We start from the raw sequence: 72,089 nt of genomic DNA, 5'->3' as shown, positions 1-72,089 counted from the left end.
GCCACAATATCCGTGTCTTGGAGCAGAAAAATCCTAAGGCAACCCGTGTGAAAAATATGTGCGCTCGTATTGTTCACTACCATTTCACTGCTCCTTGTCTACTACCTAGCACGCTCGGTAGACGAAATTATCGTGTCTGTGTCCGTGAAGTACTATGGTAAATAGCGGAGAATGTCCCACTAGCAGTCAAGCAATGATTATGGTTCTATCATTAAGGGGCTCTCTACACTTTGCCGTTGACGTCACAGAACATGATAATGTGCTCCCCAGTTGTTGGACTGGGAGGGGTGGGCTGGTAGGGAGGTCATCACGCTTTCCTGACCTCAGACCTATGCATTTCTTTTTATGGGGGAAGATGGAACGTTTGATGTTCCAGATACCTACAGACACTCCAGAAGAGCTGGTTGCCCGTTTGGCTGAAGCGGCACCCATTACTCGTGAAACACCTGGTTCTTTTGAAGATTTGACACAATCATTAGCACGCACATGCCACTTGCCCATTAACGTAAGCGGACGATATTTCTAAAATAACTTCATCACGCCGCAGTCTGAACACCGCCTCACAATATTAATGACTGAAAACCTATTGGAACCCCAGCAGAGAAAAGGCGCAGATGTGACATTTTTGTCACATAAAAAATATTTCTTTTTTGTATCCTCCAAACAATCTAAAACTCTTTTATTTAATCGTAATTCCTAACTCTACCCAGGATTACACCTCAAAAATTTCATACATAACTTTTTCTGTACACTAAATCAGTCACGATTTCTTTGATGTTCAAAAATGGCTCAAATGGCTCTGAGCACTATGGGACTCAACTGCTGTGGTCATAAGTCCCCTAGAACTTAGAACTACTTAAACCTAACTAACCTAAGGACAGAACACAACACCCAGCCATCACGAGGTAGAGAAAATCCCTGACCCCGCCGGGAATCGAACCCGGGAACCCGGGCGTGGGAAGCGAGAACGCTACCGCACGACCACGAGATGCGGGCTTCTTTGATGTGTTTCCACCTTTTGGTATTCACTGTTTAACTTGTTATTGTGTTTCTGGCCTGCAGCTGTTCGTCTGCTGCTAACAAACGTCGCAGAACGCCACTAAAATTGCAGTTAAACAAGTCTAAGCACTCTTGAGCAACGTGCGGTGGAATATGGTTGTGGTCGGTGATCAGTATATAGTGCAGCAACTTAATCATCAGCTGAGGGGTGTGTGAGTAAGGTCTTTCGACTTGCTTGCAATTCAGAACGAGCTGGCGTAGCTTTAGTCGATGAGTATTGAATAAATAATTGTATATTTATACCACAACAATGTAGGTCGTACAGTTTTTAGACGTATTGATCTCTCATCATCTTCAACGGCACTCGAACACGTTTAAACTAAGCAGGTCACGTCCTAACCATCACAAAGGAAATTTAACGTTGACTATAATTTGTTGTTTGCAAAAGGAGGTAAATCTTCGGGAAACTAAGTGGTTTATCACACTCGCAATTCAGCTGCGTTAATTTTTACATTTCCTCGTTATGTGCTGATGCTATTCTCGCTGATAAGTAAAATTTGAGTAGTCTTTTCTCCTAATTGTATAAGGATCAAATGAAAACGAGACAGGTGGAAAAAAGTAAGTGAACTTTCCATTGTTTCAAAAGTAATAGTTGTAACTGTTAATACATTTGCCCCACTGTGAGACAAGATAGTTAAAGCCTTCATGGAAAAATATTTGCGACTGCCTGCGGAACTATGATTGTACCAAGACGTGCACCTCTTCGTCCGAAGAAAATCGATGGCCACCAGTGTCATTCTTCAGGGCACCAGAAATATCAAAACCGTACTGGAAAGGCAGGGACTGTAAGGAGGTTGTATAAGGGCTCCCCAGCAAAACTTCTGCTGCGTAGTCGAAACAAACTTGGCAGCAGGTGGGGATGCATTATCTTGCAACAGAATGATGGCGCCTGTCAACTTTCCTGGGCGTCTGAAATTGATGGCGCGATTCAGTTTTTGTGAAGCGCGCCGTGCGTTGGTTGTAGCACCGTGTTCCAGCAAGTCAGTGAGCAGCTGGCGGTCCTTGCAGTCAAAGAAAAACGTCATCAGACTTTCCAGGAGCTGGTGAGCCTATTGTTTCGACGACGCTGTATAAGTATCGCTGGAAGGCCTTACACATCCTCCACACACACACTGCCTACTCCCATGCAAATTCCATATTTCTGGAGCCCTGAACATTCGTGGCCGTCGATTTGTTTCAGGCGAAGAGGTGCACGTCCGTATACAATCGTGGTTCCATAGGAAACCGTAAACTTCTCTCCATGAAGGTCTTGACCATCTTGACTCAAAGTGAGATAAATACATTAACAGTTATGGCGATTACTTCAAAACACGCAAAAACGAGATTTTTCCGGGGCTCATACTTCTGGTTCTATTGGAGACAGAAAAGTAGGGGCAAGTATTTCGGACAGCCCTTAGGCTAGGGACAATTTGTATATCCAGGAGAAGGATCATATTACTGTAACTATCCTACAGTACAGGTTAAAATCCGGGGATAACACGTTTTCTCCAGCTTAGGCAAATGAAGCAAATCGGTTAGTTCTTTTTGCATTAGATCTGGTCTACGGTGCGCCTTAAGGAGCTTATGCTAGCGCCATTTAGTTCATGGGTCGCTACTGAGAAAACCATAAAAAACATGTTTTTTGGGTACCAAAACCGAGTCGCGGATTCCAAGACGGTTGTGCACAGTGAATGACTCAAATCACTACGAGACATTCCTAGGATCCTATTCTATAACAACCTTGAAAATTTTCTTGATATCTTTATATGTTTCCGAGGTACAGAGGCTCAGATTTGTCCTCCTTGTACACATAAAATATGCACTAAAATCCGGTGTGAGGTGAAACTTAGCTTATAAAGTGGCGTAGCACGCAGAAATACGGTGTACAATGTTTCCGTTATCACCAAGGGTTCTGGAAACCCAATGATGGTGTAGTACTGAAGCAGATGCAAAATTTTTCTGCACACATTATATAGTTTTGTTTTAATTCAATTTCACAAAAGTAAACCGTCAAAAATTTACTGACGCATAAAGTCCTTTCTGTATGAGTGACATGTTCAGGTGTAATAGGCGAAAAAGGCAACCAGTGGAAAAATGCTCCTATGGAGCACAAAAAAGGTGAATATGCTCCTTTTTATTAAAAGAAAGACTGAAATACTGCGTACCAGGTGCCTCATTCTACCTTTCGCAGCACCTTTAAAAGTCTTTCCAAACGTTTTGGCTTGCGAACATTTCCACGTCTTTTTTTTCATGCTGAGAGGGAAGGAGGCAGTAGCAAATTGAAAGAAATGGAAAAGAAATAAGTCTGGAAAATACTTAGTAGACAGTGGTTGTAGCAAAGGGTGAGCGAAGGAGACAATGGCAGTGTGAGAGGAAGAGAGGGTCGCAGTGGGAGTGGAACATAGTTGACAGTGACACAACAGTGACAGGAAAAAAGAGTGAAGAAGACGGAGCAGTGGGAGAGGAATAACGAGAAGGAGAAAATGGAAGAGCGTGAAAGACACTGATAATTAGAGACGAACAGGAACAGAGAAGGGCCAGCAGCAGTGGCAAAGATTGAATGAGATAGTACCACTAAGAGAGAGCAGGAAGGGGACAATGAGAGTGAGAGAACGCATTAATAGTAGGACAGTACGAAGGCACCAACCTGTGGCTGTGAGACAGGAGACAGTGACAGTTATAGAGACATAAAGAGATAATGAAGATGAGTTGGGGTGAATGAGTGAGTGAGGGAGGGCAAGTTGGCGTTGGTGGGTTTGAGCGACTGACAGCGATGGGCCAATGGGCGTGAACGACTTACATTTAGGGTAGTTTGTGAGAGTGGGAGGTGAGTTGCATGTTAAAAATCTGCGACCATGATCGCGCGTCAAAATTTTTGGAAAATTTTTAAAGGTTCTGAGGGAGGCAAAATGAGACAACTGGTACCCCTCTTGTTCAGTCAGAATCTTGTAAAAACAGAAGCGTATTCGGCTTTTTTGTTCTTCGATAGGAGATTTTTCCGCTCGTAAACTGTTTACTTATTTTTTCCGTCTCGCTTTCATTTAGCTACTCCTTATAGTTCGAAAAACTAATACTACTGTAATCTGTCTGCAGTCCCGACTCAGAGACTTCTCATTTCCGTTATTCTAGTGCTAGCATTCTTATTTTCTTATGGGGAGGCTTGAACGTAGGCACCGCACAGTTACTCATACCCATAGTCCGCTTGTCTGGTAGCGCAGTCTCGACTGCATGCAGATTCCGAGTGCACTGGCTTGACGTCTGGCAGATTGTAAGTCGATTAATGGGGCGGAATTGAATTGCCTCGCATGATGGAAGAGTGGCTAGCTCCGGCTGCCCTCCTCGAGAGACTTGGTCGCTAATTGCCTGTCAGTGTGAGTGCACCATCTATTGCGCGTCGGCCGGGCTCGATTGTGTGCCATATTTAGCGAGCCTCTCCCTGCTGTAGCGGTGGCCATTGGTCCCACACTAAAGCTGTTCAATATAAAAATAGCCTGCAGTGGACAGTCTTATGCTGAAGCCCTTTGTCCAGAATCCAACTAGAAGTGGATAACAAACACAGCATGCATACAAGTAAATCAAAGTGCAGAGCTCTGCTTTGTGAAACTGGGAGGTGAGACACTTAAAATTTAAACTCACATATTATACACTGATAAACCAAAACATTATGACCACCTGATTAATAGCTTGTCTGTCGATCTATGGAACGAAATAAATCCATGGTTCTGCGTATCAGGGATCCGGCTGTTTGTTAGTAATTTTGTGGAGGTATGTGGCATTACATGTCTACGCACAGGTCATGTAATTTGGTTGCCGTGGCATCATCGTGAGTTCACTATAAAGCCCCTCAAATCACTGCACCACGGTTCTGGCTTCGAGACACAGAAAATTATGCTGTTGAAAGATAACATCAGGTTTGAAGAGATGCAGTTGGTTGGCAGGTGTCAGCGTGTCCATAACTACCACAGTCAAGCAAGAGAATGTCTCCAATAGCATAATACTGCTCCCGTCAACCTGCGTCCGTGGCACGCTGCACGTTTCGAGCCGCCGTTCACTTCGGTGACGGTGTTAGTGGAGACGACCAGCAAAAATATTATTCACCCGAAGAGCCGGCATGTTTCCATTGATAGAATCCCTATGGTCCCGTGCCCACTGATATCTACATTGACGATGTCGTTGGGTCAACATGTGAATACGTAGGGGAGGTCTGCTGCGGATCTCCATGTTCAACGGTGTACGATGAATGGCGTCTCCGAAACACTTGTGCACCAGCATTGTGCTCTTTCGGCAGAGATGCCACAGATCATCATATATCCTACTTTACACAGCAGACCAGCCTCCGAACATCACGTTCTGTGAAGAGTCGTGGACTCCAACTATTTAGCGCCCAGTGGTAGTTTCGTTGTTCTTCTACCTCATTCCGTGGATGCTCACGACAGTAGCACGTGAAAATTCGACCAGCTTCGCCGTTTTCGGGATACTCGTTCACTCGTTCACAGGCTCTGCCCATCTTAAACTGCCCTTTGTCAAAGTCGCTTATCCCATTAGATCTCCGTATTTGCAGGCCATATCTTCGCTAGGGTAATCCGCCGTCCGTGTCTGCTTCCTTAAACAGTTTGTTATGGTGTCACATTCCCCTAACGCCACCAGGCGTTCAAATGGCTCTGAGCACTATGGGACTTAACTGCTGTGGTCATCAGTCCCCTTGAACTTAGAAATACTTAAACCTAACTAACCTAAGGACATCACACACATCCATGCCCGAGGCAGGATTCGAACCTGCGACCGTAGCGGTCGCGCGGTTCCAGACTGTAGCGCCTAGAACCGCTCGGCCACTCCGGCCGGCCCACCAGGCAGCATTCAACGTCTGTGTGGGTAGTGGTCTTAATGTTCTTGCTCAACCGTGTAGATATTGTCCAACGACTTAGGGCAGCGACCGACTTCCTACGTACAGCGGCTGATCTTGTTATGAAAAATTAGGTTACTTTGCATAATTACATCCACTGATGTGACAAGGAATGATGTTCTGCAGTAATTCCACACACTGAGACAAAATATTCTTTGCACGGAAACGTGCTGTAAAAATTGCCCATCTCAGAACTTTGTGCTGATAACTATTTAAAAATTCAAGTGTACTAACAACATTTACTCTTTTATGTCCTTGTGCTACGAGTAATAAGGCGCCATTTAAATATAATAGCAGCACTCATATAATACTGGGAACAAAAAATTGCATCCATTGTCCACAATTTGTACGGGAAAGAACAAAGCATGCAACGTAAAAATATTTGACTATCTCCCTTGTGATTTGTGGGTGCTGGCAGATAATGAAAGCTATAGAAACAAAGTGTAATTATTTCTGCCTGACAAGTCCTTCTACTTCAAAGATGAATTTCTGAATAGACTATGCGTGTGGCTGGGTTACATTTATCAAATTTTGTTGTAGATTAATACTTCAAAAATCTGCTTAGGTAAGTGGTCCAGCATACAGCTATATTTTCGCAGAGGAAATTTATCTGATTTATAAATCTGTTGACGCATTCTACACCACAGACAGTTGTCGCCTATATGGTTCATCGAACATACAAAAAACTAAACTGAACTAACCAAATACGTATACAATTTGCACGCCGGACTAGCGACTGTTATTCTGGTACCATAACCAGCTTAAGTTAGATTTCCCAGTAGCTTTACGCACTTATCTAGGCTTCTCATCACGCCTTCAAACCACAGTGCTCACATGACCGAAATACGAATATGTGCAGAGAAAGATGCATACGATTCATAGATGCTCGGTAAGTAAACCAAACTTCATGATATTAGGGATTATAAATAAAAAAGTATTTAATCTCGAAATTGTAGCCGGCCAGGGTGGTCGAGCGGTTCTAGGCACTACAGTCTGTAACCGCGCGACTGCTACGGTCGCAGGTTCAAATCCTGCCTCGGGTATGGATGCATGTGATGTCCTTAGGTTAGTTAGGTTTAAGTAGTTCTAAGTTGTAAGGGACTGATGACCTCAGAAGTTAAGTCCCATAGTGCTCAGCGCCATTTGAACCATTTTTCGAAATTGTATGCTTTACATGCGAGAGACCAATACATTGCTCAATTAATCCATGATAAAGAACACTTAAGAAATGAAAAACTGGTACAGTTATGAAATGCAGCAAACAAAGTGATCATACTACCTAATTTCAGCATAACGTTGCAACATACCTAATTCTATGACATTTATACTTTACTTCGTTGTAATGCGCTTAATTACTTGATAATTGTCTTTAGCATTGTTAAAGTTCACTTAACGCACTTTTTATTTATTTTCAGCATCGGTGTCACAGTCACCAACATTTGCACAAACATCGCACATAAATACTCCAGCATCAGGAGAATCGATGGACTGACAACGTTTGCAAAAACATCGCTTACAAAATCAACACCGAATTCAAGCACTATTAATCTTCCCACGGCTGTACCAGTGGCACAGATGTCATTTCTTTTATTCTTTGACTTTTGTTTTATCTTAGACACAGATTTTATAATGCTACAATGATTAGTGGATTGTTTGGTTAACTTCCAGGCTGAACCATATTTCGTGCATTTGTATTATGAAATTAACAAACTTCCGGGACCCTCGTAAGGCAAAACGGTCTTCTCAAATGGTTCTGAGCACTATGGGACTTATCATCTATGGTCATCAGTCCCCCTAAAACTTAGAAGTACTTAAACCTAACTAACCTGAGGACAGCACACAACACCCAGTCATCACGAGGCAGAGAAAATCCCTGACCCCGCCGGGAATCGAACCCGGGAACCCGGGTGCGGGAAGCGAGAGCGCTACCGCACCTTCTCATCTTGTCAGTGGTCACATTGTCTTTGGCACCACCACTGCTGTCTACATAGTCTTTTAAAGTACTGCATGGAATGGTGAAATTTTAGCAGCTACGTATATCGACCATTTCTCTTCCAGAACCTTCTGAAGTGCTCCACGACACTCGTCGGTTGAATAGAATTACCTTCATCACATTGGCTTAGAGATGGAGCCACTGTTTCTAAAATGAATACAGAACTTAAGACTATAATTATGTTCCACTGGTAATAAAAACCACATACAAGTGTCTAATTACCTGAATAACTTACCTTAATTAACTTGTATTAAAGAATCAAGGCAGCAAACGACGTGTTCCACTCCACACAACAACCAATAAACTACCTGTTCCACACAAATCGTTCATTTCTGCCCAGAATGTCTTTCCCGTGTGAAGACAATTTGCCATTTGTAGTGGACGTTGGGATTGTGTGTAGAAATCCTGTCGTACTTATGGACAAAACGTGTCCGATATCACGAAAAGAGTTATGTCATGGACGTAGGTAGGTTTATAATATAGCGAGCATGATATTCTACCCACATGTCAGTGGAAATGGTGTCCGGCTGCTAGATTAAGAATTAGTATTGAATCGAGGAAGTGGTTGCAATTCATTAGAGGAACAAGATGGCACAAAAGTTGAAAGAAAAAGAAGGTTAAGAAATTGGGTAGCGCACCGAGATCATTATAGACAATTCAGTTAGTTTATGGAAGATGTCCATTGCTTTGTACCTCATAGTATGCAGAAAATCACATTCGTAAAAGCCGTTTTTCAGATACCAGAATTATCAAATCCAATGAGCAGGGCAGGTGGAGGGTGTATCCATGCCAGCTGAGGACCATGGACCTGACACATGTTAACTTTACAAGCAGAAGGCGTTAAGCATGATATGTGACTTATATAGGGTGTAGAAATGCTTAGTACAGCAGCCCTAATTCGCAGTTCTAGTGTTTCCACTCTCCGGTAAGCACAAGTTCCACTTTCTTCTGCTGGATCAAACAGCGGTAGTAATTTGGCGTGATTTTCACAATCATTAACAGTATGTACCTCGCATTTACCTTAATAAAAACCAAGACAGTTTCGCAGAAGATACTTACATACTTCTGGAATTATTTGGGGAACAGATGCTGTTGATGTACGAAATAGATATTTAAGGCTAGTGTAACTGTAGCCTGTTGCTAAGAATAACAACTTAGTGCTAGTCTCCCTCCTGCTGAAATGGCACGTCGACAGTATTTGGGGAACTGATGCTGTTGATGTACGAAATAGATAAAATGGAAATGCCGTGTAGCTAGGGCCCCCGGCGGGTAGACCGTTCACCTTGTACAAGTCCTTCGAGTTGACGCCACTTTGGCGACTTGCGTGTCGATGGGGATGAAATGAAATTGATATTTAAGGCTGTAACTGTCGCCTGTTGGTATGAATCACAACTTAGTGCTAGTCACCCTGCTGCTGAAATGGCACGTCGCAATTTGTGTTTTGTGCGAAATCTTCGGTTGAGCTGCAGCTAGAAGAACGCGAATATAGTCCATCGACTGTTTCATCACTAATATTACTTAATTATCGGTTGGGTGTTCATTAGGCACCATGGATTCAGATATTACTGTTCGTTTATCACGAGTGGGAACTGGAAATGGACAACTGAAATGCCAGAATGAAACCCTTTTTCCCAGAAGGTTCGCAGGAGAGCTTCTGTGAAGTTTTTAAAGTAGGAGGCGAAGTACTGGCGGAAGTAAAGCTGTGAGGACGGGGTGTAAGTCGTGCTTGGGTGGCTCAGATGGTAGAGCACTTGCTCGCGACAGGAAAGCGTCCCGAGTTCGGGTCTCGCTCAGCCACGCAGTTTTAATCTGCCAGGTAGTTTCGGACACCTAAAATGCTTGAATTCTCTTCTTGAGGCTGTTGGCCTAAATGTCTTTTAATGCACGAGGAGGCGACAATAATTAATGCAACACATTCTTTCTGTTGCAAAATTGCGGAATTTGTTGCGGCACATGATGGAGTAACCTCGCTTCAGCCTCTATGGTTTCATAAAGCTCCAGTAGCTGCCGGCGCTATACGTAGCTCTTAAAATGGCGTCTTCAACAGAGGTGCGTTCCAGAAAGTTATTGAACTGTCATTGAGTGTCTTTTGGCGGAAAACCAGAGTATCGCATATAGTCGTAGGCACTGAGAATGTCTACGGAGACCTACCAGTGAAGAAAAGCTCGGTACGTCTTCGGGCGAGCGTCTGTCACCACAGCAACGAGGTCGCTCAAACCTGTCCGATCTCCTGCTTGTGGGCGGCCGCACACAGCTATGAGTCTTGCAATGTTGGAACGTGCGGACACTCTCATTCGAGATGACCGTCGGGTCACGATCAAACATCTGTCTGGTCAACTGGACATCTCTGTTGGTAGTGCTGACACGCTTGTCCACTAGTTGGTGTACTCAAGGTGTGTGCCCGATGGGTTCTTCGACACCTAACAGAAGACCAGAAAGAGGAGTAAAGTACCATCTGGGAGGAATTACCTGCTCGTTACGATGCTGATCGTAACAGGTTTTTGTCGAACATCGTCACAGGTGATGAAACATGTTTTCATCACTTCGAACCGGCAACAAAATGACAGTCCATGGATTGCCGCCACACCGACTCTTCCCGAGCGAAGAAAAAGTTCAAACCGCACCGTCCGCCAGTAAAGCCACGGCGACAATATTCTGGGACTCCGGTGGTTATTCTGTTTCATGTCATCCTTCAGGAAATTGAAGAAACGACTTTAGCGCGTTCGTCGCCACAAACATGCAAGCGAACTTGTTCTTCTCCAACACAGCGCAAGGCCTCACACATGTCTGTGCACCAGAGAGAAACTCACAAAACTTCATTGGACTGTTTTCCTCGTAAGCCCTACAGCCTGCATCTCGCACCTTCCTACTTCCATCTGTTTGGCTCAGTGAATGATGCACTCGGTGGGAGGTGGTACGTGAATGACAAGTAGGTTATTGATTTATCAAGACGTTGGTTCAGACGTCGACAAGTAGAGTGGTACCATGAGTCATACAGTCCCTCCCAGTAAGGTGGTGTAAGCCCGTCGCATTGAACAGAGATTATATCGGAAAATTATTTTTTGTAGCCAGAAGATAAGCAAATAATATGGTGTATTGAAATCCTGAATAACAGAAAAAAATGTCACATCAATTATTGAACACCCCTGGTATACCTTTTGTCGAATGGTATTGTTGAGTCAAAGTTATAAAATCATGTCATAAAATCCGAATAAAACTTCAACTTTCTTGAATGCTTCAATCTTGGACGACATTCCGTACGTGTGAATTACTATTCAGTGTTCCTCCGACATGCGACCGTAAGCTTCAGTACACTACTTGGTTTTCTGCGACAGCGAGTTCGCGACGGACCATACCTGAAGACTCCTCATCAATGACTGCCACGCTCAGGCGCACTCGAAAATAAAGCAGCCGATGGATGCTTAACCGCGTGTAGTCGCGCCTCCCAGGGGCCGTGTTTGCTCTCGTATCGATCGAAATGCAGCAACAGTGATCTCGCTACAGACACGCGAATTGTGAACGGAAACGGTACGACAACCCATCGACAAGAGAGTCACTAAGATACACAGAAAAATAGATGACTTCAACGGCGACATCAATACGATAGGTAGAACAGAACAACAACATTGACACCGGTTCCGTACTGCAAGGTAACTGCAGCGTGGGGTAGCCGTGCGGTCTAGGGGACCTTGCCACGGTTCGCACAGCTCACCCCCGTCGAAGCTTCGAGTCCTCCTTCAGGCATGGGTGTGTGTGTTGTCCTTAGCGTAAGTTAGTTAAAGGTAAATTCAGTAGTGTGCAAGCCTAGGGAGCGACGACCTCAGCAGTTTGGTCCCATAAGAACTTACCACAAATTTCCAATTTTTTTACAAGGTAACTAGTATTACGAAATTAGACACGCGTAGAGAACAAATTAGAAGGTAACGCAAGGAACCGTCTAGGACCGTCACAAGCCAACCTTCGAATTCTGAAGAAACAAAGAGATCTCAGGTGCTCTGGATCGCCGTAAGCGAAGGTGCTTCAGAAACATCGCGAAAAGGAGACAAATAAGAAATGAGAAAGGGAAGAGGCTAAGTGAAAGTAAACACCACTACACGGTCACGAGAGACGACAGCTGGAACGTGGGTAGGGAGAGGGGGGAGGTGAGCCCGGGCTGGCGGCCTGCGCCTCCTACAAGGCGTGCGTGGGCGTGAGTGCGAGTGCGTGCGACCCGGCGGCCGGGCTGTTCCGGACGTGCGAACACGGCGCAGACGCAGCACGACTCGGTGCTCCGACATCCCACGCACCGCGCGGCCGCGCCGCTCGTTTCGCTTCCCATGCGATCGAACGCGCTCGCCAGTTGTGCGGTCAAACGGCGCTCTCGATTCCTTCTCTGCACAGCTGTTTGCATTGGCTCCAGCAATTCGTCATTTCTCGGCTTAACACTTTCTCAGTCACAAAGTAAAAACACACCATGGTCGAAACCATTGGGGCACGATTAATAGCACGTATATGACGGCGGTAGTATAGCATACACAAGATATAAAAGGGCAGTGCATTGGCCGAGATGTCATTTACACTCAGGTGCATCGTGTGAAAACACTTCCGACTGATTATGGCCGCACGACGGGAATTAATACACTTTGAACGAGGAATTGTAGTTGGAGCTAGATGTATCGTACCTTTCATTTTGGAAATCTTGAGGGAATTAAATTTTCCGAGTTACACGGTTTCAAGAGTGTGCCGAGAATACGACATTCCAGGCATTGTCTCTCAGCACGGACAACATATTGGCCGATGGCCTTCGCTTGTTGTTGTTGTGGTCTTCAGTCCTGAGACTGGTTTGATGCAGCTCTCCATGCTACTCTATCCTGTGCAATCTTCTTCATCTCCCAGTACCTACTGCAGCCTACATCCTTCTGAATCTGTTTATTGTCCTCATCCCTTGGTCTCCCTCTACGATTTTTAGCCTCCACGCTGCCCTCCAATACTAAATTGGTGATCCCTCGATGTCTCAGAACATGTACTACCAACCGATGCCTTCTTCTAGTCAAGTTGTGCCACAAGCTCCTCTTCTCCCCAATTCTATTCCATACATCCTCATTAGTTGTGTGATCTACCCATCTAATCTTCAGCATTCTTCTGTAGCACCACATTTCGAAAGCTTATATTCTCTTCTTGTCTAAACTATTTATCGTCCATGTTTCACTTCCATACATGGCTACACTCCATACAAATACTTTCAGAAACGACTTCCTGACATTTAAATCTATACTCGATGTTAACAAATTTTTCTTCTTCAGAAACGCTTTCCTTGCCATTGCCAGTCTACATTTTATATCCTCTATACTTCGACCATCGTCAGTTATTTTGCTCCCCAAATAGCAAAACTCCTTTACTACTTGAAGTGTCTCATTTCCCAATCTAATTCCCTCAGCATCACCCGACTTAATTCGACTACATTCCATTATCCTCGTTTTACTTTTGTTGAAGGTCATCTTATTACTCTCCTTTCTAGACACTGTCCATTTCGTTCAACTGCTCTTCCAAGTCCTTAGCTGTCTCTGACAGAATTACAATGTCATCGGCGAACCTCAAAGTTTTTATTTCTTCTCCTTAACGATCATGAACACCTACGTCTGCGTAGAGTTATCAGTGTCAACAGACAAGCAACACTGCGTGAAATGACCGCGCAAGTCAATGTGTGGGATGTACGGCGAACTTTTCCGTTAGGACGGAGATGCGAAATGTGGCGTTAATGGGCTGTGGCAGCAGTGGACCTTAGTTAACCGAAGGACATGGCCTGCAGCGCCTCTCCTGCGCTCGTAACTAAATTGGTTGGACCCTAAACGACTGGAAAACCGTGGCCTGGTCCAATGAGTCCAGATTTCAGTTGAGGTAAGAGCAGATGGTAGGGTTCGAGTGTGACCCCATGAAGCCCTGGACTCAATTTGTCAACAAGGCATTGTTCAGTGTGGTGGTGGACCCATAATGGTGTGGGCTGCATGTGCATCCAATGGACCGGATCCTCTGGTACAAGTGGACTGGAAATTAGTACGTTTGGCTGTTTGGGCATTTGCATCCAGTCATGTATCTGATATGCCCAAACAACGATGAAATTTTTATGGATGACAATGCGCCGTGTCACCAGGCCATAATTGTTCGCGATTGATTTGATGAACATTCTGTATATGATTTGGCCACCCATCGAACATTTGTGGGACATAATAGAGAGGTCAGCAACACTTTCGCAATTATGGTCAGCTATGGAGGCAGCATGGCTCAATATTTCTGCACCCCTACAGACGACCTGTTGAGTTCATGCCAAGCTGAGTTGCTGTACTACACTGGGCAAAAGGATATTAGAAGGTATCCCATGGCTTTTGTGACCTCAGTGTATGTATCATGTAACGCTACTGTAACATCTGAGTTGGCGACAAACAAGTGTTAAAAAAAGTGTTCACTATTTTCAGAGGTGCCAAAAAGAAAAAAAAAAAAGAAAATAGTGTCCAGTAATCAGGGTCTCTAAAATTTATACCTTGAGAGCTATGAGCGCTTATTCTTCTTTGCTACTGTGAAACATCCCACTGCAAGCTCTCTGTTGTTACGAACGAGTTACAGAATGCAGTAAACAAATAATAACACATTCATCTGTTATTATCCAGAGACACACCATGCAGTAAACATCTGTTATGGAGCCAGTTTCTGTTCTGATAAGTTTGTGAATTGCTTTTCCACTGCAGTTTTATCTTTGTTCTAACCATCATAAGGGAAGCCTATTATTCTCCGCCGCAAATGGAAGACATGATTTTCTGTTATGTTCCGACAAATGCAAGCAATCGTTGAGCTCGTGCCCTCTGTGTTGAAAAATACCCAGAACTTAGTGTACCATTTGCAAAGTTAACGCACCCGACTTTCCTAGCGAATAGCGGACCCAAACTCCGTAACTCCAACAACTGTGGATCGTTTCAGTGTTCGTACTCCTGTTGTTCTGGAGCGAATATCGCAACGACTGGAAGAAGTTCCTGAAACTAATGTGCGTAGAGTTTCGGCAACCATCGGGGTTGTTCATCGTCTAATCGAGGCTATCCTGCATGGACAATTGCTGTACTCATATTATGTACTGCGTATCCAAACCCTTTGGCCACAAGATCAGCCTGCCTATTGGCAGTTCTGCCAATGGCTGTTACGATGATACGGTGAAAATCCTATTTTCACAACAAAAACTCTGTTCACAGACAAGGCTGGTTTCCCACCGAGTCAGAACTGAAAATTTTCACAACGAACATGTGTGGGCTGATGCAAATTCGCACACAGTTGAAGAAACAACGCATTACCGCTGATATCTTCAGTTCCTACCAAACGACTTAACTGTCCTGTTAGAGGAGGCACCACCCCAACAACGGTCGCAGATATTTTTCATGCATGGTGGAGCATCAGCTCATTTTCTCGGAAGTATTCGAGAACGTCTGACACAGACACTTAACAGGCAATGGACTGGTCGAGCGGGTCGGTTACGTTGGCCAGTTCGTCCCCGTAATCTTAGCCCCTTAAATTTTTGATCGTGGTGGCACCTGAACTCTTGGGTGTACGGAAGCCCCACAATATACGAAAGCGCCATCAGTGCCTGCAAGCACACCCGTGATCAACCTGAAATTTTTCAGACAGCGCTTGATTCCCTAAGATGTCGGACGGAAGCACGCCTTACTGTGAGTGGACACCATACTGAACACCTCATTGAGCGACGACTCACAAAAGTAGGTCGTATGCAATGCCAAGCACATTACATTAGAAGCTGTGCTGTTTCACAGTAACAGAATAAAGCGTTCTCATTTGTTTAGTGCAGCCTTTAAGCCGTTCATAACAGCCAAGAGCTTGCAACAGAAGTAATGGGTTTCATAGCAGCGAAGATGAACAAGTTCTCATAGCTCTTACTAGCTGGATTGTAGAGCCTACGTTTACTGAACTTTTTCCTTGTTTTGGCCCATACTACTACATTTCAAAATACGGAATATTTCTTATAACACAAAGCAGATTTCAACGACAAAGAACGGCCGCTGCCTACGTAAATTTCCGTCCAACTTTTAGTGAGTATTAATCCTATTGTTGTAGTCATTAAGCAGAAGACTGGTTTTTTGTTGCTCTCCACGCTTTTATCAGAAGACTGAGTCGTTAGATAGCTGAATATTATTGGTCTAGAGCTGGTTGTAACGATAGTGTGTATGGAGTGTCGACATTTGTAAATGGGAATAATGAAGTTCGGTATCGACACAAAGGGACTCCTGAAAGTAAGTCGTACGCTAGAGACCACTGCGCAACAATAGTGGTCCAGTCTCAGATGAGAGCATACGTTCTAGGTTTTCTGGAGAGAAAGTTCTGCCGCGGTTCGGATAAAAGGTACACCACAGTGTGGCAACAGTAAACGCACTTCTAAATTGGAGTACGCGGGAGAGTACGATTATTGTAGGCAAAGCGTCTAAATTGCACACAGAGTCGCCGTGTAATTTAGGCTGGCCTCGGACCAAATACAATGTCGCGTACAGCCGTAGTAAAATGGTGCCAACAATATGACCGAGGCCGCTCGCAGTATTTGAAAGATAGATCTTGGTTATGCCGATCGGGAAGGGAAGCTATCGACATCGACCACAGGGCACAGTGTCCAGGAAATTGGTGAAGAACATCTGGGGAGAAAGAGATTTTCTAACAATGAGGACGTTCACACAGCGTTCTCGAACGGCCTCGTGACCAAGGAGTGGATGTCTGTCGTCGAGTAACTGAACCACTGGTAGAACATTCCGACCGTTCTTTACGGAGACCTGATAACAATGTCGAAAAAGTGTCTTGCATCTGTATCAGCTTCATTGTAATGCAGCATTCCGTAATAGTCACACAACAATGTGTACTTACATTTTGAAGTCCCTTCCTATTTAAATGACATACGTTGTCAGAATGTGGTATTGTATTGTTACATTTCAGCTGCCAACTACATGACGATGAAAAATTTGTTTTTACGTGTGAGACCAAACCAGCAGTCGCAAAAGACCGTTTGGAGAGTGACGGTAAAGTGAGTCTTTCGATTTCGTTCAAGGGAACTAGTGTGACATTCGCTTTCGTAAACATTCTTGAGTTGTGTGGGCGCATATGGAGACCGAGGAAAGCGACTCCATTAATGGGTCGTGTTTGAGTGTTCTTGAACTCTGACATGTCGTTATTGGTTTGATTAGGCACAAAGCAGCATAATTCAAAAACTAACTGTACGAAAAATGGATACCAACGAGAAAGTAACCAACAGAAATGTAATAACACATTTGTTAGAAACCGAGATGATGGAGACGGTGTGATGTGATGCTGCCATTCAGTACAAAGGGCCCATTTGCTAGCTAGAGATCTGAGACTGAACAAGGTGGCTGACTGGGCTCATATTCAGTAGGATGGCGATCCACACCCCAGTCCGACCATCGAGCTTAACGTTTTCTGTGGTTTCTCTATAACACTTAAGACGAATGCCGAGATAATTCCCCTGAAAGAGCTCTGGCGATTTATTTCTGCAACCCGAGCTCGTGGTCCGTCTCTAACGACATAGTCGTCCATAAACATCATTCTATTTCTTTTTAAATCTGCGTTTAGCTGGTATAGAAAACTTTACGTACCTTGTCACACAATTTAGCATCCATAACCACTTAAACAACAGAAAAAACAATGTCTTACTAAAGCGTCCAGAACATACTCCAACGTCAAATAGATAATGATAGCGCACACGCTCTTTAAAAAAAAAACCAAACGCAAGGCTTATAATGCAGAAATAGTTCCAGTGGTGTTACATGGAAGAGAGGCCGTGAGTACATCAGTAGATCTTGAGGAACACGCAGTATTTGAAAGATAGATCTTGGGTATGCTCGCTAGCCCATTGTGAGCCCAACGAGGAAAATGGAGGAACTAATGTGTCCATCACACACTTTTCAGAAAATAAAGGCAAGAAGGCAAGGTATGCAGGATATGTGTTTCGCATGCTTGAAATCCGTAGAGTTAACTCATCACTTGTAGCAAAATCCGTAGGAACACGGCCTCTAGGGAGACCTAAAAGCGATATACTGACGAACACACGGATAAATCAGTATTTCAACCTCTACATTACATCTGTTTACGTTGACGGTCAACTTCCAAACTTAGCACCAAGCCTCGATCCTTTGCAGGTCTTCCTGCACTTCCCTGCAATGTTCCAACGTTATGACTTCCCCATATACATATTTTTAACGGTAATGCTGCTCTAGTACTGTCTGCCCCAAGCTTATTTTACTTCTGAAGACTTCTCTATGTTAAGAATGACACACTGTCTTCGATTCACTGGGAACTATTAAGTGGTAAAACTGCTATAGCTAGTTGCATGCAAACACCTCTATAGTAGCCTCCTAGAGCAGATATTGAGATCGGCACATGATGTCCAATATCGTTAATCTCCCGTTAAGCAAGTAAGTATAAGGTACTGTTAGCCGTAACCTCTGTGATCTCGTTTAGGAGTCATTCCAAAAATGGATAGATTCATCTCCATGCCACCGTATAGTGTGTAGTGGAGAAGATAATTTGCATAACACAATTATTAGACGGTATTATTATTATTATTATTACACTCTCGAAAGTGAGTCTACATTTGTCTGATTTTTGTTGTTCAAATGTTCAAATGTTTGTGAAATCTTATGGGACTTAAATGCTAATATCATCAGTCCCTAAGCTTACACACTACTTAACCTAAATTATCCTAAGGACAAACACACACACCCGTGCCCGAGGGAGGACTCGAACCTCCGCCGGGACCAGCTGCACAGTCCATGACTGCAACGCCAGAGACCGCTCGGCTAATCCCGCGCGGCTCTGATTTTTGTGCCGAGGTCATTATATTGTATCATACCAGCACAAGCACCTAGTTATATTTCGCGTGGGAATCATACCCATAAAGAAAATGAAAATAAAGTGCTACTATAGACACACACTTCATCATTACAAGAATAACAGGAAAACAGTCAAATGACATTAATAAACCTGGCCGGAGAGCCGCGCGCGTTAGCACGCCACTTCGCGGATTCCGGGAAACACGCCGAACCCGGAGCAAATCTGCCTGGCGGATTAACGACGAGAGGCGGTGTCCGGCCAGCTGGATGTTGTTTTCAGGCGGTTTCCCATATCGTACTAAATGAATACCGGGCTAGTTTCTACGTCCGATGCCAGTGCCGATGTCTTGTAGATGCGTTATAAGGAAGGAGCCAGAAGAAGAAGAAGAAAAAGTCGTTCAATGTTACTAATGAAGTGCTCGTTTACTACGCGTGTTCAAAAATCTGTAGCTGCCGCAGACCTAGCGATTCAACGGCGCAAGGAACGTGCGATATCCCTGTACAGCGTAATTAGCCGACTCTCAGCAACGAGAACAATTTTGTAGGTCACAGGTCAGCTACCAACACTTCTGTGTCCATCACATCTTTCAGCAGGGAGCACCAACTTCGTTTTCACGGCTCCCATGTTACTGACTTAGACTCCGTTACTACGTTACTGTATTTAGAACGCGCCTGCTCCAATCTCTGGACTGGGACTTTCAAACTAACTGCCTTTCTCATATAACCATCTACAGCTTTCAATAAACGTCCTTCGTTACCTAGAGAGTATTTTTAAGGACAACGAAATCGATGGCAGTCCATGGAAACACAAAGTACACAAATTAGTTTTCATCCAAACTGTAATTGTAATCAAATCATCATCACTATTTGCACGCTCCCCCACATGCTCCAAAACGCGTCACTTTAATCTGCAAAACTGTGAGTACTTTTCTTGAAAACAGTCTGCACAGTTGACACAGTAACGTATCTTCTCGTTTCTTCTGACCCGTACTCTGCAAATTACACTTCCCCTCTTATTGCTACATCGTGGCAGGAGCTCTAATTACAATGAGATCCTGTAAATAACTATCAAATAATATAGAGAATTGTTTCCATTGTAGCCGTTGGAAACCGTCTTACAATTACAACGTCCCTGAAACCTCTTAAAAGGCATTCTGTCTGCGCTAGCCAGAAGACGACTGGATCTGACTTAGATAAAACAAAACTTCATGAGTAGTTGAGAATGAAGGAAGACACCTAGCCTGTGAACAGAAAGCTGTATCTAGCAAGGACACGACTGCAAAATCTCCACCAATATCAGTGGCAATAAATGACCTCCTTGCTGTTCCACACCAGATGTAGCTTAATCACTCCCCAATCGCAGTCCAGATTAGACGAGTAACCACTAAAGAAACTCGTCCTGATACGGAGCCAGATAGGGGAGTGGTTAGGACACTGGTCTAGCACTCGGGATGACCTGGGTCAAATACCCATTTGACCAGCCAAATTTTCCGTAGTACCGCAAATTTATTAAGATGAATGATGGGATTCTTCCTTTGCGAAGGAAAAAGAGCATTTTTCTCTCCACCATTGTCCTCTACGAACTTATCCTCCGTCTCTAAAGACTTCCTCGTCAACAGGACGTTAAGGAATGTTCCTCCCTGTTCTTCGTCCGGATGAATCTTGGAAACAATAGATTACGAGTTAGTGTGCCAACCTGATGCACAGTTTTCCTCGGACAGGAAGTTTAAAAATAGCGCACAATCCACTGCAGAGTGAACGATTCATCCCGGAAACAACGCACTCGGGTGTGGCTAAGCCATCTCTCTGCAACATCCTTCCCTGCGGGAGTGCTGGTCTAGCGAGCTAGGCAGGAGAGCTTCTTTGAAGTTTTGGAAGGCAGGACAGGGATACTGGCAGCAGTGAAGGTGCTAGGGCGGGACCTTAACCTTACCCACGAGGACGTCGTGAAAAGTATAGCCTAAGAACTTTTGATGTGAAAACTCTTTTTTAAGTAAAACAAACCTTATTAACATTCTATGTCTTTAATCTTCATGTCTACCTATTTATTTCTCAACCCTAGGGACGAACATGTCTCTTCCAACAGGAGACCAGTTTGCTGATACCGTCACTGTATAATGTCTGATTTTGTTGACGGAGCTACAAACTCACATCTGCTTCCACCGCTTCACCATCACCAAAGTGAAGTCCTCTAAGGTATTCTTTAACTTTTGTAAACACGTGAAAATCGAATGGGGTCAAGTCGGGACCGTATGAAGGATGATCGATGACAGTGAACCCTAGACATCGGATTGTTGCAGAGTCGCAGCACTCGTGTGCGGTCTGGCAGTATCATGTTGAAGGAGATGGTGCTCCACGTGTGGACGAACTCTCCAGCAGGCTGTTTCTCAAGTGCCGACGTAGTTACATTACACACCGCCATGTTAGAAGCTACAATTAGGAGCTCTCTACCAGCTGAGGTCTGCAAGTATGTAGACAGGAATAATAAAGCTGTATAATGTTAATAACGTTTGTTTTACTTAAAAGGCTTTAAGAGTTTTCACATAAAAATTTCGGAAGAACTACCAACTTTTCAGACGCCATCGTGGGTAAAGGTGTGTTCTGTGATCTCCAATATTTACAAAATATTTCATTTTGGGAGATTAAACATCTTTATCTCTATGTTGCAAAAACTAAAGGTCTTTTCTTTATCACTGTCAATACGTCTTCTTTTTTTCTTTTTTTGTTTAGACAAGTTTTTTTTCTGAACATGCTCCATAACGAAACCAATACAACAAATTGACGAATCGTCAACCAAAGCTTAGAGGAGGGGACAAAATCATTTCTTTAATCAACCAGAGCACTAAGTTTGGTTATTGGTGTAGCTAAGCTTGGGGTAAAACGTTTTGTACTTTCATTCAGAGATTAAAGTAGTGTGGGCATCACGTAGATACATTACGTGAAAATAGAGAAGCAAAATTGCATTTATGGAGCAAATAATATAAAGTGGCACAAGAAAAGAAAAAATGGCTCTGAGCACTATGGGACTCAACATCTGAGGTCATCAGTCCCCTAGAACTTAGAACTGCTTAAAACTAACTAATTTAAAGACATCACACACATCCATGCCCGAAGCAGGATTCGAACCTGCGACCGTAGCAATCGCGCGGTTCCGGACTGAAGTGCCTAGAACCGCTCGGCCACAACGACGGGCTGGCACAAGAAAAGAATAATTTGCAAACGGGAACAGAAAAGGATCTACATCAGAGTTCAACTATTATGAGAAAGATCGCTTTCTAAATGTTAATCACGACCTATCAGAAATGTGGAATACATCGTCAATACTGTCTATAGAAAGCTACAAAATGTTACACTTACGGATTTGATCTGTGCAGTCACATTGTCAGATTCTGAAGGACTGCTCTAAAACACAGGATAAATTATCATCAACGCAACAGACTGAATAGGAAACTGTTCTCAAAAACGTTATTTTTACACTGTGTAGACAAAACGCTGTGGGATATGTAATATTAACTAAATTTGTATTTATTGATTAATGAGTACCCTCATGTTCAGAAAAGAAAGAACACCTTGAACGACTAGGGATGGGACGTTGATGTTCATAGGACATGTACATGAGTATATTCTGCAGCGATGATTAGCATTTTAACCATGTCGGCCCGTGGATTCAAGGTCATCCATATCGCGGCGCAACACCACCTACCGGCAAAATGTGCCTGTGGCTCTCGTCCAGACTGAAGCGCCTAGAACCGCTCGGCCACACCGGCCGACTGGGTTTAAGAATCGACCTATGCCCATATATTCTGCTTCTCTTGGTTTATCAAAAATACCATTTCCTGGCACTGTACCTGAGAGATCTGTATATATCCTTCAGCTCTTCTTCTGTTTCGCCGAATAAGAGTACATCATCTGCGTAAGCCAGGAGTTTTACTCCCCTGTGTTCGAATAGGAGACTACCGTACAGCTCTAAATTAGTCTCTCGAAGCACTTTCTCCGATGTAAGTTTGAAGAGAACACGTAAAAGAGCATCTCCTCTTTGCACGCCTGTTTTAATTCGGAAGTTGGGGGATATAGATCCTCTGAACTTCACTGTGGCCTGTGAGCCATCCATGCATAGCTGTATCAACCTGATGATTTTACTCGGTATCCAAAATTCTCTCAGCATGTTGTAGAGGGCGCTTCTGTGGACGGTTATTATTTTGAAAGGCAGGAGTTGTTCACCTTTTGTGATCAGTGAGGTACTTTTTCGGTACAGGAAGCCTACAAAGCATTCGAAAGTGTGTTCCCGTGAGCGGGCGTCCAATTTTTCTTAGGAAATTCCTCGTTTTGCTCGAGGAGTGTTACGTATTAGCGACCGTGGATCTGTTCGGTAAAAAGAAGCTTCCGTACAGATGGCGGGGCCATTAGGTAGCTAGACGTGTGATGTTGGATAGAAGTGACTGATTTAGCTAGGACTAACTGAAACTAAATAAATTCCATTTGTTTCTGTTGCGATGATTTAGTGTGACTGTTTTCCTGCGGACTGTGCACTACAATACCAGAGAAAATTAGTACATCCCTTTAGAGGTTTCCAATTCATACACAACTTGTCTTTGCAGCAGTGGACATGAAGTGCATGGAATTTACAGATCAATAGAACAAGCGGTTCTGAGGCACGAGGTATGGATCATGCTGGACCACCCATGTTAGTACATGGTGTAGCCTCCACGGGTGGCAATGCATTTGCCGACTCTCGCATCTAGTCGACCGTACAGATGGCGAATGCTGTCCTGGGATACGTTATGCCACGCCTCCTCTACCTGTCAACGTAGTTATGTAAGAGTTGTTGGTTGACGAGTAGCACCAGTCATTTCTCGTCCCATCATATTCCACAGGTGCTCGATTGAAGACAAGTCCGGAGATCGTGCTGGCCAGGGAAGTTGCTACACGTCTTGTAAAGTTTCACAGGCAGTGTGTGGGCGAGCGTTATCCTGTTAGAACAACACACAGCTTTCCTGTTGCAAGAAGGGCTAACGAATGGGAGTAACAACATTGAGCACGTACCGAGCGCTGGTTAGCATTCTCTTCAGAAACACCAAAGATGAACGAGAATTGTAGCTTATTGCACCCCAGACCATAAGGTCTGTGCTGGACGAATGCACACTGCCAGACAGCGCTCACGAGGACTATTTCGTACGTGCAAACGACCATAATTTCCGCGCAGGCAGAATCTGCTTTCGTCGTTGAAGAACACGATGCACCATTGTGCCTTCCGAGTGATACTCTGACGGCACCAGTAGAGCCGAGCACGTCGATTTTGTGGCGTGGGAGGAAGACCGGCTAGAAGTATGTCTGCCCGTAGTGGCACTGCTAATAACCGGTTCGCAACAGTTCATGTTGGCACGTCTGGGCTCACAAGCCCTCCTATGTGTGCTGTTGTAGCTTTGCGATCTGCCCCTTCCGCCGTTACAGTACGGCAGTTCTGGCTGGCGTCTGTGCTGCGTGGACATCCAGAACCTCGTCTACTGGTGTGAGAATGTTTACGTGACTAATGTTACCAGTACCGTTGCACAGCCCGCCCGGTGAGCCGTGCGGTCTAACACACGGCTTTCCGGATTGGGAAGGAGCGCCTGGTCCCCGGCACGAATCCGCCCGGCGGACTTGGGTCGAGGTCCGGTGAGCCGGCCAGTCTGTGGATGGTTTTTAGGCGGTTTTCCATCTGCCTCGGCGAATGCGGACTGGTTCCCCTTATTCCGCCTCAGCTACACTATGTCGGTTACACTCGTCTGGTGTGAGACGTTCTCTGGGAGGGGGGGGGGGGGGCTCCGGGGCCGGAACCGCACCCGCACGATAACCCTGAAAGAGTGGTTCGGTGTGGGGCGGCGGAGGGGTGAAGTGGACTGCGGTAGTCGTCGTGGGGTTGTGAACCACTGCGGCTGCGGCGGGGGCGGAGCCTCTCCGTCGTTTCTAAGCCCCCGGCTAAAATAAAACACTTACAATGCCGTTGCACAGCTGACGCTGCACGCCCAACTTGTGCGGCAGTTCTCCGAAAGGACCGCCGGCCGGTATGGCCGATCGGTTCTAGGCGCTTCAGTCTGGAACAGCGCGACCGCTACGGTCACAGGTTCGAATCCTGCCTCGGGCCTGGATGTGTGTGATGTCCTTAGGTTAGTTAGGTTTAAGTAGTTGTATCTGGTCGTCAGGTGACACACTTTTCCTTAGTATGTTGTGGCTCGCTAATTATTTCTATGACCTCAAAAGCTAAGTCCCATAGTGCTCAGAGCCATCTGAACCATTTGAAAGGACCATTCCGTCACTCAGAAGACCAGACATTCGAACTCGCTCTGTTGGCTGTAGGAAGTACGAGTGCGTCTCCGTGGCACGGTTGCCTGCTTGCTTCACACTTTTGCACCACGCTGAGCCTTCTGACTGTGAGCATTCCCTATTAAAGAGCTGACACAGATGGCGCTCTGGTATCTATGTCACTATGCTATCTGTCGGCGGACAACGTTGAAACCATTATCAGTAGAGCTACCGTACCGCTGGTGGCATATGCCGTCATGTGACCAAAATCGACGTTGTCTTTCGAGGAGTACCAATTTTCTTTCTGGTAATGTAGGCTAGTACTTTGTTGTTTTGGTTATCGGCTGGAGCTGCAAGTGACCAGTCCTCGGATCGTGGAATCATACCTCAGTTGTGAGAAGCTTAACCGTACCTTGCGGGTCGAGGAGAGGCTGGCTACTCTTATTTTAGAATGGTTTTACATACGTAGAAGCACAGACAATTAAACCGGGTCCACCAGTAAATCTCCCCGTTTAAATCAGTGGAGCAACAGGTCGTGCAATAATTCTTCGTGCGCGCTTCGTACTTGAACCCAGGCAGTGGCCGCGACTGTGACATCGCTCAAAGCCACGCAAGCTCCGAGGCACGGACGACTGGAACGTTTTAAGTGGTTTCCGCAGAACGCACAGCACCGGACGCAACGCTCCGCTTCCCTTTTAGGGAGGCGCGCCGCATCGGACAGCCAGCGCGGCGGCGTTCTGAAGAGTCGCGGAGACATCGCACCGCATCGCACAGCGTCGCCAGGCTGAGGGGCGTGTCCCGCACGGAGCCGCAGCTGGCGTGACTGAGTGATGGCGGCCGGCGAGCCGGGGAATTATGTCGCCCGACAGACAGGACTGCGTGCCGCCACGCCGATGCTTTATCCCCCGTCCGGGCAGCGGGCAGCAGGCAGCTCCCCCCACTCTACGGCTGAAGCGGACAGGCACGTTTTTCAGGCCGGTCTGCCGGCCGGCGCTGAATGTATTCCAGCCTTCCTAGCGCTCGCGGCCGGCGAACAAAAGCGGGCGCAGCGACCTTCAGCTGTCCGCGACCGCCGGCCAATGAGGAACGGCGTCGACGTCTGCGTACCCACTTCCGGAAGCGCTCTGAACGACAGCGTCACTTGTCGTGAAAGAAATAATTAGCGAGCCACAACATACTAAGGAAAAGTGTGTCACCTGACGACCAGATAGAAGAAATTTACTCTGTGCCAGTAGGTTTATTTCCTCTAAACTGCATCTCGTACTTTTCTCACATGGCATCCCAAAAGCCACACATCAAGGCATTCAGGTATAGGCAGCATTTCTTGTAACCAAAAAAGCATTTTACTTAATATAACACACACGCTTATCACGGAAAGTACTATCGTATGTGGTATCAAGCGAGATTTGTGACTGTGCTGAGCAGTGTCTGCTGGGGACGACGCAGCACGTTATCTTGGATGGAGCGTCATCGACAGATGCAGAAGTAACTTCAGGTGTGCACCAGGGAAGCATGTTGGGATCCTTGTTGTTCATGTTGTACCGGGTGATCAAAAAGTCAGTATAAATTTGAAAACTTAATAAACCACGGAATAATGTAGATAGAGAGACAAAAATTGACACACATGCTTGGAATGACATGGGGTTTTATTAGAACAACAACAAACAGAAAAAACTATTGCTAGACGCGTGAAAGATCTCTTGCGCGCGTCGTTTGGTGATGATCGTGTGCTCAGCCGCCACTTTCGTCATGCTTGGCCTCCCAGGCCCCTAGCCCTGAACACGAATATCACGATTAAAGTTGTTTTCTAGTTTAGGGTTACAAGGAAGTTGGGACTTCACGTTTTTTTTATACTGCTACGGTAACAGTGAGGGTATGTACATTAATTGAACTTACCTAGTTCATTCGCCCCGATTCTTTACTTTCCTCTTGTTGGTGGTGTCTGAAGCATCTCTCTGTACCATCCAACAGAAATCAGCCAACACAGCAGTGCCCTACAGAGCAGTAGCCATCTATAAAGGGCCACATCTGGTTTGTTTGTATGCAACGTTCACATCTTCCAGCAACCCATCAATGTCGAATGCCATAGACCAACTGAAATGACTATTATTTCTCCACACCGGAACACAGACATAAGTATTGTGTCGGCGAGGATATTGAGCTGCTGCAGCTGTGAGACTAAAAGTGCAGCTTGACGCTTTCGAATATCTAAATCCATAATAAGGTAACTGATTTCACACTGTGCGATTTTATGTGGTTTTCCACATGACAATGTCGGTGCTAATGTACAGTCAGTAACACTGGCGACTGGTTGCACGTTTCCAGCTGCATGTGTCGGTTCAGTACCATCGCTGTCACTGCTTAGTGGAGGTACATGCGGGAGAACAGGAACTGGCAATCCGTTGCCATGAGCTACATGGCGAATGGCCGGTTGTATGTCACGGGGTGTTGAATATTACTCATCCTGTTGTAACTGACTCCTTCTTTCAAGGGAAGTACCAGAAAAAAGTAGCAATCCAATGCATGATTTGTAGGTTCGCGCCAAATAGTGGGCACACCAAATTGCATGGAGACGTTCTTACCATGTAGCCAAGCATTCAGTGTTGACGAACATAGGTGCAACACCCGTGTGGGGACAACGATTTATCTACTTACACATGGCGACCCTGCCAGGATGTGTAAGTAGCGTGAATAAAAGGACGCTATGTGCAAGAAGCATGAAGCGCCCTTTGAATGTATCCTGATAGCTAAAAGAGCCACGCGCACTTTGAATAAGAAAATGCTACTTTACATTGAAATCAATATAAAAAATAGGGTCGCCACCAACTCTAGCCACACGACAAAGAAGTGGTAGCACTGAGTCGGAAAATTACTTAATTTATTAATAAGTAAAACTCACAAAAGAACATTCATTGTAAAGTCATTGATAAATAATGGGATGTAGTTATTAATATGATCCAGGCATTCTTCCCGTGAATCAAATATTGAGTAAAGTAAAGTGAAGTAAAGTAAAGTGGACACCATGCGTAAGTGCAGCCTGCAGCAAGATTCGTGAAAACACGATCTATTCCAGAGCATTTGTTTCAGATAAAAAAAGGGACACTAATCACTACACCTGTGCACATGGAAACGCTATAGTTGGGCCAACAAGGAAAACTACAAGGTAAATGGCGAAGGTAACGGCGACGTAACATCGGTACACAAGATAAGATTGAAGGCAAAATTATTTATTCCTTAAAACATTGATGTAGTGCATCTATAGACTGCTGTTGCATGCTAACTGTGTACAATTGCTTGTGATATACTACACGTTTCATAACAGACTCGCGTGCCCACTCGGTCCGCGGAGACAATTTCTATGGACCGTGGCCAAATTTTAATCACATGAGACAAAGAAAATTCACAAATACACAAAAATTACCAAGATCCGGAAAAGATTAGAAGCATACACACACAGTTGTAGGCACATAAACATTCACACTGAACCGAGGGCACTTCAACATATGCAACTCCTTTGTGCCGCGTTCCTCTCACGCATCAAAGTCAAGACTGAATTGGGAATCAAACTGAAAGTCTACAAAAGCCTTGCATTCCCTGCTGCAACCCAGCAAGTAAATCTTTATAAGACGAAATTCGAGACCAAAAGCTAAAAGCTCCCCTCTCTATGTGACAACGCGCCACGCGGTCAGTCCAACTCACCCTTCTTCGACTGGAGCACAGCTGTGTACGCTTCCCGTACCGGCGGCAGACTGCCTCCCGCTTCTCCAGCCTCTTCCACGCTCCGCGTGGACCGGAAAACCCCAGGATGCCATCTCCGCCACCAACCTACCGCAGGTGGATTTCTCACAAGTAGCGGAAACCTCTTTGCCGACTTGACCACTACGAGAGTTGGCAATGAAAGGTGGCTACAGGACCCTTTCAACGGGAACTAACACCGAATTCCAGCAGAAGCAGTGGTAAGAAGTAACAATAGTTCGCTGGTAATACCAAAGTGTACCGCTAACAGCCACATGAACCGCTGACTTTGGATGCCGAAGAGGAAATCCTAACGACCGTCTTACGAGTGTGCCAAGTGACGAGAGACGGGACAAAGCGATCGTTTGGTCTGGCGAGGAAAGATTTATACAGTATGTTGCGGAATTTGGAAGCGAAAGATTCAGTCTATACGGTGGGGCGTGTGATCTGCTACATTATGAGCAGCAGATAGTGCAAAACGACGGAACGGTTCCGGCGTGTACGTAGGCTGCGGTAAGCAGGCACAGCGGCAGGGGAATAGTTAACTTTCCCTCCTGACCCCATCTCACCCGTAAAACACTCTGAATGTAAGAGTCATAGAGGTCATTTAGTTATCTTTCATGATTAACTGAACTTGTTATTGATGTCAGATTCTGTATGTGTGATGTGTGTGAGTAAACTCCTTTAGAGTGAGTATCTCTTCAATTAGACAAAACCCAGAAACTCAAGTTTCCGTTCTTCCTTTGCACTCAGAATATGCTTGTCACTATAACCACAATAATGTATCGGTATTATTTGAATGCATTCATATTTGGCATCTGGCATAACACATAATGTTCAACTGGAAAACTGTTTACCTCGTCATGCAATCAATGTCTGTCTTTTCCAGTTGAGGTAAGAGATGAGTATGCTTCAACAATATCGCAGTGTATCATGTTCTTATTATCAGAAAACATCAATAACGACGGCTTGTAATTTCCATTGAACATATATATGTTTACTGATCCATTTACACGAAGTACACTCCAGTATCCCATATGTTTTAACACCTCTTCTAAATCAATCCTTCGGAAAGAATGGTTATGTCGTGTGCAAAATTTGTCGTAATATTAGTGCTGCTTTCACATCCATAATCTCACATTTTCTTTCGTTTTTCTCTTACTACTGCGGTGTTAAATCACAACAACATTAATCTGTAACAGTGATTTACGTAGCTAGTAAAACACACAAATCTTTCTTTAGTGCCCTCTTCCGTTGGTCAATCTTGTTCATGTAAACAACGTATGCTGTTTATATAGCCTTCATAAAAGAGAACATCTTATTCCCACCTTTCCTTGCGAAATCTTCATATACAGTGATAAAACAAAATATTATAACCACTATTTAGCGTGCTGGTGAGCATTTGGAACAACATATAGCGCCGATTGTGAGTGTCATCCATTCGACAACTCCTTGTTGGCATTCAGGATATAAGTGGCACCATATGTCCAGCCATAGGTGACGAAATTCCCGTAAATTACGTGCCAATGGTTTCCGTGCCTGGAGTTGGTGCCTGTTGGAATCTTAGATGTTTCCCATCGGGTTCTGATTAGGGCTGTTGATAGTTTTAAAAATATAACGAATCTGGTACATTGACATTTAAAAAGATACCATTATCGGCTCTCGATATATGGAAATGAAGTATCCATATATCGATATATCGACGGTAAAGATACCGACGTTCCGGCCTGCAAAAATAGCAGCTGCACATTGCAAATGTACTGCCGGTTTCAGAACGTTTTATTTTACTATTGATTTATTATTACTTATTCTGTATATCAACAAGCATGCAACCTGCTTATCCCCTTAGAGCAAGAACTGAAAGGAAAACGATGCATGTTAACGCTAGGCGATAACCATTTCGCTAACAATTCCAACTGCATTTCAGTGGCACAGTAAAAGCTGGTCGATGGTTCCGTCGTTCGCTTTCGTCTCATATCTGGATTGTCTGGAACAGTTCATGTCGAATCCCTGTTTTTTTCATTTCTGAAAATGCCAGCGACCCAGCGTGGTGAAGTTTGCAGTTTCTGTTAATAGCGCCGATTACGTCAGCATTTTACCTCACACGTTTCCGTCCACCGGAAAGACCAATATTATCATATATATTTTTGTTCGTCACTTTCAGCAACTGTTGTTGAAGAATGCCAATGTAAAAAAGTAGCTCACTAGTTGCGCTAAAAATTATTTTTAACGGAAATGGCGTGCTTTGTCTTCACATTGGTAATTTTGTTATTGGACTCACGCCGCCATCCCCAGTGCAATCGGACTTCTTCTTTGTGTCACCTATAGCTGCTTTAAGCAGTGAAAGAGAAAGACTGGACTGGATGAAAGCACAAAAGCAGTAACACTCCTTCACACAGTGGACGTAAGATTATGTTCTACTACAATTTCTAAAGAACAATTTCAAATATTTACCGAAAATTGGGAAAAAATATGACATAAAATAAAAACATCGGCACCTGATACTGCCATTTCTATAGCGATATATCGGGAAAGAAAATATCGCCGAAATTTGTAGATATTATTTGTAAATGTAACGATATATCGAGATTTTATCAACAGCCCTAGTTCTGATCAGTGGACAAGACATTAACATGAGATCACTATCATGCTCCTCAAAGCACTGTGAGCCGTGCGTGGCTCGTGTTCCCGCCATCATGTATTTTACACCCTGTTTTTAACGTACTTCTACTTCACTACATTAATTTAAATTACTACTGTCACTGAGTTGCTGCTCTGCCTGACCGTGACCGGCGCTAGCACCGTGTATCGATATATCCCCTCTCGTAGTATCTTTGCTCGACTTCTATTACTTCCAGGTCGTGTCTGTCGTAAGGGAGTTCGGGTCGCGAGTTCGGGCTGCCAGTAAGTTGAAACGCCTCTGGAGCGCAGTCCGGACCTGCCAGTCGGGGAGTTGCAATGCGGCACTAGGGCAGTCGGCTTGGAGCAGTGAGGTTTGCGCCAAAATGGCTCGCCCGACCATTGCCGCCACGCATCACTTGAGCCGGGCCACGGTCTTGGTGGATCGTCGGTCGGTCGTCCTACTGGACGACGCGATTTGGCTCGTCTATCGTTCATGAGTTGGCTGTATGAGTGTGTGTGTGTGTGCATCGCCTCCCGATTTGTCTTCGTGCGTGCTTAGTTACTGTTGGGTATCGTTCAGATCTTCATGCAAGTGTTGTCAGGTTGTGTGTGTAGTTGGCGTTATTTCCACTGACGACTATTTTAGATGTTTTCGGCATTCTGAGAGGAGTCGGTCGGTTGCTGCGGACCAGGGAAGTTATCTCCGCGCGGTGCAGTGGGCTCGGTCTGCTGGCGGAGCGTGTGTGGAGCTGTCCGATCGCTACTAACTTCGTGGTTCACCGACCCAGGACGTCAAAGTTGAGTAGTGGAGTAGTAGTTCAATTACCCAAGCCCCGTCCATTTATGATGTGTGGTTCGTTTCGGTGGTTCGCTTTTGGGGGGGGGGTTCCTGTGAGAAACACTCGCTGCCATGCGGTGCAATTAACTATATTGGTTGACTACAATTCAAGTGCACCAGCGGAATCTTCTGCCTTTTGGCCATTAGTGTTTGGTTACCTGCCCTGGCCACTGACGTATATTCAGGCAGTGTTCCTTTTGTGTGAAGTTAACTATATTACTGTAGTACCAGCGGAATTTTCTGCCTTGTGGCCGGTAGTGTTCCGGTTACCTGCCCTGGCCACTAACGTAATTTCAGGCAGCGTCCTTTCCTCACCTGTTTTTTTTGTTTTTTTTTCTGTTTTTTTTTTTTTTTAAATCTCATATTTGAGCGTTCGTTGCATCTGCTCGGGGCGGACGTCGTAAGACATCCTTTGAAGTTCGTTGTTGATCGATTAACTGAGTTTTTTTATTACAGAGGGCAGCTAACCATCTGACCGAACACGCTGAGCTACCGTGCCGGCATCTGTTGTCGCTGTCCAACATTGTGTGTAGTTTTGACAGCTTAATACGTATTTCATTGTGTATAATCATGTTCGTAACCTTTTGTGTTTGAGTTCTCATGTACCGATTGGTGACAACAAAGTTGCTTTGTCGGTCGGTCTGTGGTTGTCCCCTGGTTGGCTTCCGACGGATCAAGTGTAGTTGGGCTCACCACCTGTCTCAACTAAGTGAACGAGGGCAGACCCACCTCCATGGAGGCTTTGTGTCGTAGCCAATGATTTAAAAATTTCTTGCTTTTACTGGAAAATCAATTGTGGGCCTTCAGCCACTTAAATCCTTATCCTAAAAAAATAAATAAAAAAAAACCATTGCGGTTTTCTGCCTTTGAAAGATTATGGTATATTCTTTTAAAATCTTGAAAATTTTATTGTGGGCCTACAGCCGTTTGTATTGCATCTTGTTTATGTTTGTCTATTCACCTTTGCCTTGAGGCTCTCAGCCTCGCTTTATATATATATATATATGCATATGTGTGTGTGTGTGTGTGTGTGTGTGTGTGTGTGTGTGTGTGTGTGTTAATATTTTATTTGCAATTTTAACTGCGTGTTTTTACCACTTGAGATTTATCTTGTTGTTTTAAGATTTCTTGTTTGGAGGCCGTCAGCCGTGAAATAATTGCCTTTTTGAAACTCGTGGCTCTAAAGGTTCAGCTATGTGCCGTTTGGTTTAAAGGTGTTATTAAATTACAATAAATTACAATTTTGAGTGAACCTGACCGACACCTTATTTGCCCCTTTCCACAATCCTGATCATCTGTTCTGCCCAGCGGGTTTAGCGGGCGTATCACACTGTAACTGGATTTTTATCTTGTCCACTGATATTTATCCTCCTGGAACATCTACAGCTGTCAGTAAAGCCATCAGCCATGAAGGGATGGACATGATCCGCAATAACGTTTACGTAGTCCACAGGTGCCACGGTGTGATCGATCCCTTCCACGGGTCCCACTGAAGGGTCGGAAAATGTCCCCATAGCGTAACACCGCTGAAGCCAGCCTGTGTACGTGGCCGGGTGCATGTTTCGGGTAGCCGTTCGCCAGGATGACGGCTTATCCGAACACGACCATCGGCCTGGCGTAAAGAGGAACTTCAATCACCAGCGGAGGAGACACGTTTCCATCGATCCGCGGTGCCATTTCGAAGACCCTGCACTCCTGATTGGCGCTGTCGTTCGATCAACTTGGTAGGGGTCCTCTGCTGCGTGCAACATTGCTCAACAATGAGCGCAGGACGAAGTGCTTCGAAATACTTGCGCCTGCACTAGCATTCCACTGTGTCGTGAGATCAGCTACACATCGCGCCTATCGCGCTTTACAGAGAGGACAAATCTCCACCTCCATATTCTGTGATAGGGCGTGGACATCCAATGCCAAGTCGCCTACTCGTGACTTTACAGTGCATTCAGTATTTTTTACAGATTTTTACAGATTTTCACGAATGGCCAACCGGCTTCACCGTTTGCGAGATTCTCGTTCGCAGATGCCTAGCTTTAACAATCTATCCTTTGTCAACGTTGCTTATATCGGTGGATTTTCCCCACTTTCAGCTTGTATTGTTACTAGTGTAATTCGCCATTCGTCTCTGCTCCACTTGCACCAGGTTTTTATAGTTAAAGTGTAGCTGTTGACGGAGGTCCGATGTGAGCTGCAATTATCGTATGGCGGCGAAACTTTGTAGATATGCTGATGCGCTAATGCGGAACCGATTCACGCTGAAAAAAAAAATAGTTTCAGTTTTGGCCATAAGGTGCGCATCTGGCGCTGTACACTGTTCGTATGACGATATGACATTTACTGTCTCATTTGACAAAGCGGTAAGTGAGTGAACAGTATTGGTATCGAGATGGGAGATCATGCGCTGTTAGTGAAACTGTTTTATGCGAACGGCAGCATTGCAGTACTGCGATGAGAGAGTATCGACGACTGAAATGTATGAGGAGAGGTCCGAAATCATTAAATGGTTAAAAGAAGATGATAATGAAATCCGAAAAACACGGGCGAAATTGGTGTGGCAGATGAAAGAGGAAGATGCTCTATCCCGGTGGAAGTTATTGATCAAGTTCTATTGGTGTAGCTGACAAAGCAGCACGTGCTCACGGGTATTTTCCATCCCATGTTAAAAAGCAGAGGAAGTTTTGCTGTCTATTTTACACAGGTATCGATACAAGATCGAGACGGTGCAGCAACTGAAACTTCACGATTCGCAGCGACGATATCAATTTGCTCTTCAGTTTCTGCTACAGATCGAAGTTGATGTCGTGTGGCCGGGATGAATTCTGTGGACGGACGAGGGACATTTCATACTACAGGGTACAGTGAATGTATAGAAATGCAGAATTTGGGGTACTGTTAAACCGTGTGTTGTTCTAGAAGAGCAATTGCAGTCGCCATATGTGACTGTGTGTGTGGATTCACAAGCACCTTTATTCTCGGCTCGTTCTTCATGGAAGAGAATACACCCAGAGGGTCTGCCAGGTGTACTGTGACATCTCCACGTTGTCGAGACCTGCTTGTACTGCATGTGAGTCCCGCTTTGGAACAACGCAGCTATGTGGAAATCACTGTTCTCCTGCAAGATGGGGCAACATCTCATGTCGCTCGCCCAATGAAAGATCCGATTAATGCAACCTTAGACGAACGTGTTATCTCCAGAGGTTTTCCTGGTGTATGGCCTGCACGATCAGCTGATCCGAAGCCATGTGACATTTGGCTCTGGGGATATCTAAAAGAACGCGTTTACCAGGGACACGTTCAGTTTCTACCTAATCTGAAGGTCAGTATACAGGAACACGTTGCTCAGATACCACTGGAAGTGGTGCGAGAAACTGCTGATCATGTCGTTTTATGTTTCTTGTCGACATCGGTGGTGTTCATGTTGACCAGCCGCGCGGAGTGGCCGCGCGGTTAGAGGCGCCGTGTCACGAATCGCGCGGCCCCTCCCGCCAAAGGTTAGAGTCCTCCCTCGGGTATGGGTGTGTGTCTTGTCCTTAGCGTTAAGTTAGTTTAAAAAGTGTGGAAGTCTAGGGACCGATGACCTCAGCAGTTTGGTCCCGTAGGAATTCACATACACACATGTTGAACAAATTATGTAACTGGCAGTTAACAATAAAATCAATATTATGCCTTTCTCATTTGCTTGACCTTTCCTGCCCAAGTCCCGTTCCTAATCCATTACATACGCAATACTTCTATATGACTTTCTAACATCCCCAGCGCCAGATCTGCAATTCATGGCCAAAATTGGAAGTAATTTTTTCCAGGATAAATCGGTTCCGCATTAAGGCATTAGTATATCTACCACGTTTCGCTCCATACGATAATTGAGGCGTTGAGATCAGAAAGGGGATATGTCACTCAACTGATGTTCTGAGATATATTGAAAAAACTGTATAATTCTGAATAGCGTTATTCCCAAACGTTATAGTTAGTCCCAAAGACTAGTGGGGAAGAATGCAAGTTATACCAATAATTTGTAATCATAGGATGAAGGCAACTAACAGAAACTGGTAACAGAAAATGACTGACATATCCCCCTTTTTTTTTAAGCAACAGCCATTGTACTGAAATATTGACTTAAAGCTGCAAGGTCTCTCCACTCGGCGTTTTGATATGCCATGGAGTGCAATAATTAAGCTTTCTTGCACACCATTGTTTCATTGAAACCAATTTTGACCTGCAGGTACAAGTGAATTAGTATCATAAAACAAAAATCTACATAATCGTAATACTGTAACCCTATTAAATGTATACCTTAACTATTTGCCTTGAAGATTTTACAAAACGTGGATCAATGATGTACATAATTTGGGAACGAAATGTTTAATAAAATAATATTACAGTTGTCATGCCTGTTACCTTATAATAATAATTTATTGTCCTTCCACGATTGGAAATGGAATTTTGGCGTGGTCTCCTTGGTTTTGGAAAGAAGGGAAGAATGTGAGCACTGAAGTACCCATCCTGTCCATCTTTCTTGGGCATATTGTTGAATTCTGTCAACAATAGTTCCTTCTCAGCAAATGAGAACTTCTCAAAACATTTACGCCGGCATCTATAAACAGATATTAGCGAATTATTAACCTATATACTCGGCGAATAACTTATTTTTACCAATTTCGTGTATTACAACTAAAACATAAATTTCAACTTTGCATCCATGAAAGGAATTTATACTCCCATTTTAGTACAATGTTTCTACACAACTTGCCTCTGCTACAGAATATTACATTATGTAAAGAGAATTCAAACATTGTATGACTATTTACCTGCAATCTACACCTGTTTCCCTCCGAGGAACAATGTTTCCTTTCCAGTTGGCATGCTCCAAAGCCTTGACCTTCATTTGTTTAATCCCATTCCTCTTCCAAAATTCGGGGTGTCTTTTCTTCCTTCTAAATTCATGTAAATTGTCTTCGGCTGGTCCCGGCGGAGGTTCGAGCCCTCCCTCGGGGATGGGTGTGTGTGTTTGTTCTCAGGATAATTTAGGTTAAGTAGTGTGTAAGCTTAGGGACTGATGACCTTAGCAGTTAAGTCCCATAAGATTTCACACACATTTGAACATTTTCGTCCTCGGACTCGTCTGACTGTTCCGTCACCGAAGCCATTTGGAAATCTCAGACCGCTACAGTGCTGCTCTCACGCCTCACATTCTTACGTGCAATATAGGGATCTGTCTCTGTGACAAGTCCTCTTTCTGCACGAAACGTAATTTCAGCACTGATTTTGACAGGGAAAAATCACTGAACAAGTCCCATTTTAGAACCAACAGATGCGGAATCGTGTGAAAATACCAACTACAGAAATAGCTCATGTTGTTGTCGTTGTTGTGGTCTTCAGTCCTGAGACTGCTTTGATGCAGCTCTCCATGCTACTCTATCCTGTGCAAGCTTCTTCATGTCCCAGTATCTACTGCAATCTACATCCTTCTGAATCTGCTTAGTGTATTCATCTCTTGGTCTCCCTCTACGATTTTTACCTTCCACGCTGCCCTCCAATACTAAATTGGTGATCACTTGATGCCTCAGAACATGTCCTACCAACCCTCCCCACTTCTATTCAGTACCTCCTCATTAGTTTTGTGATCTACCCATCTAATCTTCAGCATTCTTCTGTAGCACCACATTTCGAAAACTTCTATTCTCTTCTAGTCCAAACTGTTTATCGTCCATGTTTCACTTCCATACATGGCTACACTCCATACAAATACTTTCAGAAACGACTTCCTGACACTTAAATCTACTCTCGATGTTAACAAATTTCTGTTCTTCAGAAACGCTTTGCTTGCCATTGCCAGTCTACATTTTATATCCTCTCTCCTTCGACCATCATCAGTTATTTTGCTCCCCAAATAGCAAAACTCCTTTACTACTTGAAGTGTCTCATTTCCTAATCTAATTCCCTCAGCATCACCCGACTTCATTCGACTACATTCCATTATCTTCGTTTTGCTTTTGTTGATGTTCATCTTATATCCTCCTTTCAAGACGCTGTCCATTCCGTTCAACTGCTTTTCGAAGTTCTTTGCTGTCTCAGACAGAATTACAATGTCGTCGGCGAACCTCAAAGTTTTTATTTCTTCTCCCTGGATTTTAATTCCTAATCCGAATTCTTTTTTTGTTTCCTTTACTGCTTGCTCAATATACAGATTGAATAACATCGGGGAGAGGCTACAACCCTGTCTCACTCCCTTCCCAACCACTGCTTCCCTTTCATGCCTCTCGACTCTTCTAACTGCCATCTGGTTTCTGTACAAATTGTAAATAGCCTTTCGGTCGCTGTATTTTACCCCTGCCACCTTCAGAATTTGAAAGAGAGTATTCCAGTCAACATTGTCAAAAGCTTTCTCTAAGTCTACAAATGCTAGAAACGTAGGTTTACATTCCCTTTATCTATCTTCTAAGATAAGTCTAAGAGTCAGTGTGTAATAACTCATATACCCCAAAAATGATGACAAGTCCCGTTTCTGATCTCAACGCCTCAATTGCAGGCCGCAGTAGATCCCCGCGAGTAGCTGCACTTTAATTACGACCACCCGCTACACCTTCCTCACAGTTCCACGAACCCGAAACGTCGCCAGGGGTCTTAGATTCTCGCTACAAGCAGTGGTCATAATGTTTTGACTCATCTTTTGGTAAGCTGATCTTTCCTAATGCCTAAAACGCCAGCACTGGGACAGGGAAGGACACAGCAGCCTCCGATCGGCAGGGTAAGCGGCGCAGACGGCGGCAGCGACCGCCACTTAACGGCCGGCCGTTTAGCGCAGTGGGCCGGCATGCTGCGAAACCGCATTACTGGCGTGTTGCGAGAACCGCCACTTCTTGCGCAGTCCGTAATCGTCATAACTCCGTACAGCAGGCGGGCAGCTGGACGTGAAGTCGCCATCATTGTATGTATCGGTATGCCCCCAGCGGAAAGCTACGTTAAACTGACCGCAAGTAAGAAGGGAGAGAAAACGGCCCGTGTGCAGAACATGTGCTTCTACTCCGACGATTCTCTCCTGTAATGCGCATGACACCGCCATCGTTTTAACGCTTTCCTCGATTTACGAACTGTAGAATATCACTGGAAACTGTAAAATACAAGTGGCTCTGAGCACTATGGGACTTAACATCTGCGGTCATCAGTCCCCTAGAACTTAGAACTACTTAAACCTAACTAACCTAAGGACATCACACAACACCCAGTCATCATGAGGCAGAGAAAATCCCTGACCCCGCCGGGAATAGAACCCGGGAACCAGGGCGCGGGAAGCGAAACGCTACCTCACGACCACGAGCTGCGGACTGTAAAATACCCCTACCTTCAGTATCTTACATCTGTCTTAATTACAGCTTATCAGGAAACCTAACTCTGAACATCACATCGGCATACATCAGGATATCACTATGTATTTACTATGCATCACTAAGCAAGAGACAGCTAATAAATGGGACAAAATATGCAGCGGACAGCTACATCACGAAGATGGCCTATGGCTGTAAATCTTGGATGCTTAGAAACGAATAAAATTTCACAGCCTGGTAACGGAAAACGGACTAGGAGGGATGGAATCCGAAACACGGACATTCTTAAAAATTTAAATACGAAATCTCGTGGGAAGATTATATAGAGACGTTCGATACGTAGTGCAACACATTTATTTTTCCCGACCAGTTTCGATTGAAAAAAAAAAAATGTGGAAATTGTTGTGGGTCATGGTGGAATGTTCCCGCTTCAGCCCCTATAGTTTCATGAAATTCAGATAGTTGGCGGCGCTGTACGTAGCCTTCAAAATGGCGTCTGTAACGGTGGAACGATCCATGCAGAGAGCTGTCAGTGAATTCCTTTTGGCGGAAAAATAGACCATCACAGATATTCATAGGTGCATGCAAAGTGTTTACGGAGACTCGGCAGTGAATAAAAGCATAGTGATGCATTGTTCGAGACGTCTGTCATCAACTCAACCAGGTCACGCAAACCTGTCCAATCTTCCGCGTACCGGCAGGACGCCTGCTTTGACTCCTGCAATGTTGGGACGTGCGGACACTCTCGTTTGAAGTGATTGCCAGATCACAATCAAACTCCTCACTGGACAACTGCTCGGCCCTGTTGGTAGTGCTGATAGACTCGTCCGCCAGTTGGGGTATTCAGAGATGTGTGCCTAAATGGGTTGGTCACCACCTCTCCTCCCAAGAAAACGTTCGAAGCTGCACCTTTAGCCAATAAAGTGATCCTCAAGAGGTTATTCTGTTCGATGCCCTCAATCATGGTGTAACTATCAACTTTGAAGCGTACTGTGCCACCGTCAAGAAACTGAAGAAATGACTTCACAGTGTTCATGGCCACAAAAATGCAGACGAACGTTACCTTCTCCATGACAAATCAAGGCCTCACACAACTTTTACCACCCAAGAGGAACTCACAAAACGTCATTGCAATGTTCTTCCTCATCCACATTACAGCCCAGATCTCATACCTTCAAGCTTCCATCTGCTTGATCCAAGGAAGGATGCACTTCGTGGGAAGCAGCATATGAATGATGGACAGATTATTGATGCAGCAAGACGTTGACTCTGATATCCACCAATAGAGTGGTACCATGTGGGTATACACGCCCTCCCAGTAAGTAGGCGTAAGCCTGTCGCACTGAAGGGAGCTTATGTTGAAAAATAGGTTTTTGTAGTTCAAAAATGGTTCAAATGGCTTTAAGCCTATGGGACTTAACATCTGACGGCATCAGTCCCCTAGACTTAGAACTACTTAAACCTAACTAACCCAAGACATCACACACATCCATCCCCGAGGCAGGGTTCGAACCTGCGACCGTAGCAGCAGCGCGGTTCCGGACTGAAGCGCCTCAACCACAGCGGCCGGCGGTTTTTGTAGTGGAGAATAATATTATGTACTGGAATCCTGAATACCTACCTTCTTTCCGACAACAATGTGTTGCATTACTTATTGAATACCCCTCGTACAAGGAGGGACCTGTCCAGAGAAGGTTGGAAGATTAGATGCCAGAGTTAGCGAAGAGAGGCTATGAAACAAGGAATGAGGACAGTCAAGAAAAATGCGGGAGGGGTGAGGGGAGGGGAGGGATATATATTTTTTACAAACATTAGAAATGCACCCAGACGTCTTCAAACATTTATTGGCCAAATTTAAAACGTTAAAAAATTTAAAATCTTGGGAGACAATCCAAGAAAATGATTTAGAAAAGCAGATATAGAGGAAAGGATACATAAAATGGGAAGATCATAAGGCACAACCAAAGAATTTTACAACCGAAAAATGCTTGTCTAAAATAGGAAAAATACCCTGTAGTAAAGCCAGAAAGTCAGTTTGAAAGCGAATGTCTAGCATTAAACAATAATTCAGGTAAATTAGAAATACCAGAAAGGCGAATAAGTGAGAAAATATGAGGCCCACGAGGAAGCTAAGGAACGTTGGAAATTGCGTAGTGATGATGAAATTTATTGTAACATAGAAAAAGTATCAGAAGTTATTAGAAAAAGAAGACTGGTAGTTTTTAGACATTTATATCGACTACAAAACGATCTTCAAACATTTGCGCGAGAAGAAGTCAGGAAGTTGGACCCATGAAAAAAAGGATGTAGAAAATGTAATATAAACCTGAAGAAAAAACTGACAGAGAAATGAGGAGGAAAAAGGTATGCAATATGGAAGGTTTGAAAAGTAGAAGAATGGAGAAGCTGGCCTGAAGTCGTCAAAAGACAGGGAGAAGATAAATGGGATACTGGAAGAAGAGAATAACGAATGGGCAACTGAAAATGGAGCGTGGTCCATCTGAGAAATAAAATTAGCTTCACTATCTTATTTCACTTTGCACTTACGCTTTGAAACACCATACGTCCTGAGATTACGAGAAACATGATGGGATATGCATAAAATATTCGTACTGATGCATTTCGATCCGCCACTGTATGCTAATTTTGTGTGTGTCCTTTGAGAATGACCAAAGGAAGAAATAAGTTGTAAGGGAATAACAAATTACATCATTCTGCAACTAGTATAGTTTCATGGGGTTTACAGTTTATAGAACCTGCGTAATGCAGCATGAGCAAAACAACCAACCTGAATGTCTGTCGTCAGCTTAGACCTTTGAGCTTATTCTGTCTATTAGTGAAAGTAAACCAAAAAATAAACATTCTATTCCCATTAAGACGCCCAGAAACACACAAAAAAACGACACTTTCAACTAATTTGGGAATAAGCGACTGCAGGGCCACAGTGATAGAAATGACAATGACTGCGGAGTTTGTAACTACACTACATGCAAAAGTCTGGATCACAAATTCGTTATTTCTTAATGTAAGCTTTTCTTCCTTAGACAGTAAATTTCAGTCATGTTCAACGTCGTTTTAGAGACAGCTTTATGCTTTATTGGACGTAAACGTGTGACCCTGGGTGGCTTGTAAGAAAAGGAAAACTTTCTGAAACACTTCGGCACACATTAGTAAAAAAATAATATCGAAAATAAAGTTATTTGTTTTATTTATCGTATGGCAATACAGACACATAAGAAACAAACAGACAAATCACTAGCACATACTGGCAGTCAGATAATCTGAGGATCTCCTGACTATAAGACACTTTCAGTAAGAAAATAAAGTCAATTTCAGCGTAGAACTTCCTGTATTTTCTGTGTTCTTTCAGAGTTAAAGTTTCACTAATGATGACGGAATCCAGCTCAAACTATTTCGGATAAAATAAATATTTGTAGTGGTTTCTATCAGGAAGGACCATAAGTCCCATATATATCTGTCAGGCACTCCGTCTGCCTTTTAGAAATAAATATTAAACCTCGACGATAATCCTCTAACCTAAGTAGTCGAAACGCACGCGTGGACGAGCTCTGCAACCGACTCTGGACAATAATAAATTGAGGGCTCGCTGAAAGCTGGCATTTGACCCCGTCCTTATTCGGGATGGAGCTGCCTGAATACGTAATATTAATGTGGCAAACGAAAGAGGTTGTAACGCCGGAAATGCATATCCTCCTATTTCCATCTATTGTACTATTATTTTTTTTCCTTGTTTTGTTACCTCAAGATATGACATTTCTGTGTCTTTACATATTGTAATTGTTTTACTATTTGTATGCATATATTTATGCATTTATGTCGATGTATAATTGGTTTGTTTCGTAAATATTATTTGTATTTTTGCGCTGGGTCTTGCCTAGGGAAAACTGCTATCGAACGATTACATCGATAGGTCGTGTGAAGAATCAAAGTGTGGAGGATCTTTGGTAGTGAACTCTGCCGCGTGGAGCGCGGGCAGAGCAGTGAGAGTCTGGCGGGAGTAGCGAGTGGAGCAGGTGTTGTGTGACGCTCCCGCGAGTTGCCGCGCTTTCGGGGTTTGGCAGCATGTAATTGCGCTCGACTCGCGATGATAGTTTCTGACATGGTGTCGCGGACGGGAAGCATTAGCTGGCGCACATCAAGAGCCCGTTTCGCCTGGTGACCGTGTCGAGAAGAAGGCGCGCCAACATCCAGCTTCTGCAACAGCGACGGCCGACAATGAGTGACTGTCGCCACCTCCTCGATCGACGGCTTCAAACCTTCAATCAACCAACAAGGAAGACTAAAAGCACGTAAAGTTTCCGAACTGTATGGCAGACCTCAGCTTTTCAAATTGTTCCATTTGCCTCGCAAAATTACAGCAACTTAGCATGAACCTTTGTTGCTCATTGTCCCAATTGCATTGCCAAGCAGGGTCCCTTCCTTTTCCGAAATGAACCCGAGTGTCGTTGAAATTCAAACGCCAGCATTAAAATAATATGATTAGATTTCACTGCTTTAATTTCAAAGTTCAATTCAAGCATTAGCTGGCTACAATAGTTAGATTACACAAGCACAAATTAAGAGTGCGAGTTTTGTTACCGTATTTTAGCTTACCTGTGACTGCAGCTCAGCTTGGCACGTACTAAATTTTACTATTGTTAATTGTTCAGAATCGTTTAATTCAAGTTCAAAGTTAAATCACTTCTTTCTAAATTGCGTAGATTCAAGTAGCTTTAGAAATGATTGTTGAGGTAGTCCAAGACTAACTGTATTTCGATGTGCTTCAGAAAGAAAGCTCACTATTAACTTCAGTCACTAAATTTACTTTCGATTTTCCGGTTTTAGTAATTCTTTCGCTAAATTAAGTCAGAGTGTAGCGAAATTTATTACTTCTGACAAACTTTCAGTTTTCACACTACACGGGTCAACCTTCAGTTGCCACGCTTCTAGTGCTAATTATATGTGTAATAACCTTTCTTTTTCAGTTACTATAGTAATTGTCCTTAGGACTGGCGACCGTGATTTCTCCCAAATCTCAAATATCTAATTACCGCTAGTTAATTGTTAACGTAACGGCCGCACATTTACTTTCTTTATTAACTTTACCCCTTTTCAAAATTAATTTCCACCAGTTTCATTTGCATTTTTCCTTTCATTTAGATGTAACCCTTTCCTCCCTCTTTACCGACAGGTTAACTTCGGTGACGATTGCTTTTCCAAAACTCCCATTAGGTACACGCGGTTTCATTTTTCACTGTCATTAAGGTCGATAAGTGAGAGGGGGAGGTTACACGTGGCGACCTGGTGACAGGACAATCTTCAGTTTTGAGGTTGTTCTGGACACGAATTTTGTATGGTGCAAATCTCGTAACAAAGTACTGGTTACGTAGAGGCCGTTACGTCAGCGAGAATAAGTAGTGGGAGTAATCCTAATTATATTTGAGATTTGGCAGTTATATTGAAAATTATTAAAATGAGTGAAGGCAACAATTGCCAAAATTTGGTAGACTTGGATACGGAACAATCGGTCGAACAGTGGGAAACGCGCACCGCGGTACCCATTGTTCAGGGGCAGGCGGCTAGCATGAAAAACGCGACCGCCGAAACGCAACAAAGAGCAGAAATGGAATTCCAAACTTTAGAAATTGTTTCGGAATCGGAAGTGAAAATCGAATCTGAATCCCTTGATGAAGAATACGGGGGGACAATTAAAGAGGAAGCCGCTGCGGAAGTAAAACCGGTAGTTTCCGGGAATTTAACTGATTTATTGAATGTTTTGATTAACGAAATCAAGAGTCAATCGGCCAAGCAAGAAGATCAGGCTGCCAAACAAGAAGCTCAGGCTGCCAAGCAAGAAGCTCAGTCTGAAAAATTTGAACGGATGCTAGACAATCAGAACAAAGCTATTAACGTTGTTATCAACAATGTTGGAGTTGTTAACACAAAAGTTGATAAAATCAAAGAAGATATTGTTGTAATTAATACCGAAATCGGTAATCTTAAACAGGAAATGATAGGCGTTCAGGCGGAAATTGCGAGCATAAATACTCGTTTTGATTCCGAAATTAGCAGAATCGAGAAAAGTGTAGGAGACGCAGTTGCTCCGATCATCGAGAATAAGGTGACGGAACAAATTCAATTAGTGAGAAAAGAGGATCATCAGAAGGTGGAAACTTTAAAGGCTTTAGTATCCGAAGTAGATACCAAAGTGACGAAGCAGGCCAATACCTGCGAAGAGAAAAAAAGGGAAGTAGAAACGCTTGCGACAACCACTTGCCAAGTAATTACGAGAGTGTCGGAATTAGAAAAGAAACTTGACGAAAAACAGAGCTATGTGCCAATCTGTGCACATAGTTCGGAATTGTTGACGAAAGAGGAGCGGTTCGACCCCTTGAAAAAAGGCGGTATACACGCGACGGATTTCATTAAAAATTGTGAAAGAGTTTTACCCAGATCATGGACTAATGAGAGAAAAATTAATGCGGTTATTGATGTGCTGGCTGGTGATGCCAAGCGTTGGGGCTTAAACCTCGACATTACGAACCTGACTTTTGACGAGTTTAAAAATTTGTTTCTGGCTGAATACTGGTCAGAGCAAAAACAGCAAAGTGTCTGGCGCGAATTTGTCGTATCGAGGCCTTTCGATGCGAATTCGCGCGGTTCGATGAGGGAGTTTTGTGAGGGCTGGATCCGCAAGTTGGAATATTTGCGTGATCGCCGCACGGAATCCGAAATAGTCTGGGAACTCTACAAGAAGCTTCCAGATGATACAAAACGCTACGTAGGAAGCAATTACAGGACAATCAATGATTTCCTGGAAAGAGTTGAGGACGAGGACAATTGGCGCAATAATCGCGACAGTGGTAGAGGCCGTGGTAACAACAACGGGTACCACCCCAACCATAACAACGATAACCATGGGAATAATGCATACCGCAGCAATGACAATAATGGTTCGGACCGTAATAACAATCGGTACAATGCAAATAATAACCGGAATGACGGAAACCAGTATCATACTAACGTGATACGGGCTTCACAGAATAGTAATAACGCCAGAGGGTGTGATCAGCCGCCTCAGCAGCATCCGGGGAGCGTATCTGCTGGGACGAGACAGGGAAACCATTAGCCGCGCCGGTGAGGGGCCGACCGGGCGTGGAGAAATTTTGGCGGCCCAATAGCAGGAGAAAACCCAGGTGTCGTCGGTATGAAAATTCCGTGTGGAATAATCAACGGCGGGAGAGTGTGCCAGTGTTAAGAGAAAGGAGTGCGCCCACAAGTAGTAGATCAGCTGTATACACGGCAGTAGAAGGTACATTCACTGTCAGTGAGAACAATTTAAGTAGTGTTCCGGAAATCGATTATAAGGTGCCAGCTGTAATACCCACAGCGGAACTGGAGATTGAGTTTAAGAATGATTCGCAATTGTTGAGAGAAGATCAGATGTCGGATAAAACGTCCGTCATCGAGCGAGGGGATGCAGAGAGGGATGAGGTCTGGTTAAGGCAGTTCGGTCGCTTATACGACGAACTAAGAGATTATAGGGGTCTGTATGGGAGAAGTGTTTATGGGGAGCGCGTGCAGTATTTGCCGCGTCTCGTCCCACAGGAAGATAGTATTTGTGAAGTGATTGAAAGTTCTGGCCCTAACCGGCAGACTTTACCAGAAATAGTTGATGTTAATGGGGAGCACGAGCAAGATGCGTCGTGTTTCGTCCCGCAGGAGTTGAATGTTGAAGTAGTAACGGAAAGTTCTGGCCCTAACCGGCAGACTTTACCGAAAGTTGTAGTGGTAGAAGTAGCCGACCCATCCGACGCGAACATCCAGTTTAAACATTGCGAGAGTATTAAGGAGAAAGATTACGAAAATTTTAGTGATAGCCGGAAACGATTGGTAGAAAAGCACGTAGATTACAGCGTGTATGAGGTTAGAGCTGACGTTATACGGTCAGACGGTAGCAGTGTGGGTTGCGCAGATCCAGAGGAAGTAATTTCAGATGCGACTGGGCACATTCCTCCAGGTAGCTTGGCAGATGAGATCAATCTGATTAAAGAGGAATCAACGAAGGTGACAATTAGTGAATTGATAGCAAAGCAACACTCACTAGTTGACGAGTTACAGGAAAAGGTTTCGGTATTGGAGGCGAAGCTAGAGACTAAGCCTCAGGACAAACGTGTTGAAATTAAAACTGTATGTGAACAGAGGCTGAAAAAGCCGCCAGATAAGCCGGATTTAGGATCAAAGCCGGATGGTTTTTTTCTGGAATGACCTGGATATAGACGAGGATTTACTGTGGGAAAATAAAGAAACAGTCGAGGACAAGTGTAGACAGATAGTAGTGTCTGTTAATATGCACGACCTACAACTAAACGTGTTGATTGACACCGGTGCAGAATTGAGTGCTGTATCTGGGAAAATATTTGAGTTACTGAAAGACAGGCCTGGCATCGTAGTTATGCCAGTAACAGGAGTGAAAATTATCGGTGCTACTGGGAAGGCCAGTAAACCGGTCACAAAACAGATTTTTGTCAACTTCGAGATATGTGGGGCACGATTTGAACAAGAGTTTGTCGTCGTGCCAGACTTAACTACGGAAGTAATTATCGGGTTAGATTGGCTGTTAAAGTACCGTGCAGTGATTAACTGCGAAAGCAAAACGTTGACATGTACGTCCCAAGATAAAACAATAGTAGTTAGTTTTGACGAGGCAGGAGACGGTGTGCATAGGCAATACCAGCCTATACACATTGTTAACTGGCCGAATGGTATTGACGTAGGTATGAATTTGAACTACTGTAATGTGAGGAATCTCGGCATTGACAATAGTGTAGAAAGTGAATTGGAAAGTATTGTAGACGGTGTGTCAAACGTAACACACGAACAAAGACGAGGCCTGTATGAAGTAATAATGAGGAATAAGAGTGTGTTTTCAGACAAACCGGGTCTTGTGGAAGGATATAAATGCAAGTTGCATGTAATTCCGCACGAACCATTCTTCGTGAGACCGTATGCTATACCGCTGTCCAAAAAGGAAGCAGTGCAACGGGAGATAGATAAGATGATCGAATGGGGAGTGATTGAAAGAAGTACAAGCCCATACAATAACGGTTTGGTCATTGTAGCAAAACGGGATGGTAGTGTGCGTATTGTGATTGACGCACGCACGTTGAATAGGGTCGTTCAACGTGAAACAGACAGACCAGAGAGTATGGAGGAGATTTTGCAACGTTTTCATGACGTTAAGTTCATGACTAGCCTCGATCTGACAGCTAGTTACTGGCAAATAGAACTCGAAGAAGAATCTAGGCCATACACCGCCTTTTTGTTTGCGGGCAGGTGTTATCAGTATAGAGTACTGCCGTTTGGACTTAATATATCTGTGTCCGTATTCATCAGGGCCCTAGATAAAGTGCTAGGACCGGCTTTGAGTTCAAGATTAACTGTATATGTTGACGACCTATTGTTGGCCAATGCCACTTGGCATGACCATTGTGACCTGTTAGATGAAGTTTTTAGAGCATTGCGCCGTGGCGGAATGACTCTAAAGCTAAAGAAATGCGAATTTGTGAAGCAGGAACTGAAATTTTTAGGGCATGTAATTACCACTGCTGGTATTACGAAAGACCCAGAGAAACTAGAGGCAATAAGGAATTGTCCTCCACCCAAGTCTAGGAAACAGTTAAAAAGTTTTCTAGGGCTCACAGGATTTTACCGTAAATTTGTAAAAGGACAAGTGTTTAATGATGAAAATTTGAATAACCTCTTACGCAAAAATGTTCCGTTTGTGTGGACTGACGGGTGTCAGACCGCTTTCGAGAGATTAAAAGACGAGTTGTTAAGATCTAACATACTATTTCATCCTGATTTATCGCTACCCTTCCATCTGGGAACGGATTCGTCGAATTACGGGGTGGGGGTAGAACTGTTCCAAGAAGTTGGTAAAGGAGAGGATAAGGAACACCGGACGATAGCGTTCGCGAGTCGAACTTTATCAAAAAGTGAGCGAAACTACACGATTTCTGAGAAAGAGTGTCTCGCTATCGTGTGGGGATTCAAGAAGTTCAAGGGTTACCTATGGGACCGTAAGGTGATTATTCATACGGACCATAAGGCGCTCACTTATCTGAAGGATTGTAAACTACTTCACGAAAGACTGACTAGGTGGTCGCTGTATTTACAGCAATTTAACTATGACATCTGTTACGTAAAAGGGACCGACAATTGCGTAGCGGATGCGCTGTCGCGGTTGCCCGAGTCTAATCAAGGTCTATTGAAAGATGAGGCAGATGGAGTGGTCAAATTGTACTATTTTAAAGAAGTTGAGGGACGTAAATTAATAATGAACATTTGTAAGAATCTACGTCGTCATCAGAACGAGGATGGTTGTTTAAATATGGTGAAAACCCGATATGATGAAAAGAGTCCAGAAGGAGAGAAATTAAGGAAGTATTACAAGATATACGATCATATCTTGTACATACGTAAGGGTGAAGATAGTAATATTTGGCGGGTATGCTGGCCCAGCAAATACGTCACGGAAATAATAGACTACTACCATTTGGCGTATGGTCACTGTGGACCAAAGAAATGTACGGAAAAGCTGAGTGAAGTAGTGCATTTCAACAACATGTTAAAACGAGTTACTGACAGAGTGAAAACTTGCGATTTATGTCAGAAGGTGAAGGTTACCAACTGTACGAGTCGTGGTCCTATGCAAAGTATAAGGCCTAACGACACCTTTGAGTTACTGTGCGTGGACTTGTACGGACCTTTGCCCAAGTCATCAGGAAACTTTGCTTACATTTTAGTAGTGCTAGAAGCTTTTTCCAAGTTCATCAAACTATACCCGATTAGGAAAGCTACAGCCAAAGCAGTCTATAGCAAGCTTGTGAACGATTATTTTGTTCATATTGGTAAGCCCAAGGCGATTCTATCAGACAATGGGGCACAATTTACTTCTAAGTTGTGGAATGAAGGCTTGGAAAGTAATGGGGTCGAGGTGATCCATATTTCAGCTTATTGCCCGGCTGGGAATCCCGCTGAGAGGTATATGCGCGAGCTAGGCCGACTGTGCCGTACCTATTGCCATCACAACCATAGGGCATGGGGCAAATATGTAGCAGTATTTGAGAGAATTATGAACACCTTGAGACATGAATCGACGGGATTTTCTCCAGAGGAAATCCTGTTGGATGACAGAAGTAAAAGTTTAGTGGAAGAGATAATCAAATTCCCTCCACGGATTGACATTAGTATTGGTGTGAAAAAAGATCGTTTGCGAGAAGTAATGAAGCTTAAAGCCGATGCTCGCATACGTCGTCATGACGCTAAAGCGCGTTTTGCTAAGTTTGCGATCGGAGACTTAGTACTTGTAAAAGCTCATGAGAAATCGAGCGAGATAGACAATGAAATCTCTAAATTTAAGTTTGTTTATAATGGACCATATAAAGTCATTGGTATACCTCACACAAATGCTTATTGCTTAGAGTATCCAAGCTCTGGAAAGCTGTTAGGTATACGAAATATAATAGATTTGAAATTGTACCAACCTAGGATAGATTAATACCGCACAATGGGTAATTTGTACAATATGTAAATATAGAGTGTAAGATTTAAGGTTTGCTAGATTGCCATGATTTTGCCTGACCAAGAGGACATTAAAGAAGTTGTAATTAATAAGTAATTAATTTTGACTAAATGATTTAAGAGAGAGTGATTATTTATCAATTGAAAAATCCAAGCTGCTAGTTTAAGTTTTCAGCTGAGTCACAGTAGATTAAGCAATGTAAATATGATTTTGTAACTAGCTGTAAGATTCCATGAATATGTGTTTTACTAGTCATTGCCGATGTACTTAGACGCTGTTTTAAGTTTCAGGCTTGTACATGTGTGATGATGGACAGTGTTGAGTTATCCACTGTGATAGTGTTAATGGACTCCTTGAGATTACTCGGGAGTGAGTTTTTCCGAAAGAATTCAGTGAAACGGACGTTCTGGAAATGCCGTTAGACAGGCGAGTGAGATCAAGCGTGCCGCACAGGAGGGCGCAACAATACTGGCGAGGCGGTGCCGCTGTCGGCTCTTGTGCCGCTGTCGGCATTCTTTGTACTTGCGAGTACGGGGCGGTGGTCTCGCGGTTCTAGGCGCGCAGTCCGGAACCGTGCGACTGCTACGGTCGCAGGTTCGAATCCTGCCTCGGGCATGGATGTGTGTGATGTCATTAGGTTAGTTAGGTTTAAGTAGTTCTAAGTTCTAGGGGACTGATGACCACAGCAGTTGAGTCCCATAGTGCTCAGAGCCATTTGAACCATTTTTTTTTGCGAGTACGGGAGGCGGAATTGTTTTTCTTCCCGGACAGATGATGTGAAAGAATTCTGCTATCAATACTTATGTTTTTTCGATCTACTGAATATTATTTTCTTGTTTAGCATTAAGTGGACTCTCATGGCAAGCGTATTAATTACGTAAAGGTTATATAAAATGTGTATTCTATGTAATTAATAATTAATTTGCGAATTTTGATCTACCTGTTTTTATGACCATGTACTCTGATTAATTTTGTAAATAGTATTCCATTTCTTGATACTGTTAGGAATTTTGACGATTTTGGAATAGCTAAACCATTTTCTATATCTATGAATTTTAATATGTTGTCAACCTGTTTTATTTTGTGCAAGATGACAGAGTGGAATAAGATTAGGAGTGTCTCCACTCAGTTATTATGGTCTAAAAATTGATTTATGGTTAATTAGACGAATGCTAAATTTTGTTGATGTTTTGAGCATATGCATTTCCGCTGTTTCTTTTTTGGGACATTTTCTGAGTCTGTTTACGTTACACGAACATCCTCAGACAATGTGGGGCACGTGTAACGCCGGAAATGCATATCCTCCTATTTCCATCTATTGTACTATTATTTTTTTTCCTTGTTTTGTTACCTCAAGATATGACATTTCTGTGTCTTTACATATTGTAATTGTTTTACTATTTGTATGCATATATTTATGCATTTATGTCGATGTATAATTGGTTTGTTTCGTAAATATTATTTGTATTTTTGCGCTGGGTCTTGCCTAGGGAAAACTGCTATCGAACGATTACATCGATAGGTCGTGTGAAGAATCAAAGTGTGGAGGATCTTTGGTAGTGAACTCTGCCGCGTGGAGCGCGGGCAGAGCAGTGAGAGTCTGGCGGGAGTAGCGAGTGGAGCAGGTGTTGTGTGACGCTCCCGCGAGTTGCCGCGCTTTCGGGGTTTGGCAGCATGTAATTGCGCTCGACTCGCGATGATAGTTTCTGACATGGTGTCGCGGACGGGAAGCATTAGCTGGCGCACATCAAGAGCCCGTTTCGCCTGGTGACCGTGTCGAGAAGAAGGCGCGCCAACATCCAGCTTCTGCAACAGCGACGGCCGACAATGAGTGACTGTCGCCACCTCCTCGATCGACGGCTTCAAACCTTCAATCAACCAACAAGGAAGACTAAAAGCACGTAAAGTTTCCGAACTGTATGGCAGACCTCAGCTTTTCAAATTGTTCCATTTGCCTCGCAAAATTACAGCAACTTAGCATGAACCTTTGTTGCTCATTGTCCCAATTGCATTGCCAAGCAGGGTCCCTTCCTTTTCCGAAATGAACCCGAGTGTCGTTGAAATTCAAACGCCAGCATTAAAATAATATGATTAGATTTCACTGCTTTAATTTCAAAGTTCAATTCAAGCATTAGCTGGCTACAATAGTTAGATTACACAAGCACAAATTAAGAGTGCGAGTTTTGTTACCGTATTTTAGCTTACCTGTGACTGCAGCTCAGCTTGGCACGTACTAAATTTTACTATTGTTAATTGTTCAGAATCGTTTAATTCAAGTTCAAAGTTAAATCACTTCTTTCTAAATTGCGTAGATTCAAGTAGCTTTAGAAATGATTGTTGAGGTAGTCCAAGACTAACTGTATTTCGATGTGCTTCAGAAAGAAAGCTCACTATTAACTTCAGTCACTAAATTTACTTTCGATTTTCCGGTTTTAGTAATTCTTTCGCTAAATTAAGTCAGAGTGTAGCGAAATTTATTACTTCTGACAAACTTTCAGTTTTCACACTACACGGGTCAACCTTCAGTTGCCACGCTTCTAGTGCTAATTATATGTGTAATAACCTTTCTTTTTCAGTTACTATAGTAATTGTCCTTAGGACTGGCGACCGTGATTTCTCCCAAATCTCAAATATCTAATTACCGCTAGTTAATTGTTAACGTAACGGCCGCACATTTACTTTCTTTATTAACTTTACCCCTTTTCAAAATTAATTTCCACCAGTTTCATTTGCATTTTTCCTTTCATTTAGATGTAACCCTTTCCTCCCTCTTTACCGACAGGTTAACTTCGGTGACGATTGCTTTTCCAAAACTCCCATTAGGTACACGCGGTTTCATTTTTCACTGTCATTAAGGTCGATAAGTGAGGGGGGAGGTTACAAGGTTACAGGCGAAAAACGAAAGCATTAATTTTTCATTATAGTGCCTTGGCTGTGGGTGGATATTTAATAGAACCATGTAAGCAAGTCGCTGGTGATGAATTTGTAAAGTTCCGAAACAGTAACCGTGCCTTTTAAACGAATTGATTTAAAGTCAGGTTATGAATAGTCGCTTCTTTATGCAATAAATGTTCTGTATTAGATAATGTCCTGTAACCTGTAACCACCCCTCATATTTTAGAATAATAATGTCCATAGAAGTTTGCGGCAAGCGGGCAAGTGGAATTATTTCTTTAAATTAGAAACGAAAGAAGTTACTGAATTAAACCATGTTCCCAAGCCTACCTACATATACTGCATCCTATACTTACCAGATAACTGTGTTCAGCGAGTGTTCAGAAATGACAAAAATCACTCAATATGAACACAGTTTTATTTCAAATAGAGTAACTGTACGCGCCCTTATCTGCCCTCTCTCAGTACAATAATACGCATCCTGCTCAACCACATCTTGTGTTCGTTAAGAGTATTTCAGTTATTTAAATTCTACCCACATTGTTAATGACCTCTTCCTGTGTGCCTGGTCACCTAAAGAGACATTAGTTTGTCACGTGCGTCTAATGGCTGCCAGACAAGTATTACTCTAAATATTGAAAGTAAAGTTAAATGAAAGTACTGGTTAAACAAACAACTGACTTAATTTAAACTTTGTTACGTAAAAAAATAACTTTCAGTAACCTCAGCGTAACGTAATGCAAAACTTAGAAGAAGGCAAGCATTTACTTTTGATTATTGAAAGATTGAACTGAATTTTATTTAAGCAAATGAGCAAAGGGTTTTACTTTTAAAACAACAACAATAAAATACATACCAAGCAAGCAGAAGTCACTCGCTAAGCTAAACACAGAATAAATGAAATTGAACACTCTTAATTTGTGCTGTATCTTTAGTAATTAGTTTTACCAGTGAAATTTTGCTTTAAGTAGCCTCTGTTATGCAACATAAGAATGAACAGTTACTGTGGCAGAAAATTTAGACTGGAGATGGATTTTAGCGTGCACACTAACTGACAGTAAATAGTTGATCACTTTTCATATTCTTGCGACACTCGGTGATTGCATTGAAAGGAAACGGACCCTGCTTAGTAATAATGTATAAGGGTAATGGCCACACCGCTGCCATACAAGTTTTAATATTGCAAGTTATTATTCAAGTTATTCGTACTTTGTGAAAGAAATGTTGCTGGGAAAAGCCTCTGCATAACTATATTTGTCAGTTAACACTCTTACGATGTGGCTGTGCGGACGATGAAGAATGTAGCCGACGACAAGGCTGAGCTGCCGTTGTTGCTGCTGCTGCTCTTCAATGAAAAGAACCCCGAGTCGTCTCCAGAGCCACGGATCATTATGGGACAGGCAGCAGTTGGAATTGCAGCTTCCTCTGCCTGACCACTCCTACCATGCTCTCAATACTCGCTGGTTAACAACCCGGAGCGTCTAAATTGCTTCGAGCATAGCCGCACGCCGCAGCGGCGGGAGCGCACACCATCACTTCCGCACTCTTTCATCACTCAAGCTGCTCTGCTTTCTCTCTGCTCGCAACGCGAGCAACTGGCAGTTGGCAAGAAGGCAGCTAGGAAGAGGAGGTATTCAGACAATTTTACTTTGCGCACATGCAATAGATTTGATCAACTGTCAGATTTGAGTGAAGAGGAGCTTCGCGTAGCTGTAGATGTAGGGAACATGCAGCAGTCCTCAGCAATTAGGAGGCCTAGGTTAGTTGCAAAGTCTAGCAGAAAGAAGAAGGTTCTGCTGCTAGGTAGTTCCCACGGTAGATGTGTGGGCCAGCAGTTGCAGGAAGTCTTGGGGAGTGAGTACCAGGTCACCAGCATTGTGAAGCCTAGTGCTGGGCTGGCTCAAGTGACTGACAGTAGAGGGGAGTTATGTAAGAAATTTACGAAGGAGGATCAGGTAGTGATAGTGGATGGAGCAGGGAACAGTCTTGATAGGGACGGGGAATATGATGTAGGTGGTTACCTGGTAAAGATAGGTACTCAAACTGGTGGCACTAATGTGCCAGCTGGGTCTATCAGTAGATCGGGTTTTCACTAGGCATGGCCTGCACCTCGATAGGTGTGGGAAGGGGAGGCTGGCTAAGCTTATAGGTGACAGTGTAGTGGGTGGTGATGGTAGTGGGGGTGTCACTCATGGAAAAATTCCTGTAGTAGTTGGTGTTAGAGCTGCACCTTTGTTAGACTGAAGTCAGCTGATAGGTATACCTGCATAAAAGAAGTCCCTCTAACCAAGGGCTCACCTTCCAAGGATGTAATGTTTCCAAGTAGAGAATGAATTAGCATATTTCATCAAAATATAAGAGGTATTAGAGATAAAGTTAGTGAACTGCTTATAGATGTTGACACTGAAATTTTTTGTATATCAGAGCTCCATCTAAATAATTTGACAATTCAGAGGCTTCCTTTACCAGGATACAGATTAGCTGGCTGTTTCTCAAGGAGTTCCTTGCAGGGTTGGGGAGTGGCTATGTACGTAAAAAACAGTAGTCCATTTGAATCCATAGATGTATCACGACACTGCACTGAACAGATATTTGAATGTTGTGCAGCAGCAGTTGAATTTAGCGAAACTAAACTTCTAATTGTTGTTGTTTATAGGTTCACTAACTCCAACTTCAGAGCATTTCTGCTCAAGCTAGAGAGGGTTCTTGATTCGCTTTGTAGGAAGTACCAGAAACTAGTTATATGTGGTGACTTCCATATAAATTTTGTATATGACGGTGCAAGAAAAAGGATGTTAGTAGATCTCCTAAATTCATATGATCTGATGCAGACTGTGTTTTTTCCAACTAGGGTGCAGGTAACAGTAACACAGCCATAGGCAATATTTTTATTCATTCTTCATTACTAGATGGACATTCTGTTAGTAAAAGCGTGAATGGCCTTTCAGATCACGATGCACAAATTTTAATTTTAATACTAAAAGACTTTTGTACTCAAACCAATGTCATATTTAATTACAAACTATGTAGGAAAGTTAATCCAACAGAAGTAGAGAGTTTTTTTAAACCTTGTCAAGGAACAAGAGTGGCAGGATGTTTATAGTGCCAATGACATAGAGGATAAACACAATGCTTTCCTTAATACATTTCTCATGCTCTTTCGGTCTAAGGCGCTGCAGTCATGGACTGTGCGGCTGGTCCCGGCGGAGGTTCGAGTCCTCCCTCGGGCATGGGAGTGTATGTGTTTGTCCTTAGTATAATTTAGGTTAAGTAGTGTGTAAGCTTAGGGACTGATGAGCTTAGCAGTTAAGTCCCATAAGATTTCACACACATTTGAACATTTTTTTCATGCTCTTTGACAGTTGCTTTCCATTAGAAAATGCTAAACGAAGTACTAGTAGTAATGGGCAGCCCGGGTGGCTGACTAGTGGGATAAGGATATTATGTAGAACAAAGCGGGAATTATATCAAAATGTTAGAAGTAGTCACAATCAACCTACAGTAGCCCATTACAAACAGTGTTGTAAGGTGCTTGAAAATGTTATTAGGAAGGCAAAGAGTATGTGGTATGCAAATAGAATAGCTAATTCACAGGGCAAAATTAAAACCATATGGTCAGTTGTGAACGAAGTGTGTGGTCAGAAGCACAAGGTCGATGATACAAAGTCAGTTCGACAGTCAAGAGCGAGATTGAGCCAATAATTAAGTCACTGAAGACTAAGGACTCTCATGGTTATGCTGGGTTGTAAGAGGTCCGAGCAGATGTAATTTTGATGTATTGCTCATGCGCTGCCTGCGATATGCAAGGTATAAGAGAATCTCTGACCAGAGAGCAGTGTTGACTGCAGTAGGAACTGTGTAGCTGTAGCAGTTGTTGCTAGTCTGGAGTCTGCACTGGTCTGGTCTGGTGTATCGTGTTGGCTGGGCTGGTCGCGGTGCAGCGATGCCGGAGCCTGAGCATTATTGTATAAGGTAAAAAGCAGCCTAGCGCATATGTAGTAATGTTATCTCAAGTCCCATGTAAATGTTTTAAAAATGTCATAATAATAATCTTTCTCATATAAAGTAATTTTAACAACCAATGATTTCAATTTAAAGAATTTACTAATTTCTCCAATCCATGATCATCCCGATTATTGGAAAAAAACAAAAAAAAACAGTTGTCTCTCTTTCATAAATGACAAATCTATCGGCCAGCATTGCACAGGGCTGTGCCAGAAAAATTTATTGTAAGAGCAGATATATATGCGTTATCCGGCGACTTCACTGAGGTAAGAATTTTTATTTTTTTATTCAGAATGATCTTTCAGGGCCATGACGCAGCGCTGCTGACGTGCAAAATTTACCAGGTTAAATTCACAGTCAGTTATTGAAAAGTTATAAGTGAGTGACCATTTAATTGAGAGGTTAGTTACATTGTATTATTACCAGGTTACTGAATTTATTTTTTGTTGGGACGTTACACTGAATGTGAACGACATAATTATAATTTTTACTGTTGAGAAGTTTAGGAATTTTTCTGTTTTGAGTTTACACAGGAGAAAGAATTTTCTGTTGTGGTTACACTATTGTGGGGAGGTTACACTTGGAGACAACCGGCCAGGATCGTCTTTCTTAGTGAATTTCTGAGAAGTAGTCATATATCTGCTCTTATTTACTTAAATGTAGTTTGCATCTGGTGCAACGCATTTACTAATTTGTCACTCTTTCTTTCATAGATCATAGGCAGTTTATTGCTCTTTGTTGTAATTGTGTTTGTTCCATGTTTGCTTCGTCTTTGTTTCATTTTGTGCTTAATTTTGATTTGTGAAAAATGCCACGAAAAGCTGTTAATAGTACATCGCGATGTGCAATGAGTGAAACAGCCGACTCGAATAATTTGACCGATAATACTTGCGACACTCAGTGTAATAGCGATAATCCTCTAATTACAGATAATCAGTGCCTGCCGATCACTAGTAATGATTTTAATTCTAATGATGGGCAACAAATTCAATTATGTCCACAGTAAATTTAACAATTGATGACGCGGCACGTTCCGATACAATGAACACTGCCCAGTTTGACACACCCGGTTTGCAAAATTTGAATTGTGAACAGATAAATTTTTCTCACGAAGATGAACAATGTAGTCAGAATACGTCAGATTTATTTGATTCCGGTGTAGTGACCAACAGTGCACATCCAATTGGCGAACCTTTTCAAGAATCAGAAAATGACCAAATGGTTACACAAAACGCGACAAATGCAGATACACCAACACACAGCATAGAAAATAGAGTCGCTAATTTTGGCTTGGATCAAGTCGTAGCATTATTACTACAATTCAAGAACAAGACGACAATTACAAACGACCCAATGAATCGAACATACAACTTAGTGAAAATCTTAAACAACAATTCAATGAAAAACTAGACAACCATTTCAAACAACTTCATGAAAGTTTCAAACAGCGGAATGAAATACTAGATAACCATTTCAAACAACTTAATGAATCAAACAAACAACTTAATGAGAGTTTCAAACAATAGAATGAAAAACACGACAACCTTAACGAACAGAACAAACAACTTAGTGAACAGATTACAGCCGTTACCGTGCAACGTCATGATACTAAAGAACAATTACGTGAGGATACTAAGACTTGTGCTAGGAACAGTAGTGAAGAAATCAGATCCGTTGCACAAGAATTAAGTAGTACACGTGTAGCCACAACGAAATTACTTAGAGATGAAATTAGTGCAGTCACTGAACAATGTTCAGAAAACGCAACACAGATACGCGACGAGTTTAAATTAATGTCAGCAGAAGTTTCACGCATTCTGGATACGGAAGTCGATAAGAAATTTGAACAACAGAACAGCCAAATTGACGAAAGTTTTAAAGTGACAGAACTGAAAAATGTTTCAGTCACTAACACGTCAGAGCATACGCCATATTCCGAATATTTCTCACACTCACACAGCCAGTATAATTTAGGTAATTTACAGAAAGTACGTGACTTGGATTCCGAACAATCACAGACAAACAAATTATCATACAATCCTGAACCTGCTCAGACAGGTAGAGACGATAACTCTGATTATAAGCAATTTTTATACGTGAAAAAATTTAAGGTATTTAAAAATGACAGAACACAAATACATCCTTTGGACTGGATACGACAATTTGCTTTTGTATTTTCATCAGCTTGGCCTGTAATGCAAAAACTAGAATTGGACTAGGTACAAAAATTTGTTTTTGAATTTTCACTGGCATTGCCTGTAACGCAGAAACTAAAATTTATTTGCATCACGTAAGTGACCTCAGGGGATTCATTACACTTCGATGAATATGTGCCGTAGCGTGCACAGGGCCCCGAGCCGTAGCAGTGCTATTTCATCTTTAGTTTTCTGCACTGCTGCCTTCTCTTCTACTATCCTTTATATCTATCAAAACAGCTCTTCAACTATCGATCTATCTATAATTAGGAATTAGTAAAGAAACCTGCTACGACAAATTTTACCGAAAGTAACAGTTTTTCTTTAGACACTCCCGAAGCGACAAGAACTACCAACGTAATTTTAATAACAGACAAAACTTTAATTATCATTATCATCAAAATTATCAGCAACAGGAACCACATTTTGGTAATAATAGAGGTTTTTCCCAACAACAGCAACAAAACCAGCCGGTTAGCATACCTAACCAACAATGTAGTCTGCAAGGTCAACCAAGCTTTAATGTTTCGCCGCCTACACGTATAGCGTCGGCTCCGCCAAATAGTAACGCACAGCGACAAGGAAATCAGTACGTACAGAAAACACACCATTTCAACTCATATCGCAATGCACCGTATAGAAATGACTATCATGACAGACGTAAAAGTAATGAGCACAATTTTCAGCGTACGTTTAATAACAGTCGGTCTTACCAGCAGCAGAATCATCCACAACAACAGATTATAATGAATGAACCAGACAGTAGATATCATCCCGAACGTAATACGTCAGGAAGAAATAACAGAACAGTACAAATAGTTGAAATGCCACAGCATCCTCCCGCAAATAATAGCACATAAGATAGAATTTGACTAGATACAGTACAGCTTGCATCTTCCAGCAACACAAGCACTACTTTTGACACACAGAATTTTGTTCACGAATATGTTATTAGTTTTGACGGCATCCGATACACACTTTTTCATGAAAGACAGAATCACAACGTATGTAGACGACATTCTTATCACATAAGCTAACTGTTCGGAACACAATTTGATTCTTGAACAACTGTTACAAACCTTTCGTGCACAAGGACTCACATGCACAAATCGCACTTTGGTAAAACTTCCATAAAATTTCTTGGACATGTAATTTCAGCAGAAGGCATTGCGCCTGACCCGGAAAAACTTCAAGCTTTACGTGACATTACTGTACCTGCGACGAAGAAACAACTACGCAGCTTTTTGGGTTTAATTAACTTTTTTCATAAATTTATTCATTACTCTGCTTTAGACACCCCTAGGTTATGTCAATTGACAGGTAAAAACACTATTTGGTCCTGGGATAGCCAAGCGCAGTCTGAATTTGTCAATCTGAAACAAGCTTTGTTGAATGCACCACTTTTATCACATCCAGATCTTACTAGAAATTTTTCCATTGCCACCGACAGTTCTAACACCGCTTTAGGCGTACACATTTTTCAGGAAATTGAAGAAGATGGTTCTACAGTAATTAAAAACATCGCCTTTGCGAGTCGCATTCTGTCACCTGCTGAACGCAATTATTCTGTTACAGAACTTGAAACATTATGTGTTGTATGGGCATTTACGAGATTTCGGCATTTGCTTTATGGAAGACACACTACCGTTTACACAGATCATAGAGCTATCCAGTTTTTACTTTCAGCAAAATTTACACATGACAGGTTAAGCAGATGGCAACTTTATTTACAGGAATTTAATTTTCAATTGTTCACATTCCCGGTAAACAAAATATTGTATCAGATGCACTATCCCGTTCTCTCAGCAACAATCAGCAAGACATCGCAACCAACTTCTGCCAAGCAAATTTTAGCGTCAAGTATATTCAACAAGATGCATTTGAAAATTTCATTTCGTCGTCATTACGAGATATAGCACAAGAGCAGAGTAAAGACAACGTATGGAAAGAAATTAAACGCCTTTGGCAAGATAGGAATAATGTTACTAATAGAAACCATTACATTGTACGCAATAACATTCTGTTTCGCCGCTCTCGCCCTGACAGCAACAATTGGTTATTATATATTCCTGACGAGCTTGTTAACAAATTAATTTGGTATACTCATTTAAGTTATGCACATTACGGAGCCAGAAAACGTTTTCTTATACTGAGACAGAACTGTTATTTTACCAACATGGAGAAACGTATTCGACGAGTTTTAGCGTCATGTAAAATCTGCCAGAAAGCTAAGTCAGACACGACTTCACATATTCCTCCATTACATCCCATTGTACCTGTTAAATTGAGACACATGGCCGCTGTAGACATTTTTGGTCCGATTCCCAGAACTAATAGAGGTTTTTGTTACATCTTTGTCACTGTTGAACTCACTTCGAAATTTGTTACCTAATTTATTGTAAGAGCAGATATATATGCGTTATCCGGCGACTTCATTGAGGTAAGAATTTTTTTTCTTTTTTTTTCTTAAATTTTTCTGGCACAGCCCTGTGCAATGCTGGCCGATATATTTGTCATTTATGAAAGGGAAACAACTGATTATTCTTTTGCAATAATCAGGATGATCATGGATTGGAGAAATTAGTAAATTCTTTAAATTGAAATCAATGGTTGTTAAAATTACTTTATATGAGAAAGATTATTATTATGACTTTTTAAAACACTTACGTGGGACTTCAGATAACATTACTACATATGCGCGAGGCTGCTTTTTACCTTATACAATAATGCTTAGGCTCCGGCATCGCTGCACCGCGACCGGCGCAGCCAACACAATAACCAGACCAGAGCAGACTCCAGACTAGCAACAACTTACTGCTACAGCTACACAGTTCCTACTGCAGTCAACACTGCTCTCTGGTCAGAGATTCTCTTATACCTTGCATATCGCAGGCAGCACATGAGCAATACATCGAAATTACATCTTCTCGGACCACTTACAGGGTGTCTAGCAGAATATTAAAGTACTGTGCTGCACATGTTAGCCCTGTATTTAGCCATATTTGTAATTTTTTCCTTTAGGAATGGTCAGTTTCCTGAGCGGTTAAAGTTCTCAGTAGTAAAGCCTCTTTATAAAAAGGAAGAAAGGGATAATGTAGATAATTTTAGATCTATTTCTAAGCCATCAGCGTTTGCAAATGTTATTGAGAAGGCTGTGTATGTAGGGGTAGTTGATCATTTTATATCACACGATTTGCTATCAAATGTACAGTTTGGCTTTAGAAGTCGTTTAACAACTGAAAATGCTATATTCTCTTTTCTCTGTGAGGTACTGGATGGGTTAAAGCAAAAGGTTTCGAACGCTTGGCATATTTTTTGATTTAACTAAGGCATTTGATTGTGTTGATCACAAAATATTGCTCCAGAAGTTGGACCATTATGGAATATGGTGAGTAGCTCACAATTGGTTCACCTCTTGCTTTAGCAACGGGCAGCAAAAGGTCATTATTCACAATGTTCATAACGGCTGTGATGTTGGGTCTGAGTGTGGTACTGTCAAGTGGGCGGTGCCCCAGGGCTCAGTGTTGGGGCCACTCCTGTTCCTTATTTATATAAATGATATACCCTTTAGTATTACAGGTAGCTCAAAAATATTTCTGTTTGCTGATGACTCTAGCTTGGTAGTAAAGGATGCTGTATGCAACATTGGTTTGGTTTCAAATAGTGCAGTACATGACCAAAGTTCATGGCTTGTAGAAAATAAACTAACACTAAATGAGAGTAAGACTCAGTTTTTACAGTTTCTAACACACAATTCAAGAAAAGCTGAAGTTTTAATTTCACAGAATGGGCATATGATTAGTGAAACTGAACAGTTCAAATTTCTAGGTGTTCAGGAAGATACTAAACTGTCGTGGAAAGCCCACGTTCAGGATCTTATTCAAAGACTTAACACTGCCGTTTTTACTATTCGAGATGTATCAGAAGTGAATGATCGTTCGACAAGAAAATTAGTCTACTTTGCTTATGTTCATTCGTTTATGTCGTATGGTAGCATATTTTGGGGTATCTCTTCCCATTCTAAAACGATATTTTTGGCTCAGGAACGGGCGGTTCAGGCAATAAGTGGTGTAAGTTCACGAACCTCTTGTCGACCTCTGTTCACGAATCTGGGTATTTTGACATTGGCCTCTCAATATGTGTATTCCTTATTGTCGTTTCTTGTTACCAATATTAGCTTATTCCCAAGAATGAGCAGCTTTCACTCGGTTAATACTCGGCAGAAACCAAACCTACATTTGGATCGGACTTCCTTAACTCGTGTGCAAAAAGGTGTGCAGTATACTACTGCATCCATTTTCAATAAGCTACCACTCGAATTCAAAAATCTTAGCTGTAATCCACGTGCTTTCAAATCGAAACTGAAGAGTTTCCTCATGGGCACTCCTTCTATTCTGTGGAGGAGTTCCTTGAAAAATTAAACTGATTCTTATTGCATTGCTGATAGCGTTTACTTAAACTTATGCACTGACATTTTTCAGGTTCATGAACATTTATTTTTATCTGTTATTACTTTTATGTTGTAATTTCATGTACTGACACGTTCCATGACCTTGGAGATTTGCTCCTCAAGTTGGTCCAATGGAACTTGACGTGTAAATAAATAAATAAATAAACTCCATACGCAAAGATTAACAACGACGCAGCGACTACCATTTTGTCGTTGCTCTCGATACGTTTCAGTTAAGTGCCTTTGGCTATTAACCAGGAATTTACAATATTTTCGTCATTGCAATCAATTATATCTAGTCAAAATTAAATATACTAGTACATCGATTACGTATTAAATACAGTTCTTCAATAGAGCTTACAGCTTCAGAATCAAAAGTACAGTGCAAGTTATCAACGGATATTAACCGGCGAAAATTTAGGATGGTGCAGAAGGTATTTATCTGCATTTTCGGTGTTACAAGCTCCCCATGAATCTGCGCGCATCGTTTCCAGACAAATTTGTGACAGCGCTTCCACGCAGTAGCGATTGGTGAATTGCGTGCTTGCGTAATTTATCATATTCTACAGCGACATTCAAAATAATGCACTCTTCTATACTAGTGAAGCCGGTCGCTTGGGTACGCGATAGAGGTGGACTGTTCTCGGAAAGTTCTGGTACGAAGTAAGCGAATTCGCCGGCTTCCTTTGAGACACTGATTAGCTAATTCCTGTGGAAGTCGGCGGAGATGGAAGGCGGCAGCACGTGAGATGCCGGTGAGCTCTTCAAAGCGCCGCTACGTGCCTGCGCGGCTCCAGCCTGGACGATCTCTCCTCTCCAGCAGAAGCATGAGTTACGGCCGCGCCGCGCCCTGGAACTCCAGGCAGCTGGCGAGCGTCTGTGCTCGCCTCGCCCCCGTACATCACGAGCGCCGGAATGCTGGCACCCCACCAATCTGCACTCTCTCCCGGCCCTCCGGAAAGCACTCGGCACAGTAACTTAGCAGCACAAGCGATAGCTGGCCAAACTGAGTGCTTTTTGTGAACAAAGCACCACTACGCAATCGGCGGCAGCCTTTTCCATTTGGTGACTCAACCGCTGCTAAAGCACCACATGAGGACTGGAATGAGAGTTAACAGTGCGGACACACTTAACCCAAGGCGCTCTTTGCGTTACATATGGATCAACATCAATACTACCCAAACTATTTCATACATTATGGCAGAGGATACTTCTTACATAATTGATCTTGTCTAATCCATTCGTGAATAATGCTTAGGAGGAACGACTGGCTCTTAGCCTCCGTATGAACAATTTTTCTCATTTCCTCGTCTTCGTCATTCACGAGATGTACACGAGAAGGAACAATACATTGCCCGAACTCTCTGGGAATTTCACCTTCACCTCGACACATACACTCAAGTCGCAAAAGTCACGGGATTCCTCCCAATATCGTGTCGAATCTCCTTTCTGCCCGGTGGAGTGTAGCAACTCGATGACGTCTGGACTCAACAAGTCGATGGAAGTCCCCCGCAGAAATTTTGAGCCATGCCGTCCATAATTGCCAAAGTGGTACTGGAGCAGGATTTTATGCACGAAATGACCTCTCACTTAGGTCCCATAAATGTTCGATGAGATTCACGTCCGGCGATCTGGGTGGCCAAATCTTTCGTTAGAATTGTCCAGAATGTTCTTCAAACCAATCGTGAACAGTTGTGGGATGACGTGTTGTCTTTTCAGAACATGAAGTTCATGAATGGCTGCAAATGGTCTCCAAGTAGACGAACATAAGCAGCTCCAGTCAATGACCGGTTCAATTGGACCAGAGGCTCTGTCTGTTCCATGTAAACACAGCCCACACCATTACTGGACAACCACCAGATTGCACAGTGCCTTGTTGAAAACTTGGTTGGGTCCGCGGTTTCGTGGTGTCTGCGTTGCAAGCAATGTCGTATTGTTAGCAAAAACATTCGCTTCAATAGTTTGCTGCGACAGCCCATTAACTCCACATTTCGCTGCACTGTCCTAACGGATTCTGTCGTCTTGCGTCCCACATTGATATCTGCGGTTATTTCACAACTCTACCCAAAATCCGCTGCTCCCTTTCTTTAATTGAAGGCCGTCAGCCACTGCGTTGTTCGTGGTGAGAGATCGTGCTTGAAATTTGGTATTCTTGCTCCACTCGTGGCACTGTGGATGTCGGAATATGGAATTCCCTAAAGATTTTCGAAATGGAATGTACCACAGGCCTAGCTCCAACTACCGTTCCGCGTTCAATGCTAAATCTCGTCGTGCTGCCATAATCGTGCCTGAAATCTTTTCACTTTAATCGCCTGAGCATAAATGACAGCTTCGCCAATCCACTGCCATCTTATGCCCTGTGTACGTGATACTACAGTCATTTGTAAATGTGCATACTGCTATCGCATAAGGCTTTTGCCACTTCAGTGTAATGCCTGTCTTGCAACATCTGCCACTCGAGTTTGAGAATGCCTATACGCTCTCGCCCTTTCTAAATGATCCCCTGTCGAAACACGCCGTTCTTTTTTTAATCGTGTCTCTCACTCCTCCTAATTCGACCTGATAAGTGTCTCAGACAGACGAGCGATACTCAAGGACTGGTCGAACGAATCTTTTTGTAAGCTACGACTATCATAGATGAATCACGTTGCCTTAAGATTCTTCCAGTGAACCTACAGTGTCGTCTGCTTTCCCCATAACTAGTTTTATTCCATCGTTCATCACTTTATATGGCATCTGACGGCTACTCTGTTGTAGTTCACCGTTGTTTCCGTTTCCAGTAATTTATCGCCGATAGGGTAAACGAACTGCAATACACTTGTTTATACTCAGTGCATTACATTCATTTACTTTCGGAGTGAACTGACAGTCCTTGAACCAATGTTCCACTTTCTGCTGGTGCTACTGTCTTTCACGACCCTCTGACGTTGCACCCTTCCGATAGACAACGGCACCGTCCTCAGAAAGCGTCATAGAGCTTCGGTCCTTTACACTAGATCATTTATGTAAACTCCCGACAGTAATGACAATATAACAATTCCTTTCCGGCAACCCCTTAAATTATATTTACGTCTGTCGATTTCGTACCGTTAAGAACAATGTGTTGAGTTATATGTGGCAGGAAATCTTGAATCAGGAAATCTTGAACACAATCACGAATCTGGTTTTATACTCGGTAAGCTTGCAGTTGGTTCATTAATCGATAAAGAGTAACTACACTCCTGGAAATGGAAAAAAGAACACATTGACACCGGTGTGTCAGACCCACCATACTTGCTCCGGACACTGCGAGAGGGCTGTACAAGCAATGATCACACGCACGGCACAGCGGACACACCAGGGACCACGGTGTTGGCCGTCGAATGGCGCTAGCTGCGCAGCATTTGTGCACCGCCGCCGTCAGTGTCAGCCAGTTTGCCGTGGCATACGGAGCTCCATCGCAGTCTTTAACACTGGTAGCATGCCGCGACAGCGTGGACGTGAACCGTATGTGCAGTTGACGGACTTTGAGCGAGGGCGTATAGTGGGCATGCGGGAGGCCGGGTGGACGTACTGCCGAATTGCTCAACACGTGGGGCGTGAGGTCTCCACAGTACATCGATGTTGTCGCCAGTGGTCGGCGGAAGGTGCACGTGCCCGTCGACCTGGGACCGGACCGCAGCGACGCACGGATGCACGTCAAGACCGTAGGATACTACGCAGTGCCGTAGGGGACCGCACCGCCACTTCCCAGCAAATTAGGGACACTGTTGCTCCTGGGGTATCGGCGAGGACCATTCGCAACCGTCTCCATGAAGCTGGACTACGGTCCCGCACACCGTTAGGCCGTCTTCCGCTCACGCCCCAACATCGTGCAGCCCGCCTCCAGTGGTGTCGCGACAGGCGTGAATGGAGGGACGAATGGAGACGTGTCGTCTTCAGTGATGAGAGTCGCTTCTGCCTTGGTGCCAATGATGGTCGTATGCGTGTTTGGCGCCGTGCAGGTGAGCGCCACAATCTGGACTGCATACGACCGAGGCACACAGGGCCAACACCCGGCATCATGGTGTGGGGAGCGATCTCTTACACTGGCCGTACACCACTGGTGATCGTCGAGGGGACACTGAATAGTGCACGGTACATCCAAACCGTCATCGAACCCATCGTTCTACCATTCTAAGACCGGCAAGGGAACTTGCTGTTCCAACAGGACAATGCACGTCCGCATGTATCCCGTGCCACCCAACGTGCTCTAGAAGGTGTAAGTCAACTACCCTGGCCAGCAAGATCTCCGGATCTGTCCCCCATTGAGCATGTTTGGGACTGGATGAAGCGTCGTCTCACGCGGTCTGCACGTCCAGCACGAACGCTGGTCCAACTGAGGCGCCAGGTGGAAATGGCATGGCAAGCCGTTCCACAGGACTACATCCAGCATCTCTACGATCGTCTCCATGGGAGAATAGCAGCCTGCATTGCTGCGAAAGGTGGATATACACTGTACTAGTGCCGACATTGTGCATGCTCTGTTGCCTGTGTCTATGTGCCTGTGGTTCTGTCAGTGTGATCATGTGATGTATCTGACCCCAGGAATGGGTCAATAAAGTTTCCCCTTCCTGGGACAATGAATTCACGGTGTTCTTATTTCAATTTCCAGGAGTGTATATCGAATACATTTCGAAAGTCAAGGAATACAGCATAAAACTTGATAAGACCATGCGACGACCGCTCTTGTTTGCATCTAACTTCTTAGTTATATGTCAGACAATGCTGTTTAATCAACATACATGGAAGTAACTGTAACTCAGACCCAAATCTAATTACCGTGAATCATGGTCTGTGATCCGGGTGTCACTTTACTAATGGACGATTGTTAATTTTTTCGCAGTAAGTGTTGTAAATTAAAACTGCAATGAATTTAATAGTCCAGAAATTTTCTGTGGAAGTAAGATCGAATGATTTAGCGGGCCCGTTGATGTGTGATACGGTATCCGAGTGTTCGTCGAACCAGTAACGTATTCGTGCAGGTTGAGATGACAGCTGTTATCTCGCAAGAGGGTAGTGCCCATAGCATAATCATCATGGATTTGTACCAGAAGAGGCAACTCTTGGTCACTGGCAATGTTGAAATAAACAATAGCCTGAATAAGTTGGGTTAAGTCATCCTACGAAAAATACTACCACTTCGTCACAGGATCACCCTCAGCCGAAAGTGTACCTTCCACACAACGGAGGTTAAACGCATAATTCGACCGTCTTTAAACTCTACATCTTGAAATGAGCAAATAATGCGACTCGCAAAACCACACTACATACATTGCGCCAGTTACTTTCCAGTTTCTGTTTTGTTTTGCCCATTGAGGATGTGCAGCTTAATGCGCCGCTGTGGTCAGTGACCTTTAGCGAGGTAATTGACTCCAGATGTCGATTGCATGAAGTTCCCTTCGCAGTGATGCCTTGGAAACTCATTAAATTAATGAAATTTATTAGCAACTTCAGAATCTTTCTGACAATAGCTTCGTTAGATATGGAGATATTACCCATTCGTGACACATGAAAATCTGTGCCGAACCGGGACTCGAAGACGGACTTCCCGCTCGCCGCCAGCGGCCGCCTTAACAACTTTGGCTATCCGGGCACACTTCCAAGAACGACTCAAACATCTATACGTCACACTGTCCACGACTCCATGGCCGGCAACTTTACTTGGATTCCCGCCACAGGGTTTCGGGGAGACAAATGTATTCAACGTTAGTATTCCGATCGTCATTTTGCCCGTCGAGGCTTGTAACTTTTATTTTTAGCAGTGTCTAAAGAAACAGACATTGGTGACGATCTTGCTGCTGTACCAAATTTACGAAATTTATTTACAATTAGTACGGCTGCAAGATCGTCGTCAATATCTGTTCAAATGGCTCTGAGCACTATGGGACTTAACATCTATGGTCATCAGTCCCCTAGAACTTAGAACTACTTAAACCTAACTAACCTAAGGACATCACACAACACCCTCAATGTCTGTTTCTTCAGACACTGTTAAAAATAAGTATTACTGAAACTGACCTGAATTCTTCGATAACAGTTACTCTGTCGGGCATGAAATCAGTTGCCACAAACAAGGTGTGACACTCGTATCCGGCCCTCTGTTGGTTAGGATCCTCTTCTGTTCTTGTGCAGCGGTACATTTCTATGAGTTGTACATCATTCCTCGTAGATACATTGGACAGCCTAGTTGGTTCACCAACAAATCGGGCGAATTCATTCACGGTGTGGTGACGGACACGTCCAAACGCAGCAGCTCCCTTCTGCCACTCCGTCGCGTCTCCACGTCGCGCTGCTTTCATACAACCGACTGTCTCGTACATAGCATTTCACTGCCATGGCTTATGCGAGAGGTTGAGCGTCACGTGAGTGCCAGTATCAACTGTCCACCACTTACAGCGCTCCAAAGCGGCTAGTGTGCGTTCATTTATATTTTTTCCACTGGTCTTATGTTCGCTTCTTCACCGTACCTATGTGCATTATCTCCTGCACATTTCAGCCATATGTCTGTGGAAAAGCCTATACAGTAAATTGCGCTCGATTAAAATTCGGCCGGCCGAAGTGGCCGTGCCGTTAAAGGCGCTGCAGTCTGGAACCGCAAGACCGCTACGGTCGCAGATTCGAATCCTGCCTCGGGCGTGGATGTTTGTGATGTCCTTAGGTTAGTTAGGTTTAACTAGTTCTAAGTTCTAGGGGACTAATGACCTCAGCAGTTGAGTCCCATAGTGCTCAGAGCCATTTGAACCATTTGATTAAAATTCATGTCACAGCGCTATTAAAGTATTTCATACTGTGGTAATCTAGCTTTTTTCCCTGTACTATTGTGAATCATCACCTACCTTTCATTATTTTAATTGCCTCTCTTATCTTTGCATTATTTATTCTTGCATCAGCTCTTCGTTTGAATGATGTCTATAATTCCTCGCTCTTTCCAGAAGCAATTAAGTTCTCCTCTAGACTAAGTTCTCTCTGTACTACTTTTAAATGTTCCATTCGTCGCTCTCGAAGCTTCGGTGGCGTCGCGCGAAATCACACTCGCGATTGCGACGTGAACCCACACCTTCTTGGTAGTGTGAGGCAAGCAAGGCAAATCAAGTGGCTTCCTGTTCCATAGGTTTAATAGGACACTTATAATACTGTATCTGGCTTAATTTCCTAAACTGATATTCATGTAAAATCAGGTTAAATGAGGATCATCAAACTCGTTTCGATTCTCAAGATAGGGTTAAACATCACAACTCAAAAGTCAATAATTACAAGTCCCGTAGTTGTCCAATAGCTTTGAGGAAAATTACGAAATCCAAACACAGAAATGGAAAGGTTCACGGCAACAGTTAAATG

This window comes from Schistocerca serialis, chromosome 6, assembly GCF_023864345.2.
Source record: "Schistocerca serialis cubense isolate TAMUIC-IGC-003099 chromosome 6, iqSchSeri2.2, whole genome shotgun sequence".
In the NCBI taxonomy this organism is placed as follows: Eukaryota; Metazoa; Arthropoda; class Insecta; order Orthoptera; family Acrididae; genus Schistocerca; species Schistocerca serialis.
This window is presented reverse-complemented; position numbering follows the sequence as displayed.